The sequence below is a fragment of the Chenopodium album genome, chromosome 7 (genome assembly GCF_948465745.1).
Source record: "Chenopodium album chromosome 7, dcCheAlbu1.1, whole genome shotgun sequence".
Lineage (NCBI taxonomy): Eukaryota > Viridiplantae > Streptophyta > Magnoliopsida > Caryophyllales > Amaranthaceae > Chenopodium > Chenopodium album.
The window spans coordinates 58,979,524-59,051,612 of record NC_137840.1 but is presented as its reverse complement, the minus strand read 5'-3'; the positions used below and the strand labels follow the sequence as shown (position 1 = coordinate 59,051,612).

At 37.4% G+C, this 72,089-nt stretch overlaps 2 protein-coding genes, 1 long non-coding RNA gene, 1 other non-coding gene and 2 pseudogenes across 5 annotated transcripts; 4 read left to right on the top strand and 2 right to left on the bottom strand.

Annotated features, from left to right (window-relative positions):
- The first annotated feature begins 8,947 nt into the window (after positions 1-8,947).
- Positions 8,948-11,579, top strand: LOC145637990 (uncharacterized). The gene is made up of 4 exons (XM_081688976.1): positions 8,948-9,431; positions 9,606-9,732; positions 9,835-10,119; positions 10,828-11,579. The coding sequence occupies exons 1-4, from the start codon at positions 8,956-8,958 to the stop codon at positions 11,113-11,115; spliced, it is 1,176 nt and encodes a 391-aa protein (XP_081545102.1). The 5' UTR covers positions 8,948-8,955; the 3' UTR covers positions 11,116-11,579.
- A 14,124-nt stretch (positions 11,580-25,703) lies between these two features.
- LOC145640384 (putative serine/threonine-protein kinase WNK6 pseudogene) lies at positions 25,704-26,261 on the top strand (annotated as a pseudogene).
- An 8,965-nt stretch (positions 26,262-35,226) lies between these two features.
- Positions 35,227-36,126, top strand: LOC145640382 (putative serine/threonine-protein kinase WNK4 pseudogene; annotated as a pseudogene).
- Positions 36,127-36,460: 334 nt separating this feature from the next.
- LOC145637989 (uncharacterized) lies at positions 36,461-38,164 on the top strand. The gene is made up of 4 exons (XR_014114571.1): positions 36,461-36,594; positions 37,097-37,154; positions 37,563-37,784; positions 37,913-38,164. It is a non-coding gene; the product is annotated as an uncharacterized LOC145637989 (long non-coding RNA).
- Positions 38,165-40,772: 2,608 nt separating this feature from the next.
- Positions 40,773-48,499, bottom strand: LOC145637988 (serine/threonine-protein kinase WNK8-like). 2 transcript variants are annotated; one of them, XM_081688975.1, is made up of 2 exons: positions 48,082-48,499; positions 40,773-41,460 (listed from the first exon to the last, which is right to left on the bottom strand). In XM_081688975.1, the coding sequence occupies exons 1-2, from the start codon at positions 48,127-48,129 to the stop codon at positions 41,050-41,052; spliced, it is 459 nt and encodes a 152-aa protein (XP_081545101.1). In that variant the 5' UTR covers positions 48,130-48,499; the 3' UTR covers positions 40,773-41,049. The 2 variants fall into 2 exon arrangements, with proteins under 2 accessions (XP_081545101.1, XP_081545100.1); XM_081688974.1 differs by having other exon boundaries at positions 40,773-41,465; positions 48,082-48,497.
- Positions 48,500-52,221: 3,722 nt separating this feature from the next.
- LOC145641205 (small nucleolar RNA R71) lies at positions 52,222-52,328 on the bottom strand. The gene has a single exon (XR_014115266.1). It is a non-coding gene; the product is annotated as a small nucleolar RNA R71 (small nucleolar RNA).
- Positions 52,329-72,089: the final 19,761 nt, after the last annotated feature.

Here is a 72,089-nt window from a genome sequence, read left to right as displayed (position 1 = left end):
GTTGCCGTTATAATCCCCTATTACGACAGACGTTTGACAACATCAAAGCGAACTAGTACTCAAACAAGAGAACTCACAATACTCATGGTCGAGGAAATAGGTTCCGATAGCCATAATGAGAAGTATACTTATGACAAATTTTTTTAATTTCTTAAAGTATTCTCATAGGTCGATCCAGTATGGTTCTAAACCAATACCTGTGCAAATGATTTTTGACAATCATGTCCTTGTAGCACATGAAACGGTGCTATAAATCAAACTACACACTAATCTCAATCGGTCATTAATCGTCCATCGTTTAAATGACCTTGATTAGGGATAATTTTCGATTATAATATTCAATGTTCACTTAATAGGTGTTTCCTTACCAAGACTGGTCTTGATACCCTATTTTGAATATTCTCAGAATCGAATGGACTCATTATTTAATCCTAAACCACAATTAAATAGCATAACGGAGTAATAAAATATTGCATGAAATTTTATATTACTCCAAAACTTGAATGGTTTTCCTTAGCGTCTTACATTAATTTTTCTCAAAATTAACTAAAACACTAAACAAGGAAATCAAAGCCAGTCTCATACATGCTTGATTCCCATTGCCTCAACGTGCTTGTTGTGCTTCACTTGAGGCAAAGGTTTAGTAAGTGGATCGGCTACATTGTCATCCGTTCCAACTTTGCAAATTCTGATTTCACCCTCTGATTTCCATTCTCGAATCATGTGAAATCGCCGCTTGACATGTTTGACCTTCTGATGTTCCCTAGGCTCTCTAGCCTGAGCAATAGCTCCATTGTTGTCATAATAGAGGGCTATTGGACCCTTTATAGAGGGTACAACATCAAGTTCACCAACGAACTTACGAATCCAAACAGCCTCCTTAGCTGCTTCAGCAGCTGCTAAGTATTCGGCTTCAGTTGTAGAATCTGCAGTTGTACTCTGCTTTGCGCTCTTCCAACTAAACGCCCCTCCATTTAGACAGAACACATATCCAGATTGCGATTTGAAATCGTCTCTGTCTATCTGGAAGCTTGTGTCGGTATAACCTTCCACAACTAAATCCTCTGCACCACCATACACCAGGAATTTATCCTTGTTCCTTTTCAGGTACTTTAGGATATTTTTGGCCGCAGTCCAATGCGCCTCTCCTGGGTCTGATTGGTAACGGCTCGTAGCACTCAAGGCATACGATACATCTGGCCTAGTACATATCATGGCATACATGATCGATCCAATAAGCGAAGCATATGGAATCTGATTCATTCTTACCCGCTCATCAAGTGTCTGTGGACACTGCTTCTTGCTTAGGGTTATGCCATGTGACATTGGCAGGTGACCTCTCTTGGCCTCCTCCATGCCAAATTGAGCAAGTACCTTATCAATATAAGTACTCTGACTCAATCCAATCATCCTTTTCGATCTATCCCTATAGATCTTGATGCCTAGTATGTACTGAGCCTCTCCCAAGTCTTTCATTGAGAAGCACTTTCCAAGCCAGGCCTTTACAGACTCTAACAACGGAATGCTGTTTCCAATGAGCAATATGTCATCGACATATAAGACTAGGAAGGCGATGTCACTCCCACTGACCTTCTTGTAAACACAAGATTAATCTGGATTCTTGATAAAACCAAACTTACTAATGGCTTCATCGAATCGCAGATTCCAACTTCTGCTTGCTTGCTTTAATCCATAAATGGACTTCTTAAGCTTACAAAATTTCCTAGCATTGTTTTGGTCGACAAAACCTTCAGGCTGTGTCATATACACAGTTTCTTCCAAATAACCATTAAGGAAGGCGGTTTTAACGTCCATCTGCCATATTTCATAATTGTAATATGCAGCAATCGCTAGGAGGATCTGAACGGATTTAAGCATTGCGACTGGTGAAAAGGTTTCATCGTAATCAATACCATGAACTTGTCTGTAACCTTTTGCCACCAATCTAGCTTTGTAAATGAATACATTTCCATCTTTATCGGTTTTCAACTTGAAAATCCACTTACATCCAATAGGTGTATAACCTTCGGGTAAGTCAACCAAGTCCCAGACTTGATTTTCAAACATGGAATCCATTTCAGATCTCATGGCCTCTTGCCATTTAGCAGAGTCGGTGCTTGCCATCGCTTGCTTGTAGGTTGCCGGTTCATCTCCATCCATAATAAGGATGTCCTGATTCTTGGTTAATACTAAACCAAGATATCTATCAGGTTGAGATCTCGGCCTCTGAGACCTACGTAGGGTAATGGATTGAGCATTTGCATTGTCGGTTCGACTTTGCACATTTTGATCATTTTGACCTGCGTCAACAGATGTTGTTTGAGCACTTTGACTGTCATTATGATTTTGTTGCTCATCCTCACGAACTTCATTGAGTTCGATTTTCCTCCCACTTGTCATTTTGGAAAGGTGCTCCTTCTCCAAAAAGACACCATCGCGAGCAACAAACACTTTGTTCTTCGATTTGTTGTAGAAGTAATACCCTTTGGTTTCTTTTGGGTAGCCCACAAAGTAAACCTTGTCAGATTTGGGATGAAGTTTGTCAGAGATCAATTTCTTGACATATGCTTCGCATCCCCATATCTTTAGAAAAGATAACCTGGGAGGTTTCTTCGTCCATAATTCATATGGAGTCTTTTCTACAGCTTTTGATGGAGCACGGTTCAATGTTAGTGCCGCAGTTAGAAGTGCGTGTCCCCAGAAAGAGATAGGAAGATCACTAAGACCCATTGTTGATTGTACCATGTCTAACAAGGTTCGATTTCTCCTTTCGGATACTCCGTTCCATTGTGGAGTTCCTGGAGGTGTCAATTCTGAAAGTATACCCTTTTCTTTCAGATGGTCATCGAATTCTTGGCTCAAGTATTCACCACCTCGATCCGATCGAAGGGCTTTGATTTTCTTGCCAAGCTGATTTTCAACTTCACTCTGAAATTCTTTGAACTTTTCAAATGATTCAGATTTATGCAACATGAGGTAGACATAGCCATATCTACTATAGTCGTCTGTGAAAGTGATGAAATATCGATGTCCATTTCTTATGGTTGAGCTCATTGGTCCACATACATCGGTATGTATAAGACCTAATAAGTCACTTGCCCTTTCTCCCAACTTGGAGAATGGCTGTTTAATCATCTTGCCTAATAGACATCCCTCGCAATTCTCAAACGATTCTAAATCAAAAGAGTCAAGAACACCTTCTTGTAGAAGTTTCTTGATGCGTTTGATGTTGATGTGGCCAAGACGACAATGCCACAAGTAAGTCTGATTTGACTCTATGGTCTTAGCTCTTTTGGTATCATTATTCACATTATAAACTTGTTTGTCTAAAGAAAGCACATAAAGGCCATTTTCAGAATGTGCAATACCATATAAAACATTATCGAGATAAAACGAACATTCTTTGTCCTTTACTCGAAATTCAAAACCTTTGGCGTCCAACGCCGAAATTGAAATAATGTTTTTGGTAATGTTAGGAACATAATAAACATTATCGAGTTCCAAAACTAGCCCGGTGGGCAAAGACAAACTAAGAGTTCCTACGGATACGACACCAATTCTGGCTCCATTGCCGACCCGGAGTTCAATCTCTCCCTTCTCTAGCCTTCTAGCGTTCCTTAGTCCTCGAGAATTGGAACAAAGGTGTGAGCCACATCCGGTATATAATACCCATGATGTTAAGCTAGTGAAGTTAAAGTCTATAACGAATATACCTGATTCAGAAGCAACGGTTCCGTTCTTCTTATCTTCCTTGAAATTGAGGCAATCTCTCTTCCAATGTCCCTTCTTCTTACAGTAGAAACATTCGGAATCAGATTTAGAAGACGCTACCTTCTTATCCTTGGTAGCTTTAGACTTAGGCAGAAAATTTTTCTTCTTACCTTTCCCCTTAAAGCCTTTCTTCTTCTTGCCTGAAAATTTGAACGGCTTGCCCTTTTTAATCATGAGCATATCATGCTTTCCCTCATCCTTGAGCGTTTGCTCAGCTTGCTTCAACATACCATGAAGCTCGGTGAGGGTTTTCTCCATGCTGTGCATATTATAGTTCATCTTGAACTGATCATAGCCTTTGTGCAGCGAGTGGAGAATGATGTCAATTGCCACCTCGGTTGAATACCCCGCATCAAGCCTTCCCATGTTTTCAAACAATCCAATCATTTTGAGTACATGTGGGCTGACTGGCTCTCCTTTCTTGAGCTTGCTCTCAAGGATCTGCCTGTAGGTTTCAAACCTTTCAGTTCGGGCCTGCTCTTGGAACATATTCTGAAATTAAGAAATGATCTCAAAAGCCGTCTCTTTTTCAAAGAAAGTCTTTTGAAGCTCAGGAGACATTGTGGCCAACATGATGCATTTGACATCTCGATTGGCACTTTGCCATCGATTTAGGGCAGCTTGAGTCACCTCCTCATTGGGAGCCTCGGGCATTTCCTCATCAACGACATATTCCTTTTGCTCTTGCATGAGAACAATTCGCAAGTTCCTTTGCCAATCAAGAAAATTTGGCCCACTCAGCTTCTCCTTGTCGAGAATTGAGCGTAACGAGAATCGGTTGTTTGAGTTATTTGAAGACATGATTCTACAATTGAAAGAATTTGAAATGAAAAACCATTCATTATACTTAAATAAGATTTAATTCATGCATTTTAATCAAACTTATTTAAAACATCTTATTCACACATTAAAGATTGTCCCCATTTTAGGTGAGAATAAGTCGATTCCAAGATCCAAAGAAACAAAGAGTGGTTAAGCATGCTTTGGCTTGTCTTAACACTCAATCTCCTAAGGTAAGCAACGCTTTGCTAATGGCTCCAAGCCACTCTTGGTTGAATAAATCGTCGCATCCAATGCTCTCTAAACAATTTATTCACTTTGCCACGACATGTTAGGACTCCATCACTCATATCGTTGACTATAACCAAAACCACCTTGCATACCCGGTATGCCTTACGTTCCTTGGAGAAGTAGTGATGCCTCGCTTTGGCGTAGCCCACCACTACCCTCGTTCGGTTGGTAAGTGTGTTTTGGAATGACAAGTTTTACTCAATATTTTAGGGACCTAGGGTTTCTATGTTGGTTGATTTAAGTGAACTTAATTAATCATCTCAACATTCGAAATCCTAAACATGCATCTAACATATAATTCATATAAATATGAACATAAATATATATCGAAAACATAAATAGAGATGCATTTGGCAACTAGCATGACCCCTTGAGATCTTCAAGTCTTCAAAAGGTCTTCATTTGCAACTTCATGGCTTTGTCTTCTAAGAACCCCGTCTTCAAGACTTGACCAAAATATTACAATTGCTAGTATCTACGATTAGGACTAATCTAAATATTAAGGTACAAAAATACTCAACAGTTCGCAGACTGTATTTAGATTTACAAAAATACATCACGGATCACAGTCCGTATTTTCTATCCTAATAGGGCCCCACTAGTTGCCATTTCATAAAACCTGTGAGAGAATTTACATTCCATTCATCCATTCACTATCTGTGAATGGCCCATGCATTTTACAACGATAAACAACTAACAATGCATAAAACGCGCGAGAACTAGTAACTAATCTAGGTGGTTAATCCAATTAACACGCCTAATTAAACTAGTCAAAGTTGTTTTAACCGGTTATGGTAATAACTTAGAGACGCTCCCACTAAATTCCGCATCCAACTTAACTAATCCAATTAATTAAGTCGGTGAACCCAAATATTTGCCAAAATTAATTTTGCAAATGTCGCTCAAAACCCGAGGCCTAGCCTCCAAAATTTTTAATTAAATAAACAAAATAATTAAAACGACAATTTAAGCAAAATACGTATTCCAAAATGTCTAAGTGCCTAGCACTAAGACTTGGAGTCCAAAAATTACCTTTACTTACATATTAAGCAACGCTAAAATTAACTTTAAAATAGCATCGCCTTAATAACCAGGGGTTATTGTGCCAATTATGGGATTGTACGTACCGTACAACAAGCACGTAGTATGCCCATGCGCACCCTCGCAACACCAAGCATGCATGTGGGCTGCTTGTGCTCGCATGCGCTACGCCCAGCCCAGCCAAGCGTAGCAGCGCGCACAGCATTATGCTGCTGCTGCGCCATGCTGCTGCTTGCTGCTGGCTGGCGCGCTATGCTGCTGCTGCGCCATGCTGCTGCTTGTTGCTGGCAGCGAGCAGCAGCTCACGCCCTTCCTCGCACACACATACGCACAGCACCAAGCACCTAAGAACGAAGTGCCCAGCAGCCTCGGCAGCCACATATGGGTTGCGTGAGCAGCCCAGCTGGCCGAGAGCTAGCTCGGGGCTCTTAGGCCTCGTGTTGCGTGCTAATGCTTCGAAAATTATCGATTTTTGTGTGTGAAATTATAAATCAATTATAAATTAATTTTAGAATCAATTTTGAGGAAAAATGAAAAATAACAAGTCCAACTTAAATAATTCATCCAAATGCAATTAACCAAATTTATTTCCAAGAACCATTCTTTAATAAAATTGGTTTAACTTGGTGTTTTAAAATAATTAGGGCAATTCTCACTATTAATTTAATCACTTTAAATTAATCTTGAGATTTTGACAAAATAAAAGGGAGTTGGAAAAATGAACATAAGTTCAATAAAGACTCCAACTTTAATACTTGTGACTTCATGAAAAATTATATCTTCCAATATGAAGATAAACCAATTTCAATCACAAGTTTTAAACTTTATGATTCCAATCAACTAAAAAATGATTAAATCAACAAAGTTTAACCAAAATTCATGGAATTTAGTAACTCAAAGTTTCAATCACTTATCATAAATAAAGATTGAATCTTTAGTACTTGGAAGCAACAAAGAACAACAATTTCACACTTAATGCAATTAATTTGCAATTATGTGAAAAAATAAAACCAAACTTTCAAGCACAAATTACTACCAAGTAATCATGCTTAAAGTGGTCTAAAATTGCATATAAATAAAGGAAAGAACCAAATACATAACCACCATAAATATGCAATCAATTTTCAAGGTTAGAAAGACTTAAAATTTTTCGTCAAAACGAAAAATCCCTCGAAAAATGCATTTCTGGTCGTTTTTTGGCTAAAAACCGAGTCCTAAAGGGGTAAACACCATTTCCAGAACGCCTTTTCCACCCAAAATTCACTATTTTTGGGTCGAAATCTGGGTTCGGGAGCTGAAGACAGCTCTAATACGAGGTAAAAATTGGAAAAACGAGTTACTAATCTAATTAGCAACTTAAAACCAGAAAAATTAAGCCATAAAAACACCTTGAAAATATTATGATTTTAAAAATAAACGAGCGAGGCTCCGATACCGCTGTTGTGGTTTGGTGAGTCCGACTCACCGCGAAAACAAACCCAAAAACAAGACCGCACTCGCAATAAATAAAACCATAAACATAATTAAATTAATCACAAGATTAAGATAGGCTAATTACCTTTGACGCGTGCTTCGCTCCAAAATGAGCTCTTAGTTGAAAGCTTCAAGTCCCGCTCACACGGAGACCTCCAACGAAGTCCACCCGCACCAACAAAACCGACTAGGTCCAATGTCTTGGGGTTAGCAAGACCCGACCAATAAAACCCGAGTAATTATATTGAGTTCAAAGGTTTTCACTAATTGTGATGCCTTTTTCAACTCTTACTCAAGCATCATTCCCAATGCCCATACTTGGGTATTTATAGGAAATGATGGGAGTTTCATTTACTCTCCCATCAATGTGGGATAGTATGATTTTTCCATTTTATTTTAAAGCTAAAATAAAATTAATAATCAAGCTAGTAATAAATCAACAAGTGGCAAGCTCATGTGAGTGGTTAGGTAAGGACCACTTGGAGAAGGGGGGGACCAAACTTGCTCCCCACTCCCTCTCCCATAACCGGCCACCTCACTCCACACACACTCAAGGACCACTAGCCACATGGCACCCACCCTTGGGCACCAAGGCAGCCAAGGTGGGCTGCCATGTGCTGCTGTCTGTGGCAGCCACGCCCAGCAAGCCCAGCAGGCCCAACACTCGCATGCGGGCTGCCAGGCGCTGCTGGCCAGCAAGCCCAGCATGCTTGTGCGGGCTGCTGCTGGCCTTGTGCCTTGGCCAGCGCTGCTAGGCAGCAAGCAATGGCCTAGCCATGCTGCTGCTAGCTGTGGCGAGCTGGCGCGCCTAGCGTGCTAGCTGCTGCAGCTTGTTGCGGCATGGCTTGCTAGCCATTGCGCGCACAAGGCTGTGCCTAGCATGCTAGCACACACTAGGCAGCGCCTAGCCTTGCGATGCTACCATGGGTGCGCTAGCACGCACCAGCCAGCCTAGGCTCGGCTTGGTGCGCATGCTAGGCCATACGCCCTTAGCACTCGGTTTGCTTGGGCATTCCGTTGCTAGGGGTATTTTGGTCTTTTGTTGATTTATTACTATTTCTCGTCTCGTCTTTCACTATTTTTCGACTCGACTTCCGACGCTCGGTTTCGACGCTCTAAGCTCGAATTTCCGACGTCTAAATAAATATTACTCAGTCGACTCATTAATTCCTTCCGAATTAATTCGTCGTTTCAAAATTGAATGCTTGGGTGTGACCCGAAGGGTTCAGTCAAGATTAAGCTGCAATATTAATTATTCATTAATATTGCTGATCGGAAGCGGCCTCCTTCCAGGCATTCCGATCACTTGACCTCACTGAATATATTAGCTTTCTAATAATTCTGAACCCACTAACGGAATAGTACACTTGTTCGAAGGACACCATTCCTTTCAGAAGATGAGGTTGAGGATGAAGAAGAAGATGAGGATTTAGATGTGGATGACTGAAAGTTGATATTTTTTGGATTGCTGCTATTTTTATACTCTGTTTAATTGATAATCTATGACTGTTTGTATAAGTTTTTGATCTCTGAGTTATAAGTTTGTAGGGAGTCTGAACTATTATTATGTTAGTCTTTTTCGGACCGCTTGCTAGGCCTATGTTGATGATGATGAATTTTTTTTGTTTATTGATTCTTTTACATTTTTATAATGTTATTAATTTTCATAGCATATCTTTCTGTTTCAGGTTATATGTTTTAATTTTATTTACATTTACAGAGCTATTTAAAATTTTCACTTTGTTTGGATTTGTGCAGAATATGTCCAAGTGTAGACGCAGAGGTGGCTATAATGGGATGGGTCCAATAATTCGGCATATACCTGTTCATGTGCCAGTTAGGCACTTTCAATTTCCACCATCAACAGAGCAAGAGAGTGACCAGAATGTGCCACATGATCATTCTTCTTTACAACAACCTCACTTTTCTGATCATGAGATGGAAACAAACAATCATGAAGAGGAAGCCAACAATCATGAGACTGAAATAAATAATCATGAAATAGAAAATAGTATATCTGATGAAACAGGGAATTCTTCTAAGAGAGATAAAGTTCTGCATCCTACTAGTTTCTGGTAGGTTTAAGTAATGCTTAATGAACGATGTATGGTGTGGTTTGTGATTGTACAAAACTGAGTGTTAAGTTTGAAAAAAATAGTGTGGTAATTATGCTCAACATATTATTTCAATGTTGATGATAACAAGGGGTTTGAATAATTGTTTCATAATAATTAATGTTTATGAAACAGGTTTCATGATTCTGAGGTTGTTAATGCAGTCGTGAATACATCATATAAGATGTACTTTCTTGGACCATGGTGTAATTGGTCAATGGTACCTCGAGAAGCTAAGGTTTTATGGTGGAATGCCTTCAAGGTGAGCTATCTTTTTTTTTTTTTTTTTTTCCCCCGTAATTAGCTTTTCTTTCCTTATCCTCCATGTACTCTAAATTTTTTTTTTCCCATGGTGATATTTTAGAAAAAGTTTTCTTGGGATCCCTTAGTGGCTAAGGATGTGAAGAAAGGATGGGAGAGGAAATGTAAGAGGCGATTGTCAAGTATCATAAGTGCAATGTGCACATCAACAAAGTATGATGCAAAATGGTGTGCTGCCAGCATAAAGACTCAAATTATGCAGCTTAGAGAAGAAGAAGAGTTCAAGAAGAAGTCGAAGCAATGTTCTCTAAACAAAAAGAACCCTGAAAAGGAAATGCCTCTTCACTGCCAAGGATCTAAGCCAACGGAGAGATTAAGGATTGATCTGGTAACCTTGTTATCTTTCCCATGCACATGTTAATATTACTAAATCTCTGTAATTTTACTATATGTTTACTTTTAAAAAAAAAATTAGGAGAAAGATTTAAAGTGCAAGATAACTCCAAGCGAGGTCTATCGAAAAGCTCATTTGAACAAGGACGAAAAGTTTGTTGATAAGACTTCTGAGACTGTTTGGATATATTCTCATTTAAAAAAAAATATTTGCAAGTATTATTCATTGATCTGAATTCAATTATTATAATTGCTTTGAAATCTCATGCTTTGTTATGAAAGTAAGTTAGTTTTTTCATAATTAAGCTTCCTTGTTATATCGTTTGTCTTGTTTTTTTTACATACACCTATATAATTTGATGATGATATATAAAGCAGGTGCTAATAAATTTGCTTTTTCACCTAGTAGTGGTCATATAACTTTCTTGCTCATAAACAACAAAAAATAGTATCACATTTGGTAGTACTTGACACATTTTTGCATTTGTATCTGATAAGGCTCAAAATAAGATCATGTTTTGATCTTAGTCAAATATATATATTATATATGAAGTAATGATTTTGGTTTGTCTATACATAATTTTTTTCTACAAAACTTATTTTAATTAAAGTTGTTCCTGCGTGTTATTGCTTACCTATCAAACTTGGTAAATATTATGTTTATTTCTAAAACTATGTATGTATGTTTTATCTGTTTTATAAGGCTGATTTTGAGAACAAAAAAGCTGCTAACTTTGAAAGTGAGGATAAACGATCAGAAGATGAGTTGTTGTTGGAGGCTTTAGGAGGGTGGAAGCAAGGGAGGATATATGGTCTTGGTTCGGCAGCAACTATATTTTTTGATAAGTCTCAAAAAGATAACAATGCAAAGAAAGCACGAATTGATCATGTTAATCAATTGGAAAGCCACGTTGAGCAACTAAACTCGGAGAATGTGCAACTAAGAAAAGAGCTCGATGCTGCTAATGAGAAGCTTGATGCAACAACTTAAAAGCTAGATGTTACAACCGAGAAGCTTGATGCAACAAACCAGAATGTAAAGATTCTACAGGAACAATTCCATCTTATTATAAGTGGTCGTTATACTTTAAATGATCTTGGTTCGTCCTCATCACAACCCCGTCAGTCTTAATATTTGCTCCATCTAAACTATAAACATTGGTATTTGACTTGAGGGCTAATTTTGGTGGAATCATGGGAACATTATTTCAAAGGGGTCATTTTGGCATACAATTGTAGTGCTGAATATGCACATATATGATGTAGTTGGGGCTCTTTTTTTGCACATGATACATGGTCTTTAGTTTGAACATGTTCATTATAGGCAGGTACTTTAGAATTGAAGTTTGTGGGTATGCTTTTTATAGTGAGCATATAATTATGCTATGAAGTTTTTACAATTGTAATGTGCCACTAACGCTACATTTTGTTAAGTAATGAAGTATATTTTGCAAATGTTTGTACATTTTTACAATTGTATTATTAGTTAGTAGGTTGGAGTGTAATGATACACAAAACATAATCCAATTGAAGTATTATTAATAATATTATTTCTAATTTAAGTGGAGCAACAAAATTTCATTTTTGGTAGCTAGCTAACTTTAGATACAAAAAATTAATTTTGGTCGCTAATGTTAACAACAAAATTTCATTTTTGGTAGCTAATTTTAGCAACAAAATATTAATTTTGGTCACTATACCACTAAATTAATTATATAATCATCTTTTTGTGTAGCAACGAAATATAATTTTATGGTTTTTATTTTACCAACGATAATTAGTTTTTTGGTCGCTAAAATATAGTGACGAATTTTAAAACTGGCTCTAAATTAGCAACCAAAAAATGAAATAGTTAGTCTCTATTTAAGGCTAGCGACCAACTATTTTATGACCAATGTGATTGGTAGGCAAATTGGTTGCTAACTATTTAGCAACCAATATTTGTCGTTTAGCAATGAACTATTGCGGTAGCTAAATTCCTTATTTTTTGTAGTGAGTGGAGAGTCACTGGCCTTTGATTATCCATGTCAAGCTCTTCAAGCAAACGAACCATCCAAGTAACCTCACTTGCAGCAAAAGCAAGTGCTCTGTATTCTGACTCACTTCAAGATTTAGACACATTATTTTGTTTCTTGGATTTCCAGCTAATAGGTGAAGTTCATAGCATTAGAACCCATCTAGTTATAGACCTCCTGCTATCAAGGCAAGCACCCCAATCTGAATCTGAATATGCTTGTAAAACTGAAGGAATAGAACTATTGAGCAGATACCCTTTCTTAAGCTACTAGAAATATACCTCAGAACATGTCTTAGAGCTTGCAAATGAAGTTCTCTTGGAGACTGCAAAAACTGGCTGAGAGTTTGAATTGTATAAGACAGATCATATCTAGTGTTACATAAAAAAATTCAGCTTCCCAACTATCTTCCTGAGTACTCAGGATCACTAATCAAGGCTCCATCATCAACATTCAACTTTAGATTAATTGGTAATGGTATGGTGTCACTACAGACCTGAAATATGTAATACATGAATCCCTTAATAGCTCAATAGTGTATTTCTTCTGAGTTAGAGAAATCCCTGAAGGAATATACCTAACTTCAGTGCCAAGAAAATAGGAAATTTTTCCCAAATCCTTAATAGTGAAGGTGTGATGCAGATGAGCTTTGAGGGAACTGATTGAAGTTAATCATCACCAGTGATGATTATATCATCTACATACACTACAACCAAGGTGATTAAACATTTTTCTTCAAGATGAACTGGCTGCTATCATAGTGAGACTAACAAAACCAAGCACCCCAAGTTCAATCAATAATTTGGCAAACCATATCCTAGAATTCTGCTTAAGCTAAGGCTACACAAGGATTTCTAAAGTAAGCAGACTTTATTCTTAGGATTTGGCATGCCTTCAGGAACTTTCATATATACCACTTCATCTAAATCCCCATGCAGAAAAGCATTATTGACATCAAGCTGAAACAAATCCCAAGATTTATCAGCTGCAATAGAAATCAAAGTTCTGACTGTAGCCATCTTCACAACAGGTGAAAATGTTTCCTGATAGTCAATCCCAAGTTTCTGATTGTAATATTTTCCCACCAAACGAGCCTTATACCTTTATATAGTACCATCCGCTTTTAATTTGACCTTAAAAACCCACATAGACCATTGGCTTTCTTATCCTTGGCAAAGTTAACTAGAACCCAAGTTTTGTTTGACTACAAAGCTGAGATTTCCTTTTCCATAGCTTGTACCCAATTAGGATCTTTAGTAGCTTCCTTGTAAGTACTAGGCTCAATAATGTGATGCAAAGAACCCAAACAGGCTCTATGCTTAGAAGCCAACTCTTTAAAAAACACCATGTTACACCAATGCTGCTGCTAATCATTAACACAAGGTTTCTTTCTGTTAGAAATGGTAGGTATATAATCTTTGTGGTGTTTAGGTCTTGATGATCTTCTGAGTTCAACATAATCTGTATTCTCATCACAAAGGGGAACAGGAAATACAGGTTGTGTTTGGGAATGTGAAATTGGCTGGATTTGTGAGATTGGAGTAGGATTACAAGGTTAAGGTTGTAAAATATCCGGTAAATCATCAAATATAAAGTCTGATATAGGAGTAGAAACAGGTAGAAAAATTTTTAAAGGTAGGTTTGGGACATGTAGGGAATAATTTCAAGCGTTAAACCCCTTACTTGAACCCCACTGTGATCATACACTTAAGTACGGTGGCGTCCAAAAGGGAAGAAGATAGAGCAAAAGAGTCGCCAACAAGTTTTTTTAGGAACTTGTAGACCGTTCACAGGGTGAAGGTTACACCCCTTAACGATCCAAGAGATCGTCAACTCCATAAGGTCTAGAACCAAATAAGGGTTCGGGGATGAAGGTACAAATCCAACCTAAAAGAGATTGAACCTGCCCTAATAATAGACCTCTACTTTATTCAGATCGTATTCATGTGCGCTTTCGGACTAATTTGCAATCAATAGGATTAACCCTAAACCTGTTTATCTATGTTGGTTGAAGATTAATGCACAAACAAAACTATTATTGGCGATCACTAAAAATTATAATCAAATTAACCCTAACAAGATTATTAATTATCTTATTAAGCGTGATTACAAGTATTAATTCCCTTTAAACATGCATAAACGGTGTGATCAAGAAATAACAATAAATAAATAAGATCAATCAACATAATAATAATCATCATAAAAATAAATTATAATTGAAATAATCATTATAATAACAATCAATAATTAAAATAATAATCATAATCATAATAATAATCACCATAATAACAATCATATTAATCATAATAATAATAATAATTATAGCAATAATAAAATTATGATCATAATCAAAACAATTATAAAATAATCATATATCATGTTAAAGCATAATAAAAATAGCAAGATCCTAGGCATGATACTAGCAAGATTAATAACAAACCCTAGCATGTCACTAAGCAATAGAAATCAAATCTTTAACCCTAACATGATACTAATAATCATAAATCTTAGGAAGAAAATAAAAGACATCGTGACAATCATATTTAATATTAAAATTACCCTAGACATGATATTAGGAAAATCATAACGATTTAAACATGATTTCTACATCATGATATCAATTAAAACCAATTAAAACACTTACTTTGATGCCTTGTACCTCTTTCTAATAACAAAATACACACGTTAGTAACTTCAAGGAAAATAATAAACAAAAAAATTAAATTAAATAATTGAAATAGAGATTTGGGACCAAACCCTCATAAATCAAACCTTTCACGTCTAGGGCGAAGACAACTTCGAATATGGCTAGGTGTTTCTAGATCTTGCGAATGCGGAATTTTGTATATAAAAGACTAGTTTAGAGATAGAAAGATGAATGAATGATTAAGGAAATCTCGATGAGAATTGGTGAATGAAAGAATAAGAATTAGAGAGAATAAGAGAGAATTGAAAACTGATTGTAGGTGAATCAAAACGGAGTTTTTACGTCGTTATTTATAGAGAAAATCAGCCAAAAAGATAAAATTAACAAAGCAGAGTATTGGCGCACGAAAAACAGAGCTGGCGCCAGCATCAACTAATTGGCGCCAGGCTTGGTTCCAGGCGCCAATGGTAGGCGTTGGACACCAAACCTGTTTTTGACGCGTTTTCTAAAATCAGATATATTTTGCCGTACAGGAGGATAAAATCGTATATATTCCTCAAAAATGCTCTTTGATTTCAATTAAAACTCTGAAAAGTCAACAAAAGTCAATTTATCAATGCTAATTGAATTAGGAATGAAAAGAACTTTTTAGAAGAATCTAGAAGACTAAAAACCATTCCTAATTGCATTAGGAATGATAAATCATATTAGGCCCTCCCCTAGATCATTGGGCCGCATATAAAGCTCAAACCGGGCCCAGTTTCGTAAATTGGCCATAACTTCCTCAATATTCATCGGAATTGGGCTTATAATATATCGTTGGAAAGGTCTTTGCAAGCCCTATCCAACTACACTACTATTGGACCCATATCATGAACCAACCAAACTGGATTGGCTGTTTTCTTAAAATAAGTTTTCAAAAACAGAGAGAAGAGAAAAGAAATTAAAACTATCCGCAACACAAGACTTTCCACAATTTTGCTTCATTCGATTATGATTTGACGTGAAAGGTGCTCATCATCGGGTTTGGTTTTAGGGAGACACAAATGGGTGTCTACAGAAGCCCCCACTTTGACTGAGTTTGGAGAAACGCGAGTTTCGAAAACAAAAGTCAAAGTATCGATAGGGACGGAGAATGATTCAGAACGTTCTGCGATCCTAAATTACTCTTGTAACGCCGATACCTGCAAACTAACGTTAGTTAAACAGATAAAAGAGTTAAGAAACGCGTATCTTGCACCGTCGAGCACACGTCTCTGAAAGTAACCGATTGTTTTTATGAACTCCTGCAAGCTAGAGAATGCCATCCCGCTTGAAAACCGCTACGCCCGTAACTGCTTCCAAATTAGAAGACTGCTTCGCCTGAAACGATCCTCCTCCGCTTTGATAATATTCCACGTCCAAGGGAATACTATCGAAGATTGCTTCTCTTGAAACAATCCTCAGTTGTTTGTGACAACTCTCCACAATCTAGGGAAGGCCACCTTGCTGTTTCGATGTTCACCCGTCTCTGAACAAAGAGCTTCCTTTTGATATGTTCACGCGCCTCTGAACAAAGAGCTTCTTTTTTTTTTTTTTTTAAGTATGTCCATGCGTCTCTGAACAATAGAGCTTCTTTATTATATTCTTTTTTTAATATGAACTTCTAAATGATGTGTCCACGCGTCTATGAACAAAAGAGATTTTGAATGATATGCCCACGCGTCTCTGGAGCAAAAGAGCTTTGATGGAGATGTTCACGCGTCTCTGAACAAAAGAGCTTGAATAATATGCCCACACGTCTCTGGAGCAAAGAGCTTTTGAAAATAAGAGATCTTTGATGATATGTCCACGCGTCTCTGAACAAAAGAGCTTTTAAATGATATGCCCACGCGTCTCTGGAGCAAAAGAGCTTGCTGGAAATGTTCACGCGTCTCTGAACAATAGAGCTTCGGTACTTGAATGTTTGTTGCGATAATATTCTGAAGAAGAAGTTTCCGAAGACCAACGTTTGTCGATCTCTAAAGCTCGCCTGAACTTTGCTTCCGCTAAAACTAGTATGTCGGTGTTTCCGTGATGAGCCAATTCTTAGGCGCTTTAAGCTCAGTAAGACGATCTTTCATCAGGTCGACCACTTATTGTGATTGTAGTCAAACTGACTACTTAATCATGTCAAATTGCTTATAGGGGCTAACTGGCGTACCAAGGAACCCGAAATTGCTGTATGAGGTCAAAATCACCTTTCTGAGAGGTTTCAATCTCTGTCGCTACTGAAAAGATCTAGCGCCAGGCGCTGCAGTAGGGTCTTCCCTGTGCTGTTGCACCTGTATTTATTTTAACTATAGAACTTTGCCAATGTATTTAACCATCTTAGGGTTGACCTAAGGTTTGACGTCGCTTGACTCATTGACTTGACATGACTCAAGGCATAAACTTGACTCGCTGTGATCGACTGACTCGAGGTTGACTCGACTCAAAGTGTTTGACACATGTGTTAGACTCAAATCAAGGTGATATGACACGACATGACTTAATGTGTACATGACTCGTGTGCGCATTGTAATGTGATCGTGCGACTCGAAAAATGCAAAAAAGCAAAAATTTTCCGTCATTTTTGTGGAGGGTACCGACTTACTCCCGAAAAAGAAAGACATGAAAAAAAAGAAGCTTTCGAATGCATGTTGAACGAGCTTAGTCAAATGTTATTTGATACTATCTCTCAAGGTGCAAGGATTAATCCATCCTAGGCTATCTCAACTGTTGACTCCATGATGAAAGTATTTGGGTAACTTAGGCACGGAGGCTAAGTACTTCATACTTCGTGATGCAACGATGATTGATAAGTAATGAGCGATGTGACAAGGCATGCTCTATGTTAAGATTCCATGACAAAGGGTTCCTAAGGGGAGTAAATTTGGTCATATATCTATGCAGTGTGTGAAAGTGACACTAAAGTTAAGCCGCAAGAGCTAAGTGTGTGGAAAGATATTATTTTTTAGAAGAGTCGAATGATAGTGACTCTTAGGCTAGGTAATCTAATGATGTAGGGATCAACCCCCAAAGTCTAGCTCTAAGTGAATAGGGATGAGCATTGGAGATCCCTTGATATGATCATGGTGCAAGTGTGTGAATGTGAATATGAATGCATGTTTATTACGGCCGCACCTCGATGTGAGGTTGCATACGTATCCGTTAGGAATCAGGCCGAACGTAGCTCTAGCCAAACCTCGCACAAGTGTGTGTATACCTCAAAAAGGTCTTTTTAAGGGTTGTAACGTGGTTAGGCTAAAGGTTATAGAAGAAGGGGATAGAGGTTCAAGACCCTAGATAAGCCCCCAAGGTGTGCAACCTCGTTTTTAAATCTTTGTATTTTTATGCCTGAATTTCTACTCTTTTAGCTCTTTTTTTTTTTTTTTCTTTAGCATCTATTTTATTTTTATAAGTGTGGGCAATCCCGATCATGCGGTCTATCACTCACTTGGCATTCATGTTTCTCAGGCACGGTACCGAGCACTCTATAAGAGACGCAATCTAAGACGTGTTCATATCAAAGACATGTTCATATCAAAGACATTGGAACACTTGCCCTTTTGTACACTTTTATTTATTTTTGTGCTATTTTTGCTATTTTAATCTTTTGAATTACTCAAGCTCTTTTTTATAATTGCATAAGTTGCACACCATCCCGTTCTAAGGTTAGGTAGATGTAGGTTGAAAAAATGAAGGGTCTATCGTTAGACGAGGCTCAAAGTGGTTTATGAAGAAAGGATGTATAATTGAAGGGTGAAAGGTAATATAATGTGGCTACAAGGGGTGCCTCAAATCATTGGTATACCTTGTGCTTAATTTGACATGGATTTTTTTTTTTTTGATGCAATGTAATGAAATGATCATATATAAGGAAATAAATGCTCATTTTATTAAAAAAGAAAATATATAATGATCCTACAAAATAAATCTAAGGAGAATAGAAAGGTGCCTATGCTAGACTTATTGGGGAAAGGGTAAATAAAAAAAAAAGAAAAAGAGGTCACGAAATCTTGTCGTTGAAGCTCGCCTCTTGTCTTGTGTTGTTTCCTTTATCATCACTCGCTCTTCTTGTTAACTGGAGGCATAGGAAGCTTGTTGTTATCAATTATGTTGGATATCCTCCTTTAGCTTCCAACAACTCTCAGTAGTATGACCCCTACCTTGATGGTACTTGCAGTGTTCGTCTGGATTCCAACTAGGCAATCTCTTTTCAGGTACGGGATCTTGAATAGGTCCAATGGGAGTAATGAGTCCTTTGGCATGGAGTTGATCAAAGGCAGTATCGTAGCTCATCCCAATGGGGGTGAAGTCTTTCCTTAGTTGCTTCTTAGATCCTTGGTTATCCATGGCTAAAACTTCACCGAGATCAAAGGTACTAACATTGTTACTAGAGTGGGCGTTTTCGGAAGAAGAAGGATTGTCTCTCTTCTTTCCTTTCCAGCCACCGTGGTTACTATTGTTAGTAGATTTTTGCTTTGCGAGATCATCTTTGATTTCAATTCCGATGTCATAAACGACCTTGAAAGTATTCAGATTGTGTTGATATTTTAAATGCTTCGAATACTTCTCTTGGAGATTCTTGATAAAAATCCTCACGGATTCTTTTTCAGTGGGGACCTCAATCATCTTAGCGGAAGTTTCCCTCCACTTATTAAAGAAAGAAGTAAAGCCTTCATTCTCTTTTTGTCTTAGCATCTCAAGTTGTCTATGATCAGTTTCAACTTGAATATTACACTTGTATCTCTCAACGAAAGCGTTTACTATCGATTCCCAGGTACAGGTTTTCTCCTTGTCAAGGGAGAAGAACCATTGTTGACAAACGGTTTCAAGAGATAGTGGGAAAAGAGAAGGGAAAACCTTCTTATCGATACCCTTAATGTTCATTATAGTTTTGAAAGCTCTTAGATGGAAGTAAGGGTTATCTGTTGCCTTGAATTTAGGGATGTCAATGGCGTTGAACTTATGTGGAAGAAGTTCCTTGTCTAGCGAGACCCCTCGTGAACTCATGCCCTGAAACTTATAGTCACTAGATAGCTTGCTTAGAATTTCTTGCATGAGGTCTATCTGTTGTTGCTTCACGGGATCATTGATCTTGAGTGTGAGTAGCTTCAGTGTCTCAGTCACGGTAACCAATTGGTTCCTAATCTCATTGACATCCTCTTGAGTTGCCATTATCTTCTTAGCCTTCCTCTTTTGACGAATCGGTTTATCAAAAAGTGAAACTTGAACAAAGAGGTTGTCCTTGATTAATCGCCCTTCTCTCCTCGACCAAGTACTGTGGAAAAGGAAATTGGGGATATTTATTGTTAATTATTGGACTCAAACTTTATTCATCATGCAATGGAAGGAGGAAATGATGAAAGATTGGAATAGAATGTGAAGGAAAATGATGTAGATGGAGGGATATGAAGAATTAGGAATAAAATGTACTCCCAACTCAAATGACGAAAAGACCGACTCATGCGTGAACCTAAGACATGGTCATGGTGACATATACTCGAAGTGTGTGCTAAGACTAGTGAGTGTAGGTGGTATGTTAAGACTCGTGTCATGACCATGTGGCTAGACTATGTGACTAGACTCAATTAATGACTCGACAAGGCATGATTGACAGCGAAAATTAACCGAATTAATTAGTAAACTGGTTAATTAAACATTAGGTGATGACTCGACCAATAATCCGAACTATCGGCCAAACGACAAGACTAGCGTCGCACTGTGGAGCTTGGCGCCAGACGACAGAGCTGTGGCCAGGCGCCACACTGTGAGCTCAGACCTTGGTGCCAATATTGGAGCTTCAATCTGGGACTGTTTTCGGTGTTATTAATCAATTGGAGTATGCCTAAAGTCGTACTAGGTCAATTCCGATTAAAACATTAGACTTTATTTACTCAAACTAATTAATTAATTAATTAATTAGGCAAAGTTCTTTAAGTCATTAATTTATTTAATCTCAACACAAGTCAACAAGCGGTTAAGAAATCATAGTATATATGCACAACAAATAATGCACAATTAGTCAAGTAGGCACAATATGATGCAATGAGTTTGCAACCTAACCATGGCTCTAGTTCTCTAAAGTTCGGGATATGGTTTAGTCAATAGAGGGTCCATGGTTAATTGTCCGGATGCACCGCGCGGAAGCCTAACCGTGAAGGGTTGGCGCGAGTGGATGGGACACCGCGAGCTTTAGAAAAAACTCGCTTCCATGGTTTGGTGAATTCAACATTCTCGGATGTACCCTTTGTTGCACAGAGTGTTCAACCGGGTAGATGGAGCATGAATTCCCATAGGGTTATGTCCATATGTAGAACATATATGGGTTTCAGAAAAGTGAGAAAAAATTCAATTAGGAAGTAGGATCGAGCAAACATTACGAAAAACTGGTCGAAATTAGAACGCATATTTCTGGCTCGGTATTGGGGGAGGTTGGCGCCAGCAATTAGAGACTGGCACCAGCTTTTAGTTGTAGCGCCTGGCGCCAATACTGGCGTCCGGCGCTACGGTTAAAATGCTGGCGCCAATGTTATGGCCCCTAGCGCTACTTCCCACATGCCTCAGCAGCTTTCTGTGCTCGATAAAATTTTCCAGTTCGCGCGGTGTTATTTCGGTCCTAGTTGGGAAAGATATTTCTCAAATTTCCTACGTGTAAAATCCTATGTTTTTAACTCATTACGGATGGTCTTTCCAATGAGATCTTTTTTATGCATATGACAATAATGTTAATCAAAATTACGCACATGAAATACTTAGAACGTTTCGAGTCTCATCCACTCATTCTAAATCATTGCCGAAACAAATTCAGGAATTAAAATAGAAATCCTCCCCAATGGAGTTGCCAAAAACTGTAGGGAATAATTTCAAGCGTTAAACCCCTTGCTTGAACCCCACTGTGATCATACACTTAAGTACGGTGGCGTCCAAAAGGGAAGAAGATAGAGCAAAAGAGTCGCCAACAAGTATTTTTAGGAACTTGTAAACCGTTCACAGGGTGAAGGTTACACCCCTTAACGATCCAAGAGATCGTCAACTCCATAAGGTCTAGAACCAAATAAGGGTTCGGGGATGAAGGTACAAATCCAACCTAAAAGAGATTGAACCTGCCCTAATAATAGGCCTCTACTTTATTCAGATCGTATTCATGTGCGCTTTCGGACTAACATGCAATCAATAGGATTAACCCTAAACCTGTTTATCTATGTTGGTTGAATATTAATGCACAAACAAAACTATTATTTGCGATCACTTGAAATTATAATCAAATTAACCCTAACAAGATTATTAATTATCTTATTAAGCGTGATTACAAGTATTAATTCCCTTTAAACATGCATAAAAGGTGTGATCAAGCAATAACAACAAATAAATAAGATCAATCAACATAATAATAATCATCATAAAAATAAATTATAATTGAAATAATCATGATAATAACAATCAATAATTAAAATAATAATCATAATCATAATAATAATCTCTATAATAACAATCATATTAATCATAATAATAATAATTATTATAGCAATAATAAAATTATGATCATAATAAAAACAATTATAAAATAATCATAAATCATGTTAAAGCATAATAAAAATAGCAAGATCCTAGGCATGATACTAACAAGATTAATAACAAACACTAGCATGTCACTAAGCAATAAAAATCAAATCTTTAACCCTAACATGATACTAACAATCATAAATATTAGGAAGAGAATAAAAGGCATCGTGACAATCATATTTAATATTAAAATTACCCTAGACATGATACTAGGAATATCATAACGATTTAAGAATGATTTCTACATCATGATATCAATTAAAACCAATTAAAACACTTACTTTGATACCTCGTATCTCTTTCTAATAACAAAATACACACGTTAGTAACTTCAAGGAAAATAATAAACAAAACAATTAAATTAAATAATTGAAATAGAGATTTGGGACCAAACCCTCAGAAATCAAACCTTTCACGTCCAGGGCGAAGGCAACTTCGAATATGGCTAGGTGTTTCTAGATCTTGCGAATGCGGAATTTTGTATATAAAAGACTAGTTTAGAGATAGAAAGATGAATGAATGATTAAGGAAATCTCGATGAGAATTGATGAATGAAAGAATAAGAATTAGAGAGAATAAGAGAGAATTGAAAACTGATTGTAGGTGAATCAAAACGGAGTTTTTACGTCGTTATTTATAGAGAAAATCAGCCAAAAAGATAAAATTAACAAAGCAGAGTATTGGCACACGAAAAACAGAGCTGGCACCAGCATTAGCTAATTGGCGTCAGGCGCCAGCCTTAGCGCCAGGCTTGGTTCCAGGCGCCAATGGCTGGCGTTGGACGCCAAACCTGTTTTTGACGCGTTTTCTAAAATCAGATATATTTTGCCGTACAGGAGGATAAAATCGTATATTTTCCTCAAAAATGCTCTTTGATTTTAATTAAAACTCTGAAAAGTCAACAAAAGTCAATTTGTCAATGCTAATTGAATTAGGAATGAAAAGAACTTTCTAGAAGAATCTAGAAGACTAAAAACCATTACTAATTGCATTAGGAATGATAAATCATATTAGGCCCTCCCCTAGATCATTGGGCCGCATATAAAGCTCAAACCGGGCCCAGTTTGGTAAATTGGCCATAACTTCCTCAATATTCATCGGAATGGGGCTTATAATATATCGTTGGAAAGGTCTTTACAAACCCCATCCAACTACACTACTGTTGGACCCATATCATGGACCAACCAAACTGGATTGGCTGTTTTCTTAAAATAAGTTTTATAAAACAGAGAGAAGAGAAAAGAAATTAAAACTATCCGCAACACTAGACTTTCCACACTTTCGCTTCATTCGATTATGATTCGACGTGAAAGGTACTCATCACCGGGTTTGGTTTTGGGGAGACACAAATGGGTGTCTACAGGACAGAATTTGGTTCATGGGAAGGTAAGGTGTATGGGAAATTCTTTTCATAGAAAACTATATTTTGTTATTAGTGAGACTAGGAACTCTATATCCTTTCGGAGCAGCAGGATAGCCAAGAAAGACACAAGGATCAAATTTGCCTTGGGATCAAACTTTGTTCTGCCTTGTTTGACAGTTGACATATAGAAAAGGCAACCAAAGATTCTTAGGTGATCAGTTGAGGGTTTTACACCTAAGAATTTCTGATAGGGAGAGACAAACTATAAGCATTATAGGGCATCCTACTAATGATATGAGCTGCAGTTTTTTTATGGAGGTGGTAAAAGCAAATAAGTGATTTTTTGGAGGTGTTAAAAGTCAAAATTTCCCAAACTAAAACTAGATAGTGAAATTGAAGCAAACTTACTAATTTAGAAGATGACATTGTGACAAATTATTAAAACTTTAAAAGTTTAATATATAGAATTTGCATACTATTCTTATTAGTGAAGAAGAAGGTATTATTATTACTACTCATGTGTAGGTAAGCATTGTTAAAAATTACGAACTCCCATAAGTCCTATTTAGTAAGAGTTACCACGGAGTAGTCATATTGATAATGTAATTAACATAGCAGCATAATGTAAAAATCAAACTTTTCAGGTAGACATACATAATCCTTGATGCATAGATGGAAAAATTTGCAAATGATTAGTGCCAAAAGAAACTGTTACTGATGTAATTTATTTTTTTTTTTTTTTTTTTGAGGGAAATGTAGTTTAAATAAGTGCAAAGTAATGATGGATTTTTTTTTTTCGTTTAATTTTTTCTTTAGAGATTAGAATGAATATCTAGTCAATTAAAAAAAAAAAATCTTACTTGTAATTAAAAATTTAGGAAAATTTGCAAATTGCAGCCATTTAAAGTTCGTATTTTGCAAATTACAGCCATTTAAGTTTTTTTTTTTTGCAAATTACAGCCCAAAAGTTCATATAAATTGTAAATTGCAGCCAAATTCAACTTTTTCATCGGTTTACATGTCGAAAAATCTTCGTTTAAGGTTTTAGGGGCCATTTTAGTCTTAAGGACTCGAATTAAGCTCGGAATTAGCAAAAAAATAACGTAAGTGTCTCTTTTTTTTTTTTTTTTTTTTTTTTTTTTTTTTTTTTACAGTTTTCCACAAATTGATATTTTTTTGTTACGCAAAACGAGGCACTTACATTATCTTTTTGCTAATTTCGAGCTCGATTCGAATCCTTAAGGGCTAAAATGGCCCCTAAAACCTTAACTGAAGATTTTTTGACATGTTAATCGATATAAAAGTTGAATTGGGGTGCAATTTACAATTTATACGAACTTTAGGACTGTAATTTGCAAAAAAAAATTTAAATGGCTGCTATTTGCAAATTTTCCAAAAATTTAATGAATGAATTTCAAGAAACTTTTTTAAATAAGGATTGAGAAAAGGGTATTTCAGTTACTTGATAACCGATTTAAAAACGGCCTAACTAACTAAAAGCTAACCCACCAAGAAAATAAATCTGTTACTTAGATTACAACTAACAACTTATAATTACAGTTACAACTTACAACTATAAATATAATAAGATCTAAGAAGATAAATCTCATTTATCAACAATCTTTCAAGTATTCTGTTTTTTTTTTTTCTTCATCTTAGGAGCATTCTACAAAACTACTTTCATCAACACAAACACAAATCTCAAGAAATCTCTCTGTTTTTTTTCCCCTGCAAAACTAGCCTAAGTTCACAGCATAGCAAAGCAGCAACGTAGCAGTCAAGCCTAGCCATGCTCTCTGCCAACTCAGATTGTCCTAGTCAGCAATTCTGTTATGATTAGAAAAGTTTGTTAGAACAACTTGTAACAAACTCTAGTATAAATGCTCATTTCTCTTGTTGTAATAATACAATTCTCATAATAAAAATTTCTCTGATTCTTCTTCTCCAACTTCTCTTCTATTTCCAGAGTTCTCTGTTGATTAGTAATGGCTTTGAGTTCTCGAAACGATAATGAGATTGAGGAGATCCTAAACAATCCTGATGATTTGGAGAGGGATCCGACAGGGCAATTCATAAGGTTCAATAATGTGATCGGAATCGAGACCTCGAAGAAAGTATACGAAGGGTTAGACACATACAATGATGTTAAAATTGCTTGGAGTAAAATCGAGGTCGGACAAATTGGTGAAGCAGGGCTAAAGAAATGCTGTCAAGAAACTGAATTGTGGAAGTCGTTAAATCATCAGAACATACTCAAGTGTTACACTTACTGGTATGATGGAATAAACACCATCAATGTTATTACTGATCTTTTTACTTCGGGAAATATGAGGGATTACATTATTGAACATAATCTTGTTCATAGTACTGCTATAGTCAAGGATTGGTGTCGACAGATTCTAAGCGCGTTACATCATCTTCACAGTCAGAACATTATACACCTTGATGTTAATGTTGATAATATTGTTGTTGACGAGGACTCGGGCATGGTTAAGCTAGCAGATTTTGGTGTTGCGGTGTATAAAGAACATTATACACCTTGATGTTAATGTTGATAATTCATGATGTCATGTCACCGCTCAAACAACCAACTTTATTCCATATAAAAACGTTAGGATAAGGAGTATCGATCCCTCAACCTCTTATAAGAAAAATAATTATTTCACAATCTAAGCAAAATAATAAGTATGTTATTAATATGTACAAAAATTTTATATAAGTGTAAACCACAAGGTTTAATTTTTATTTTTGTTTAAAAAAAAATCTCAAAAAAAAAAAAAAAAAACTCAATTTTGGTTTGACAATAACAATTAAAATTTTGAAAAGTCTTTACAAAAATTTATCGATTGTATGTCTACAACAGTAGAAACTCAGAGCAACGCCCGAGTTACTCACTAGTTAAGGGTTATAAGGGGGCTATGAAGAAATTGGGTGAAAAAAAGAAGAAAATATGATAGAAATTGGGTTATTAAACGTCTTTTATTCAATGCAATAATTTGACAAAAGGAAGATTTTTAGAACATTAATTGTTTTATAATGTAGTTTCTTACAACATCTATTGTTTAAAAGGTATTTTTATATAACATTTTGTTAATAAGGTATTTTTTTTTACAAAATGTGACATCTATAAGGTAGTTCTTTGTAAAAAGTCCTTTTTTATAAAATAATATTGCATAATTGGCTTAGGTGAATATGTTTATTGATTTTCTCATTAAGCTTAATGTTGTTGCTTATAATGTGCTTGATTATGGATAGCTTTGGAAATGTCGAAATTTGTTAAGCGGGAGGGGAACACCTTAGCTCACCTCATAGCGAGGTGGGATACGGGGGGTAATGTTGAGTATATAACTTTAGGTCCGTTTCCTAGAGGCTCACAACTTTGGTGGAAATTGATCTCTATTACAGAAATGAATTCCCGCATTTGTGTTTTTTTTTTTAAAAAAAAAAAAAAAAAAAAAAAGTCACTTTTTTCTTTTAAAAGAAAAAGTTTATCAAATTAATTAGAGTTAAGCACACAATTAGGTACTCCATTTTTTAAAATTTCACCTTTTAGGTACTCAATTCTTTTTACTTTGCTTTTGGGTACTGAGTTAAGAATTTAAGCCAAAAAAATTAAACAGCCAAAGAATTGAGTACCTTGGGTTAAATAATTTAGTACTCTTGGTTAAGTATGTAGGCCCCATCCGATTAAAAAATTAATATTTAAAAAAACAAAAAAAAAAAAAAAAAAAAAAAAAAAAAAAACATGCTCAATTTTTGTCCACGGTTTTGAGGCCAGATTTCGAAGATAAAGATGTTGATATTTGTGATACTCATTCATTGGGGAGTTGGAAAGATGAGGCAGAATCCAACCCGCATGACACGAATGGGTGGTCGGAATCGTCGTCACCCCTTGCTGATAGCTCTCCAATTAAGGGAACTAGTTAGTAATAGCAGTTCAGCGCCTTTCGAAAGCAAAACTCCTAGAGTTCGAATGTCATGGGCAGATATGGCACAAGAGGATGAACTTGAAGGGGATGGAGTGATCGAGGAGGGTAAGCCTAAAGGAAATGGAGAATTGGGTGGGTTGGCGAGAAGGAAGGCAAAGCTGTCGAGGGATCAGAGAGAGTATTTGAGATTTACTAATGTCAGAAGAAAGAAAGATTCTATATGCCTTGAGAGGGTTAATGGAAAGGTCATCAATATTATCAGAGAGAGTATTAAAGATTCGGATTCACTGAATTCAACTTCAAGGGAAAAGCTTCCTGTATATCAAGTCCAATAATGCAGTAAGGTTGAATATACAAAACTAAAAATAACTTCAAAAACTTCAAAAGCAAAGTTCCAGAAAAGGGAAAAAAATTGAGCATGTTTTTTATTTTTTATTTTTTTTTATTTTTTATTTTTTATAAATATTAATTTTTTAATCGGGTGGGGCCCACATACTTAACCAAGGGTACTAAATTCTTTAACCCAAGGTACTCAATTCTTTGACTGATTTAATTTTTTTGGCTTGAATTCTTAAGTCAGTACCCAAAAGCAAAGTAAAAAGAATTGAGTACCTAAAAGGTGAAATTTTAAAGAATTGAGTACCTAATTGTGTGCTTAACTCAATTAATTAAAGAAAATTTTAAAAATAAAAATATCAAGAAAAACGGGATTTTGTTTCATAATAACTGACTTACATAATTGCCGCAACAAACTAAAGCTAAGCCAATCCAGAAGATAAATTTGTTTCTTGGAATATAACTGACAACTTATAATTACAGTTATAAAAATCAATCTTCCATCAAATAAATCATTCATCAACAATTTCCAAAGCATTCTGTTTTCTCTTAAGAACATTCTACAAATTACAAAACTATTTTCATCAAAGTATTCTCATTTTTCTACAAAACTAGTTTCATCATAAAAAAAATCATAAGAAATCTTTCTCTGGTCCTTTCTTTGTTGATTGATAGTGAAATGTAGGCAATCGTAAACAATGCTAACGATTTGGAAAGAGATCCAATAGGGCAATTCATAAGGTTCGATAAAGTGGTTGGAATCGGGACCTCCAAGAAAGTATATGAAAGTTAGTTAATTGTAAGACTTTCCTAATTTTAATTTTTGTGTCAATATATAAATGTATGAATATTGCTGTTAAGCATGTGTGCGTGTGTGTTGCCGTGTTGGAGAGGTTGGGGTTCACTTCCGTTTAATTTTCATCACTTATTTTGTTATAATTGTTTGATTTGAATTAAAATAACATTATTGCTTAATTGTAAATACGATTGCTTAATTGGAGTAATTCTTATTCTACATAACTATTGAATTTACAACTTTGTTCATATTGTGAGCACAAATTAAACAAGATTATATAACCATGGAATAACCCGACTGAAATAACTTGAGGCCGTTGAATAAATTGTTGACATAAGGGTTTAGAATATTAGGCCATTTAGATAATGAGCAAAGATAGTAGCAAGGACCTAAAATTAAATTGTAAATGTCAAAAACTCTAATGTGACATAGAATATAAATAAATTTAGAATAAATATGCTAATAAATCTGACTAGCCTTCCTTCAAAAAATTTGATATTAGTATAGCTGCTACATTGACATTATTTTAATGTTGGATAACAACTTAAGTTATTTACTTGCATCGTGTCAGAGCGAAATATTTATATATTCCTCTCATTTCAAAATAATTGTAATGTTATTATGGTGAGGATCAAAATGAGTAATGTCAAGTATTTATACAAGCCTTATATGGAATACATATAATTGCTAGTCACATATCGATTAGAGGCAGACTAATCAAATTAAAAGTAGTGCAAGAATTGTTCCTATATCATCAAATTAAACCAGACTGGACAAAAGACTGAAAATTTGAAAGTTGAGATTTGGAGATCAAATTTGCACATTTCCTCCCAAAAAAAAAAAAAAAAAAAAAAAAAAAAAAAAAAAAACAATTAAAGACTAATTTACTCACTGAAAAATTATAGATCAGAGGAGGTTGAGTAATTCCGATTAAAAAGTGCATTACATGTAGTACCTTAGGTTTAGTTAATTGATGTTTCAATAACATGACATATGGCGTGATACAACTCAATTCCTATTTTTAGAATAATAATATCTTGAATTAAAGTTTAAGAAATTTTCCAAAAAAAAAAAAAAAAAAAAAAAATACCCTCTTGAATAAAAGTTGAAGGAAAGAAAAAATAGAATATCAAGAAAGGTTATTTCTATTCCTTGATAACCGTTTTAACTGCCACAACAGACTAGTTAGTTACATTAAAGATTAAACAGCTATAAATATCTATTAAGTGCTTACCCATTCCAAAATTCCAGTTTCAAAAAGTTTTTTTTTATTTTACAATAATTTTAAATATAATAAAAAAATAGAAAATCAAGAAAGGGTGATTTTGTTTCTTGATAACCGACTAAACTGCCATAACTAACTAGATATTTACCTCAAGCCGTTATAGATATTCAGTAACCCATTCCAAATTTCCAATTATTCTGTTCTACAAAATTATATTCATCAATATAATCCGTCCTTTCTCTTAAACAAACCCTTATATAAATCATCATTAGAGTTCTGTTTTTACATTCTCCTTTTGATCCAAAATTTCTCTGTTTCATCAACAACACAAATTATAAGCAAACTTTCTCTGTTTTTCCTAAAAAAACAGAAAACAACCTTCCTTAGTTATCTTTTAAATCCCAAACCTTCTGTTTGTTAAACAAAATCAGTAATGGCTGCTTCGAGTTCGTCAGGATCATCACCGAAAGACGAATACAGAGTTGAGGAGGTGAGTCCGGATGGCCGATACGTAAGGTACGACAAAATCATAGCAAGAAGTGGCACCAGAACAGTTTACAATGGGTTCGATAGGTTCGATGGTAAAGAAATTGCTTGGTGTAAGACAACCAAGTTGTCAGACGAATTCAATCGAATAATGTCTTATCCGACTTTCCCAGAAGATAATATGTTGACATTGTACCATTATTGGACACCCGATAATACCCCTGGAGCTCGTAACACGGTTACTAACACGATTACTGAGCATTTTAGTTCAGGAAATCTGAGAGAGTACATCAGCAAACATACTCTCGATGACAGTAATACCGCGATCAAGAACTGGTGTCGACAGATTCTAACCGCGTTGCATCATCTTCACACGAAGCATAATGTTCATCGTGATTTGAAGATTGAAAACATCTATGTTAATGGAAATGTTGGCAGAGTTAAGCTCGGGTATTTCGGATTCGCGTTGCATCTTGATGATGAAAAAAGGTACACTGGCTATGATGGTATTCCAGAAACACTGTCGCCGGATATCTTAAGCAAGTCAGATTATCTCGAGGCTGCTGATATATTCTCTTTTGGGCTGACCCTATTACAGATACTGTCTAAGGAAGTGCTGTACAGCGAATGCGAGAGCAGAAAACTCGTTTTCGACAAGATTAAGAAGCGTGAACCACCTGCTGTGCTATACAGTGTGAAAGACTCTGAGATTAGGCAGTTCATTGATAAGTGTCTGCGTCATAAATCTGACAGACCTAAGGCAAATGACCTTCTGATGGACTCGTTTCTTGCAGACAACGATGTTTCAGAAACATCGACAGCAGTAGGTATTAGTGCTGCTACAGTTCAGACTCTCAGAGAGACTGTGCGCTATCAGGTGGCAAGATTACAAGGGGAAAAATCTGATGTTACGACATCTGGGTCGCAGGGAGGTAACAGCAGTGACAGTAGGATTGTCGAGAGTGATTCAAATAGGCGGTATGTTAGGTATGATGAGATGATTGGAGAAGGTAAATCGATTATCTATTATGATGGAGATTACATAAGGGTCAATGAGATAATTCCAGGAGGTGATTCGACGTATGAGACTTATGGCTCGAATCGGAAACACATATGGTATGATAGAAAATCGAAATGTAGTACGCAGAAAGTTTACAAGGGATTCGACAACGTTGCTGGTATCGAAATTGCTTGGACTAAGACAGAGCTAACAGAGAATTTGCTACAGAATAAGGAAATTCTTGAGATGTTATGTGCAGAAGCTGGTCTGATGAAGTTATTAGATCATAAAAATGTGGTGAAATGCTACGATTCTTGGATTGATTACGAGGCAAAAACCATAAACATGATTACTGAGTATTTTCCTTCAGGAAACTTGTTACAGTATCTCAGAAATCATAAGATATCAGGTCATAATGCAATTCAGAATTGGTCGGATCAGATTCTGCGTGGAATTGGTTATCTGCACAACCAAACACCGCGAATTGTGCACCGTGACATTATCTGCGAGAACATTTATGTGAATGGAGAGACAGGAGATGTAAAAATCGGAGGTTTCGGGTTTGCGTGTTTTCTTGAAGAGGGGTTGTGTAATCAGACATTGGTTGGGTCACGTTACAAGTCTACTGAGTTTACCCAAGGACGTTACAACGAGCTGGTGGACATTTACTCATTCGGAACGTGCGTGCTAGAGATGGTCTGGGCAAACAAATGTAGTGCGAAGGAAACGACGGAATTACATAGACAAGTGCGTTTAGGCGGCCTTGATTTTGTTGAAATACAGAAAGTGGCAGAAGACAATGCTGAAGTTCATCAGTTTACTCAAAGGTGTTTATTGGCTTATCATAGACCCTCGGCACATGATCTCTTGAAGGACCCGTTTGTTGCACCATTACCGAGTTATTTGACTGAGCCGATTACCCTCAGAGCAAGATTGCACAGGGTATGTTCCTGCATCTTCTGAATTGAAAGTGCTCTTCAAATGCCGGCCTCAACTTACTGTTTGAAATTTGCTACTTAGTTTGTTCTTTTATCATTTTTCTTCAATAAAACTTAGTGTTGGAATAATAAAATGTATGATTTCTCAGTTGTTAGAGTAACTGCTGAGGGTGTAATCATGTATGGTGTGTGTGTAGGGTGTAGGGGAGGGGTTGATTCTTTCGTTTGTTGATTGATTTTCATCAGTTGTAATAAGTGTTTGATTTGAATAAATGAACATTATTGAGTTAGTTGATTGCATATAATACTTGGTATACACAAATTGTTTTTCTTCCTAGCCTTACTTTGGTTTTCAATTCTGTATCTAATATGACTACCATAATATGATTGAATTGGAGCATAAACTATACATCATCTCTAAAGATATCAAATAAGATGTTTGAGACAGATAATGATACGAAATTAAGACTCTTTTTGATTTAATTCTTTTGTCAAGAATAGGAATTATGTTTTTGATTCGAGTTATGTTAAGGTCTGCATTCTAGCTTCTATAGATTATTTTTCACAACTTTCCTTAGAGCTTAATGATTTATTTCTATACCTTAGATGTTTATCAATGCCCTTGTAAACACTTCCTATGCCACTATTGTAGATTTATGTATTGCCTAATCAGGTCTGTCTCCATAGCCACGCGTTTGGATCATGAACTCAAATCTGCCATGAGTGACTAATTAAATTACCAACAGAAAAGAAACTAAAGAAAGAATTGGTATAAAAAATTAACTCTAGTTGATACTTCCTCCGTTCTTTATTACTTGACCCGCTTTGACTTTTACATTATTCACCACTCCTCCTTTGACCGTCTTTTGTGAATAATATGTAAGGAAAAATATATTCATATGTGATCTTTTTGGATTCGTCTCAATAAGTACTATCATAATATATAACTTTTGAAATTTTTACTTATGGAGAATTTAATTTATTGATCGTTAAAGTTTTGCATTGACAAGCGTGATAAAAGAAACATGTCAAGTAAAAAAGAACGGAGGAAGTATATCTTTTTATTTTTAATTTTTTTTTTTGGTGCAAAGTCTGGTAAATATAATTGCAATCTTAAGTTGTTACATGGCATAGTTAGTTGATGTTAAGTAGATTATTAAGATTCAAGAAACAGAAATCCTCTTTCTTTGATATTTAACAAAAATAATTTCCTTATTTAATTGGAAAAATACACTTTAATAATCCCAACTATGGGCGATTTACCTACAATAATCCCAACTAACGTTTATTTTCTAATAATCCCAACTATGCCATGAGTTTTCCTCCAGCAGTCCCAAAAACCGGTTACCTGCTAAAAAGGTAAACTTTTTTTTTTTAAAAAAAAAAGAAAGACACATGTCAGAACATGATTGGCTTAATATAAAAAAAATAAATTAAAAAGAAAAAACATATCAAAAGTCACCCAGCCACCCCCTCCTCCCTTCGGCCACCTTACACCCACCATGAAACCCTAGACCATGGCGGCTCTATCCTTTTTCTTCACCCAACACCGCGGCTCCGCCGCCTCCACCGTCGCCTATCCCCTCCGACCAACCGCAGCAGCGCGGCCCACCCGATTGACCCGAAGAACACCCACAAAACCCCCTTCTCTCTCCTTCTCGTGCCTCTTTCTCTCTCCTCCGCTGACGAACACCCACGATTCAACGAACACCGTACCCATGATTCCACGACCACCCACGCTGACAAACACCCACGAACACCCACCAAATTCTCAACGTTGACATCATCTTCAACCTCCAGACCCAATCCATGCCTGTGACGACCTTTAAGGTGGTCGAATTCGAGGTTGGGCTCTCGTTTTGGGGGTCGGGGAGGGCTGGTTGGGCGGTTTCAGAGGTTGGGGGTGGGTGGTAGAGGTCGACCGACCATTTTCGGTGGTTGGTCGGCCTATTTCCGGCGAGATCGAGGGTTGTGGTTAGGGTGCCGGCGAGTTTAGGGTGGGGGAGAGAGTGGCTGCCACTTTGGGTTTTTTTTTTTTAATTTTTTTTTTTTTTTAAAAAATTGACCAATCCAGTGTTGACACGTGTTATGGTACATATTATAACAGGTCATTGACTTTGTGTTTACCGGTTGGGACTGCCGGAGGAAAACTCATGACATAGTTGGGATTATTAGAAAATAAACGTTAGTTGGGATTATTGTAGGTAAATCGCCCATAGTTGGGATTATTAAAGTGTATTTTTCCTATTTAATTTGGGAAGTAATAAATTACGAGATTTTTTTTAAAAATAAGAACGGATTAATTTGTCATCCTTTTCTCAGAGTACAACCAAATTACATACTAAACTTAATTAACATTCAAGTTGTTGGTTAAGCTTGGTGCAAAGTCTATTTAGAATGATTCAACGCCATTTGTGAATAAATTAAACTTGTTTTAACAAATCAAAGGGCAGAATCTATTTAGATTTTTAATAATCTAACGGAAGTCAAATAAAGAAATTTGATTTAAAAAAATTTTCCTATTTTTTTTTTACACAAAAAGTTTTCCTATCTTATCTCCGATGTTATCATTAAGGAATTTTATAGTCAACACTTAAACTATTAAAAAAAAAAAAAATTCAAAAGTACACCCTGAAATTTCGTAACCACTTAGAACCCTAAAACAACTTAACTAGCCTATAATTGCATCTCACCTTTATATATTTGCTGCATTGTACAAAATTTTCATCACAAAAATTCCAGCCATTAAATCAAATAAATTCTTTTTTCTGTTTCTTTGTTGACTGGCTGATTTAGTGATGGCCATCATTGGATCAATTGGTGTCAACGGTCTCGAGGTTGTCGAAACCGATTCAACTGGACGATACACAAGGTACGGCGAGATCATAGGCAAAGTGGACTCAAAAACAATATACAAAGGTTTTGATGAAATTGAAGGAATAGAAATTGCTTGGCATAAGACTGTGTTAACAGACGATATATTCGATAACATAAGCTATCTTACAAGTGTGAAGGCTGAACCAAGTCTTTTGAAGTCATTAGATCATGAAAATATTATCAAGTGCTATGATTATTGGATTGATACGGAATCAATTAACATGATTACTGAGCTTTATACATCAGGGAGTTTGAAAGACTACTTCGAAACACACGTTCATTTTGATATCGAGGCAATTAAGGATTTTGCTAGACAGATCCTTGAAGGGTTACAATATATTCACTCTCGAAATCCTCCAATCGTGCACCGCGCTTTGAATTGTAGTAACATCTATGTTGATGGGAGTACAGGCCGGATAATGATAGCAAATTTTGGTGTCGCGATGTTTCTTGAAAAACAATATTATCCCGTTCAGCTAGTTGATATTTACGGTTTTGGGATGTGCTTTCTTCAAATGCTTACGGGTGAATCTCCATACAACGAATGTTGTGGTGATGTGAATGAACGTTCCCAAAGGATAAAGTCGGGTGTTATGCCAGAATCTCTAAGCAAAGTCACAGATTTACAAGTTCGACACTTGATTGAAAAGTGTTTGGTTCCGACGGCTTGCGAAAGACCTTCGGCAGTTGAACTCCTCAATGACCCGTTGCTCGCACCGGAAACATTTACAAGATCAAAGCCACGGCTACAAAATTCTACATCAATTACAAATGCAATACGCAAGTTTATCTTAAAATTTGTGATTAGTTGTTTTTCTTAGCAACCTTTAATTTTTTTTAAATTTTTTTTATTAGCAACCTTTTAAATTAGATTAATTAGGAAATTATTGTTTTTGTTTTGAAGATATTCTTGGTTTTGTATCAAAAAATAAAATAAAAATTACTAATTTTAATTTTCCAAAAAAAAAAAAAAAAAAAATTTACTACTTTTAATTGCCTACGGAGTATAAAAATTTCCTTCAACTAGTAATCTAGTATAAACAAAAAAAAAAAAAAAAAAAAAAAAAAAAAAAAAAAAAAAAAAAAAAAAAAAGGCGTAAAAAAAATTCCCTCCAAATTCTCATTTAAAAAATATATATATATATATATATAACAAAAAAATCCCTCCAAATCTCTTCACTCAAACTCACAAACCCTAAGCTTTGAGCCGTTGATTCTCAAAGACTCAAACTTTGTCATTCATTCACTTTCTAATTTCAATCAATTGAGGCGATTGAGCAGCTTTTAAGGTAAGATGTCGTTTATTTTTGTAAACATGGAATATTAATTTCACAATCTAGGGTTTATCGTTAAATTAATTCTCAGTATGCTCAATTTTGGGTTTTTCTAAATTCGATATAGTAGGAAAATTTTGAGCGTGGTTTGATATTTGAATCTAGTTTGCCTTCAATGTTAGGATTTAACTATAAAATTGGACCCTTTCTCCCTAAATTTATGAGCCTTAATTTGATAATTGAATCATATTTGGTTGCTAATGTGTTGCAGAACCATTTGATTATGTGGATTTGGATGATAAGGTTGCTATGTCTCCTGAGTATAGCTCTATTTTTGTATGGTTGAATTTATTTGGGGTTGTAATTGTTCAAATTCTTGCGTTTTGCTTGCTGAGGGTTAAATAGTTCTAAAGAAGTAAGAGCATGAGGATAAATTGGTGCATAAAATTTTAATTATTATGAAGTTTTCATCCTTATGTTGTTATGGTTAATGAATGAGCTGTTGTGGTTTGTTCAGGATGGAGAAATACTGGGTACGGATGCTGGCCGAGTCGCTTACGTGGAAGAGCTCAATGGTACTCATAGAGTCATTGGTTAATGTTTGTAATCGTTCCATCAAGGTTAATTTGCCAAGTTTTAGTAACATAACTTAAAATATGTTTCTTTAAGGAACTAGAATTTCACAGATTTTCATTTGCTTAAAATATGGTTAGTATCCTTAATATTTGTAATCCTTCCATCAAAGTAGTATGTTGTTTCCTGCTTAAAATATGTCAGAAAGAAACTAGAATGCAGAAGTAGTCTTTTTGAAGGACTAGAAATTTTACAGATTTTCTTTTTTCTCTCTTTACAAATAGTATAATCATGGTACTTTTGGTTATTGAAATGTGAAAAAAGGATGGAGTTTGTATGGTTTGTTTGATATAAAATCATGTATGATGTATCCAAATAAGTAACTCTATATGTTTTGTGCTTTGGTGCAGATATTCAACGGAGGACAACTGTAATAATCTGATCGACTCTCCTCAGTTGTCTTAACAAGAAGATGGTTTACAACTTTTTCATCTTGTGACGGAAGAATCAGAAGCTATGTTTGGGGAAGGTGTCAATCGCGCTGGGGAAGATGGAATATGTTCTGACCCATTACAAAAATTTCTACGCCCACCACCAAAAGCTGTGTGTTTGGATGAGTTACAGACTTGCAGGTCAGTGTCTATTTCCTCTCAGCCCCAGAAAATAGTTTGGGTTAAGCATGGTTTAAAATATCAGAACTATTAAGCCAAAAATCCTGTTCTGTTTTCAAAGGCTTATGTTAAGTCTTTTGTTTTTGCAGGGGAAGATCAATAATTTTTTTGCAGTGAAGAGGCAAGGAAAAAGCTTCAAGGTAGAGGTTCGAAATAGAAAATATTATTGAAACCCTGATTTCTTGTGCCATGTCATGAGGTATCAATGAGATAGGCTCATGCTTCAGTTGAGATGTATTTGACCACATGGATATGATGAGAGGGACTACTTTGATGCAATAGGTCATTAACAATCTCTTAGAGCATATCTTATTGCCTTTGTGTTGCATGTGATTAGGTGTTTTTTTTGTTGATGAGATATGTGCTGAATTTTCAGTGCAAGTCATGCAATTTCTCTGTTTTGAATGTGTACTTGTAAATAAGATGATTAAAGGGTTCGAGTATCAGATTGATGTGCATCTGGGTTCAGTGATTCCGTTTTGAGCTTCTTTTTTTTTGTACGTAATATTTTGGGTGCTCTATTTATATAATATCTTTGGTGCTCTATTTATCTGGTTTGGCTTATAGCCGTCTTTTTGTTTTCGCTTGTAACTTATCAACAAAGGAATTAAATGGCTTAATATATAAAACAAAATGATATTACTGTAAATAGTGCTAATATCGAAGCTCAGGGGTTTTCTTAGTACCTTTTGGTAGATAATATCTTGAGATTGCCCGTGCAGTTGGAGTCGTAGCTGTACTTGTGTCTGCTATTGGTAGATAAAGGTATACATGATACCCTGAGAGCATGTATATTTCTGGTGTAGGGCGGTGTTGTGGTACTTCCCTGATTTTTCATTAATTTATCCTCATATCATTATTGGAAAAACCCAAACAAACATTGATCAAACTGCTGTTCCAGACATTCCAGTTTGTAATTTTCATTTCAAAGTATGGAAGATTTGCAGGTTACTTTTTTTTTGTTTAGTTTTTAGTCAGCTAGATACACTGTACCTTCTTTGTAGACTGATGTGATGTGAGATGGTTTAAAATCTTTCCTTTTATTTTCCCAAATTTATTTACTACCTATGGTGCTATGTCCATGACGATTTAAGTCAAACTTATGCAAGTATTGCGAAATGGATTAAGTCAAATACTTGATCTGTTCATCAATATGTTTTGTGAAATATGTACATTTGTTTCTTGTATTTTCTGAACTGTAGTGATATTGTCGTCCTTGTTATTTCTGGTCTGCACTTCCGAGTTTTTCCAATCTGCCTTCTTCTGGATTCCAGTCAGGTACAGCTGACATGTAACACCGCAAGGGTTGACAAAATGAGAAGTCAAAATGGGATATGGTATCTTTCAATCTATAGTCTATACTTTAGTAGGTACTTCTTCCAGGAAATGTATTGAGTTGTTCTTAAATGGTCTGTTGGTTTTAGGTGGATGGCGATAGAAGGAATGCGGCGGATATTGGTTAGAATTCTTTATCTGCAGTTGAAGGAGCACATGCAGCTCTCTTTTCAGCTGCTAATGCTGGAATTGGATATGCTGCTTTTGTGTGAGTTTGCCTATGCTGTCATTCATTCACCGGTGTGCCTGATTCTTTGTTTGTAGATGTTTTCTGCCTCAGTGCTTGTTAGATTTTTATGCTGGTGTTAACTTGGAAAAGTTATGAACATGATTTCTAACATGTTTTAAGAGATTGACATCAATAGAAGAAGCTAACTAAATAGTCTTGCATCACAGAAGTCTACAGTTTTTGTGACAAATTATAGAGATTTTTAGTTAAAAGTTGCTTGGACTGTGTAGATGCTCGTTTTGAGTTTTGACATCAAATGATTGAAGTGATAAATTTTCTCTTGATCATAGAAAAATCACAGTATATGAAACAAGTTGCAAGGCTCTAGTTTGCTTAAGGCTAAAGGTATTACTGGAGAGTCTGTTGGTAGGGGCTTTCTTTTGTAATTTTTCTTTTTCACTTGATAGAATGAGAATTTTTCCATGTGCTATAGGCTTGAGACTGATTGATGGAAACTTCTTAATTCCAATCAAAGTGAGTGCGGTAGGTTTCAATATGTTAACAAACATATCAAATTAAAATTTAGCTAAATTGATTAGAAAATTTTGTTAACAACTTTATACGGTTATACCAGCCTAAGAGAACATAGCCTTTATCAATAGTCCATATTCATGTTTTACTCAAAATTAGATAGATTGGCTAAATCTATTTGAATCAGAAAATCTCTTTATTACTCTTGGACAGTAATATAACTAAATTTGATGGTTTTCTATGTTACTCCATATTAGACCCTTAATTGACTGTATCTAAATGTTTCGTTAACCAAATTCAACCCAATTAGAACCATCTAGCCCACAAGAAATACGTAGTATAAGTATACAACATCCTCATGCCACGTTATTTGGCGTATAAAAATGGTTATTGTATAAACTTAATACCCCTAGTCATGGTACAGTACTTGCGGTGCTCATTGGTATAGTTGAAAGTAATACGTGGTTCGGGTTTTATCTAGTACATACTACAGGGTAGTTAAATTTCATGATGTGTTGAAAAAACATATTTACCATCACCTCTATTTAAACTTAATTGTGCACGATTGATTAACATCTTGTGAAAATTGAATTGGCACTAGTTTCAATTTAATCCGTATATTTGACTCTGAAACACTAGTTCTAAATTTTCTAAAATTGTATACCCAAAACCTGGCTTCACATACTTGTGATACGGCTAAACGCAAATTGTTGCATAAGCCTTCATTATATTTTCTGTACATACTACAGAGAACGAAATACAGAACTTTCATTTTCCAACTAAGTAACGAAAATTCAATAGTCAACCTCAATCAAAAATATGAGAAAATCCAGAATTATTTAATATGAACTGAGAAGTAAGCCAATTTATCGTTTACAGAAGCGAAGACAAAATAAGGTCAAAAATAATACGAGTACATCTTCCTCCCCTGCCTACACTAGGAGTAACATATAACAAGTAACATGCCTAATTTCAAGCAATTATACTAATTGAGACTCAAAGTATATAAAATCCCTAGAATTATAATCAAAATTATCGAAAAGTCTTTTAATACCAAAGAATCGTAATTGACCTTATACTTCCATCAGTTGCAGCAAACTGATGATGACAGCATCCCAATATTCCCAAAACCATTTAAGAATCAACTAGGTATCAGTCGATGTCTCGTGTGTCCTAGATGGCGAACCAGTCTCAGATGTTCCCTTTTGTCTCACCCTCACGCTCCATTTCTCTTTGTCGTTCTAAAGATGGTCTGGAAGCCGGAAAATTGTCTGTTGTGCTGTCAAACTCTTCCTTGTCAGGTTCTTTACGCAGTAATCTAGCCACCTGATGACGCACAGACTCTCTCAGAGTCTGAATACTAGCAGCACTAATACCTGCTGTCGATGTTTCAGGAACATCGTTTACAAGAAAAGGGTCATTCAGAAGGTCAATTGCAGCAGGTCTCTCTGATTTAGGAAGCAGACACTTATCAATGAATTGCCTTATCTCAGAATCTACCACATTGTTTAGCGCGGCAGGCATTTCACCCCTCCTAATCATTCCGAAAACTAGTTCTTTGTCGTTGTTGCATTCGCTGTACATCTTTTCCTTAGTCACTATCTGCACTAAAGTCATCCCAAACGAGAATATATCAGCCTTTTCATTATATTCTGCTTCTAGAATTTCCGGTGCCATAGTTTCTGGCGTACCAACACACCTAGTTAGACTTCTTCCCGGTTTAATTTTACGTGCGAAACCATAATCTCCTAGCTTAACCGTGCCCAAATTTCCATCAATGAAGATGTTTTCAATCTTCACATCTCGATGAACTATCGGTATACTACGATCATGAAGATAATTCAACGCACTTAGAATCTGTCTAGACCAATTCTTGATCGCGTTGTTACCTACAAGATTGTGTTTGTTGGTGTACTTTCTCAAATCTCCGGAAGTACAAAGCTCGGTAATCATGTGAAAGATTTTAGTGGAATCATCGTACCAAAAATGGTAGCATTTGATTACATTTTCATGGTCTAATGACTCTAACAGAGAAGCTTCAGCAAGCAAATTCTTGTATATTTGATTTGATGAATTTGTCAATTGCGTCTTCGACCAAGCAATTTCTATACCATCGACTTTATCAAACCCCATATAAACTTTTTTTGTTGTACCTTGTCCTATGGATTTGTTGTACCTTACGTATCGCTTTCTCGGACACTCCTCCATAGCTCTGTATTCGCGTCTATGTGATGAACTCGAACCAGCCATTACTGATTTGTTAACAAAACAGAAGATTTGAGATTGAAGAAATGAGTAAGGTTGTTTTCTAATGATTTAATAATCATGTAGGACAAAAACAGAATACTTGGAATGGAAATATATATGGTTGTGATGGTTGATTTGTTACTTTAGTTAGTTAAGTCGGTTATCAAGATCAAGAAACAGAAGTTGTCATATCTTGGTTATTACAAAGATTTGTTTAAAACAAATTGTTAACTCATGCTGCTGATGTGGCAAAGTTAGTTATAATCATAACAAACTTCTTCCAGTAGCTATTTCTGTTATTACATGAATATATACTTGTTTTCCTTCTCTGTAAATTAAGACTTCATTATGAAATAAAATCTCTTAATTTTCTCCCAAATTCTCTCTATTTCTTCACTTTTGTTCACAAACATAACTAGTTAATTTGTAATCTACAAAGTAATTAACAACAAATAAAGTTATCTACCAACCCCCATTTCGCAATACATAGAAGTAAAGACATTTTCATCTTTTTATGACTCTTTCGGCCATCCAACGATTTAGTAATTTTTTGTATTTGTATGGTGTTTATTAGACCTGGTTATTAGGCTGGCCGAGTCAGGGTTGGCGCAGGTCGGATTAAAGAGGGTCTCATTTTTTAGGGACAATAGCGGGTTGGGTCATTAGTAAGCTGATAATGGGCGGGTTAACAAACTATCAATTAAAATAAAAATTGACAAAGTTATTTTTAAGTATATATAACTACAAAAATATTTATGTATTTTTTTTAAATTATTATTATTATTTTTTTTACATTATCTATTTTCATTATCTATAAAATTGAACAAACATTTTGAGCCTATACCCAATAAAGGTCTTGTCCAATAAAAACCCTATAAGGGCCTGTTCACTTTTACTAAAATAAGCTGAATTGAACTGATCTGAACTCAATTGATTGGAGCTGGAATAAACTGAACTAAACTGAACTGATTAGAGCTGAAATGAATATTTTATGAGGTATTGGAGCTGAACTGAAATGTACTATACTGAATAGAAATTAAGCTGAAATGAACAGACCCTAAATCTTACCACAACCCTTTTATTATTACCCTACCCAATGACCAAGTGTACTGTAGTCGTCATCAACATGTATAATTGACTATAAATAACAAAAGTTATTATGAAAATTGTTTTATTTTTATTTTTATTATTATTTATATATATATATATATTTTTATTATCAAATTGCACATTTTTACGAATCCAATATAAATCCCACAACTATTTTCATATACAACCATTGTTAATTATTATGTGCAATTTTGAAAATTTTAATATCTCACAAATAATATCCTAAAGTTGCACATAATAATTAACGGAGGTAACATATTATCAGAAACTTACAACAAATTATTTAAAAGTTTTCATATGAAATAAGATTTAAGCTACCACTACATTATACATAGGGGTGAGCAAAAATTCAGGGTACCCTGATATGGAACCGGAACCTGTTCGGAACCGCAGATTCCAAACCCGGAACCTGTTGATCAGGTTCCGGTTCCGGGTAATAAAATTAGGAACCTGTTGCAACAGGTTCCGATTCCGGGTAATAAAATTTTGGATTTAGAACCTGTAGGGTACCCTGTTAGTACAGGTTCCCTATAGGGTACATGAAACCGGAACCTATATGGTATTAAAAATTCTAGACAATTAGTGTTGATTTGTTATATTTGAAGTACTATACTAAAGTTGTAAGCTTTTATTGTGATCATCTATTTTAAAAAAAAAAAAATTGTCACAATTTATCAAGTAACTATTAAACTTACTTTGACAGACAGGGTACCCTGTTTAGGAACCGGAACTTGCAGGTTTCGGTTCCGGTTCTCTATTCTTAGGAACCTGTTGCAACAGGTTCCGGTTCCGGTTCCTATTTTTAGGAACCTGTTGCAACAGGTTCCGATTCCGGGTCCTAATATTTTTACAGGGTACCCTGCTACGCTCACCCCTAATTATACAGTTTTTCAAAAAAAAAAATTATATAGTAGGACATAAGCTTTTATAATACGTAGTAAGTATTAAGCAGACACGTTCCTGACATTTTTTGGGCCTTAGGGCCAACAAGACATAATGGCCCTTTATAATTTTTAATTTTTTCGTCACTTTGACATATATATAGATACGAATTGTTTCATACATTCTTCTTTTTTATTTATTATTATTTTTTTTTATGAGTTATTGCTTCACACAAATAGTACGAATTGCCCTTTAAAATATTAAACATTACCTAGACTAATGGTAATGTTTAATATTTAAAAAAAAAATTTATATATTTATATATTTTTTGTAAAATAACTAAATTCATTAAGAGTATTTGTACAAATTATTACATTACCATAAGCATTTAAAGATACATTTAAAAAAAAAAACAAACAAACAAGAAACCAACCAAATGACACAATCGAACCCAAGATCTTATATCCAAACAAGAATTCTCCTATAGCTTTCAAACGTTGATCCACAAAGTTGAGTATTACAAATATTTGCGTAAAAAAGGTTTTATATCATTTTAAACTGTTGGTGATTTTACAAATATTAGGCCCCTAATTGCCATGGCCCTAAGCCACTGCACTCCTCGCCTACGCCCAGGTTCAGGCCTGGTGTTAAGCTTCACGTAATTTTCTATTATCCATCTTTTTAAAAAATAAGTGTTAGGCTAATCAGATTCAATCATGTGTACACATATCAAAATTAACTATGTCTTACTAGTGCTAATAAGCTAAGTTAGAAAAGTTTAGTGAATAAAATGCACCTAGCAGAAAGCCAAAGCTGACTTATTGATTTGATACTGAAAATTCAATCTGCAGATGAAGCAAAAGCAGGTAAAAGGCTCAAGGAATAAAGGCGATTATTCCCTTCTTGAGCTAAATCATTGACCTCGCGCCTGGTTTGATAGGACAGTACAGCATTTCATCCCGTCTTAGCCGAACTACCTGGCTCGGGTCAGTTCACTCTTTCTCTATCGCAAGCAAATAGCCAAAGAGCTGATGAAAGAGCCTGTAAATTATTGGAACCTAGGAAAATAAACAATAGCTAATTAGCTATGACCTTGGTCTACACGGTATAGCTGTGTGCACTAAGCAAGTGGTAGGCATCGTGACGTGCGGGCCACTGCATGCCGTGCGTCGCCTTGCCTAGTGGTGGCTCGTGTCATGTCGTGCCGTGCTTGCATTTTGGTGGGCCGTGCCGTGATGGGCCACCATTTTGCACACCCGAGCCCACAGCACGACAAGACCCACGTGTCTGCCGTGCCATGTCGGGCCGGTCACCGTGTCGCCCATTTTTTTTATTTAAAAAATATCAATATAATATTGTTGAACAACTTTAAAAATGGATACTGTATTTAAATTATTTTATTAATTTATGTGTATGTTATTTTATTATTATATTATTATTGTTCTTTTTATTATTTTAGTTCTTTATTATTTATGTTATTTTTATTATTAATTTATTTCAAGCAGCGAATGAGTAGTCGTTTTGCACGGGCCGGGCCGTGCCCGTCATGCCACATGTCGTGCTTGGTCGTGCCATGTGTCGTGCTGGCGGGCTAAAGTACTGTGCCGCGCCGCGGGTTCATGTCATGCCTGGCCGAATTTCAAAATCGTGTTCATGACACGGTCCACGACCCACTCCTCGGTCATCGTGCCGTGTCGTGCCGCTGACGTGCTATTGCCGTGTCGTGTCTTTTTTCGTGCCGGATCCTTGCCGTCCGCGGGACAGCCTGGCCCATGCCCATCTCATGGAGCACCCGGTGTGAAAACAGAGAGTTAGCTTTCTTTTAAAAAAAAAAATCAAACAATTCACTCACTCCTCAATTAAAAGGGGTTGAGTGTGATCTTTTCCATTATAGTATCTTCCAAAATTAAATGTCTCCATGTTTGCAATTTACTAATTTTGATTTAGTTTAGAGAAAAATTTACAGAGAGCGTGTTTATAGAGAGACAAATTTCTAAGCTAGGGAGCGAAATTGAGAAGCAAGAGAACTTACAAAGTAATATTAATGATGTATTGATCAGAATTTTTCCATAATGTTGATAATGAAGGTGAATTTAAGCAGCAAGAAGAGATATGTTGGATTCACCTCACAATTCTAGCAACGTCTTCAGTAGGAACTATTTAAGTACTTTTGTTAATATTTTGCAGCCGCATTCGGCTCCAACTTCAGTCTATAATAACTCTAACCGTAGGTTTAATACTGCTACTACTAATCTGACTACTATGCACAACGGGGGTGGTAATCCACCCACCCACCAGCAACCCTGAGTATTAAAGGAGCCTTTTGTAAGTTGGCTTTGGATTATTCCTTTGCTATAAACTTTATTATGCATAGTTAATATATTGCCCCTTGAAACAAACAAACAAATAAAGGGGGTGAATTTATTGTATTATTTCAACAATTGGATAGACTTGTTGAAGTTATAGCATGAAACCATGAATTGTTATCTTGCTCATATAAATCCTTTAAATTAAGGCAGTGAAAATCTTCAAAATAAAAACTGAACTCATTCTCTTATATCATTTATTACTCAGCTTACAAGTTCATTGTTAAGCATTGGCTTCTTCACCACATTTCTCTCAACCCCATCCTCATGATACTCATCCCTATCATCACTGTGTGCATCCTTAAGATAAGCATTCATCACCTCCCCTAATATGTATGATGTTGCCAGTGTTAGTAACAATGTTATTAATATCTGTGTCAACAGAATCAAAATTGATGAACTAGATCCAATGTCTGTTTCTAACACAAGCTTTCTTTTTGATTTGTCTCTCTTTCTCTTTCTCTTTTCCTTTTATTTTTCTTTCTTGTTTACCTTTACAACCTTTGAAGATGGCCCTTCCTCCCCATCTTGCTTCTTTTTTTCTTTCACACTCTCTATCAACAAGCTATTCTCCTTTTCTTGTACACTCTTTGCATTAGGACTCTCTCCAACCTTATTTCCACCTTGCTTATTTTTTGTCTCTTCCTGGTGTTTTAAAATAAGTGTTAAGATCAGGCCTAGAATTTGTTCTTACTTTTGTGGCCTTTTTAACATTGTTTTGACTACTTGTGTTGGTTGTACAATAAGGATTCTTCACTAACTTTTCTAAACCTTTCATGACTAGTACAAAAGAGTTCTACATACCCATACCTATTCTTTGTCTCTAAAAAGATTTTCACTTTATAATCATTTACAATTTCCTTTTTTCTAGTTGACGAAAGCTTTCCCTTATTATTATTTTTATATATAAATAAACCAAATTCCTCAACCTTGGAACATGCAAATCTAAGTTCACAAATCCCCAAATACATGATTCTCTAAGAAAGTGGATTGAAAAGTCATCAATCTTACAATCATACTTCCAATATTCAATTCCCATCTAGCCTTATATACCGAAATCTGTAAACCCTTCCCCTCCCCCCAATTTCTTTTTTCCCGAACAAACCCACCACATGTCCTAACCTTAATATCCATATATTCAACATCATCACCAATCTGTTCAATTTACAAGAGAAGGGCAAATCATATTCATCTATTTGTAATACCGGTTAAGTTTATTTAGTCAAGGTTAAATTTTGATATTCACATGTGCATAACACAACAATAATAAAGTAACGAGACCGTAATTCCAAAGCATAGCACAATATTTAAACACTAAATCCTGGAATAAAGAATCCCCAATTGTATGCTACCATACCCCAATTACAAATAATCCGACGCAACATGAAAAGCAATTTTGAATTACACTATTTTCCCCAATTAACTACTCAAATAGTACATTCACATTTTTAATTAAACTATAATAAACTGGAATTTAGTTTTAATAAAAGAATTATATAATAATCAAGGTTGATTTTTCTAGGGTAAAGCGCAATTCAACAATGAACTTAATTACCAAAATTGCAAAAATACCATCAATCCACACATTTAAAGTTTCAATAATACTAAAATTTCTTACATATTTTTCCTTTGGTGTCCACCTTAATATCATCACCACACCCACCATCTGGATCCATCAACTTCAAAGATGGCGACTTGTCGTTCTACTTCCACTTTTTTTCAAAATGGTGGGAAACACGGAGTACTTTGCAAGGACAGAGACGTAACTAGCTTAGTTATGAAGATGTAGACAAGGAAGGAAAAAACTTAGGATTTTTTTTCATTAATGGTTGGGAGATTGAAGAAATTAAATGTGATTTAATGTTGAAGATAAAGAAATTAGTGGAAGTAGAGCATAGGGAAATCGTGGAAGAGGGAAATTAAAAAAGTGGGTCCACAAGCCGGATTTTTCACCATAATTAGGCAATTTTTTATTTTGGAAGGAAGACGTTAGCAAGATTATATTCCAAATCCAACTTTGCAAGAACTAAAGTGCTTTACGGGAATTAGGAAGAAGGTGGTGATGACTAAAAGATTTTTTTTTTTATTATTATTATTTTCATGGGTGGTAGTTCAAAAGGTGAGTTATTTGTCATAGAGGTAAAATGCATACAGGCAAGTTGTTAGAATCCAACCTCTTTACTATGTATTCTACTTTATTTTCCTTGTATTTTCCCTTATATAATGTCTCTTTAGTCTTTATTTTTACTTTCTAGGCTCTAGGGAGAATTATTGTGTTACTGTCATGTCAACGTTCACTTGTAATTCTCTACTAATGCAATATAAAGCTCTTTAGGGAGAAAATGGTTATTCAATCAAAGCTCTCTACCCCGTTGCTATTGCTTTAAGACTTGTGTGTTGTTTAAGCCTTTATAGATATTGTGCTTTCCTTGTTTTAAAGCATCCCCCACCAAACCAAGAGACCCTAGAGACGTCCTCATTTCGTCGGTTCCGCTTGTGCCCGCTTCGAAGTATCGGCCGTCATAAGCCCCGACTCCGCACTCGTTGTCATCGTGTGCCCTCTTGAGACACCTTAGGTCCGTGTTGCTGTGCTCACGAACCTCCTTTGCTTTAGGCTTGCGCCCTTGTCGCCAATAGACGAGAGCACGCCGCACGATCCGGTGGTAAATCACTCGGACCGTGACAGTTTGGTATCAGAGCCAAGTTTTCCGTAGAGATGGCAGACGAAGGAGAGATGCATGAATACACATCCGAGGAAAGACTTGCTTGGCTTGAAGGAAAGTCCGAACATTGGGCTATGCTTGAAGAAAGGTTGCCCAAACTCGAGGATATTGTGATAAAACAAGCCGAACAAATGGAGAGGCTTGCATCAACCGTGGATGGGCTAACGGAGCAACTTAACTTCGTGCAAGGCGTTGCTGATGAAGCACAAGATAAATCTGCAACTTTAATGCGTTCCCAGAGAGGGCTCGGGGGAAGTGGATGTGCCAAGATAAAACCTCCAAAGCCACGGACCTTTAATGGCACGAGAGAATCAAAAGAAGTTGATAAATTCATTTTCGACATGGAGCAATACTTTCGGGTCTGTCAGTTGGAGAACGAGTTAAAAGTTGATACCTAGGTCATTGTGAAAATGAGAGTCGAGTGTGTGAGCACTAGTCTTGAATTCTATATGCTCTTGTGGTTTGCTTTGTTTGACAATTGTTAGGGAAGAAAGGTAATTGGATGGATTTGATTGGTTGACTCTGAAGCATGTTTATTTGATTTACCCTGGATCGTTTGTGCTTGATTTTTACTTATTGGGGTGAGGCATATTTATTGATTCATTGATGAGATCTTTGCTTAGGGACAAGCAAAGGTTTGGCTTGGGGGAGTTTGATGTGTCCATTTTATATATTATTTTACCCCCGTCCCTCGGTCATAATTAGTAGTGTTTTTGGCTCTTTAGAGCCACTTCTATTACTAATATGTGTTTTCTAGTGTTTTCGTAGTTTTGGTTGAGTTTTGCAGGGAATTGCACCTTTGGAGCATTTTCCCGGGATTTTTATGAAGCAACTACGAGCATTGGAGGATCACGACCGTCGTTGAAGCCTAAGGCCGGCTAGAGCCATCGAGCCGGTGATTAAGGGCTCGGTATTTGGAATACCGAGGTTTGGACCGAGTATTCAAGACCCGAAGAGGAGATCCGGATTGGGCCGAGGAGTCGAGCCCAATCGGAAGTCCAAAGCCTCGAGGAGCCACAAGGGCCCGATCGGGCAAGCTTAGCTCGATCGGGCAAGATGCGCAAGTGTGCTGGTGCGTGGCCAAAGGCGCGCCCGATCGTGCGAGGCTTAGCACGATCGGGCGGTGCTGCTGAGAAGAGTGTGCTAGCAAAAAGGCGGGCCCGATCGGGCGGCCTCTAGCCCGATCGGGCGCGTGTTTCTGGAAGGGCTCTTTTGACGAGCAATTAGTTTCTAATTAGGAGTTGTTTTAGTTTTGTTTTAAGTACGTTTTTAGGACGATTAATTTGACCGATCTAGATCTTCTTCCTTAGATTTTCTCTCTCTACTTAGTTCTCTCTATCTTAATCTCTCTCTAAACCTTTGTTCTTAATTCTTTCATTAATTCCAGATTTATTTTGGTAACGATTTCTCTTCCCTTAATCTTAGTTATTTATTTTATTCCTTTCATCATGATCTATTTTATTACTTTGCTTAGTTTAGTTTTTAATATGTGTGAGTAGTTTAATTTCTAGGGTTTATGGGGATCCATAAATAATATGAAGGGGTAAATTATTGTTGTTGAATATCAATGCTAGATTAATTTCCTATTGATTGATTTAATGCTCTGTGACTAGATTAGGCCTATCTTTTATGCATGAGTTTGACAATATTGATTCAAGAATCGAGAGATGAGAATTAATGTTTAGGTCTAGTTTCAATAGGCAAGTTAATTTATAAATGGTTAAGTCAAGATTCGAGAGATGAGATTTAATATCGGTAAATTAATTGTGTGATTGTAATACGTAGCGAGAGCCCTTTACATTCTGGTTAATTGATGCATTGATGATTGACTATTATTGATTATTGGTATTGCATGATAATTTCTTATTGAATTGTTTTAATGTTTTACAATTGCGGCTTGTAAAAGTATAGCAATATTAAATTGATGAATCGAGCAGATGTTAATTTGATATTAAAGGCTATTTTCAATAAGAACTTAGATCTAGTAAATTGCGAGAGCCTGTTAGATCTATGTTGATTAATAAATTGCGAGAGCCTGTTAATCATGTTATTTGTGCAATGTCAGCGATTGATTACTATGTTTTACCCTGGAATATTATTTATTGGTGAACCTATGCCCTAGATCCCTTTATATATCGTTTTCTCCCTACTCTTATTCTTTGTAGTTTAGTTTCATACTTAATTATAAATATTGGTTACTTAAATAATTTAGATTATAATAATTAATTAGAAGTAAAAAGACTTGTTTTCCTGTGGAGATCGACCCTACTTCCCTATCTACCTTAGTTAGTGATTTAGGTAATTATTTTTTATTAGGGGATACGACTTTACCCTGTCAAAATTTGGCGCCGTTGCCGGGGAAAACGATTTTATTTTTATTTCTGATTGTTTTTGTAGTCTAGATTATTTCTCTTTTGTCTCAGAGAGCGTTAGTTCTCTGAGACAAATCTCATATTTGCTTCTAGTTTTTGTTTATGCCCAGGTGTTCCAGATCAGGTTACATCCCATTCGATCCTGAGATCGAACGTTCTTTCCATAGACAGAAAAACTTCTACAAGCAAATCCTGGCGGATTCTGGTGATAATAACAATAATCACCGCGATCCTCCAACTGATTCTAGCAATTCAGAGACATCATCAGACACAGAATCAGAGATGGCGGCTCCAAAGAAGCTTAGTGATTATTCACAACCAAAGCTTACGGATTTTCCACATCTCACCCCTACTCCGGCTCTTGATGGGGTTCAATTTGAAATTAAACCTCAATTTATAACGATGATAGAGAGGAAGCAATTCAGTGGAGCAAAGGGTGAAGACCCGAATCTTCACATTGCCGACTATTGTCAATATTGCAACACCATCAGACAAGCCGGGGTCACTCAAGACCAGATCAGGGAGATTCTCTTTCCCTTCTCTTTAACTGGAAAAGCTAAATTGTGGTTTAATGGCTTAAATAGAACTACACTTGGTATAACTGACTGGGAAACTCTTGTGTTGAATTTCTATAACAAGTATTATCCTGCAGAGAGAACAGCAGTACTACGGAGTGCGATTCAGAACTTTGCCCAAGAAGCCGATGAGTCTTTATATGAGGCTTGGGAGAGGTTCAAGGACCTACAAAGATAATGCCCTCACCATAATTTAGCGCAATGGCAGTTAATCCAAGCCTTTTATAACGGCATTGGAAATTCTTCTAGAATAATTTTAGACTCTACAGCTAGTGGGAGATTTATGAATCTTAATGTTGATGATGCAGGTCAGGTTATTGAAGACATGGCGATACACAATTCCCAATATGGGAATCCCAGAGGATTTGCTAATAAGGGGAAACATAGTGTCGACTTTGTATCCTTTTTGCAAGCTCAACTAACCTCTATTTGCCAAAAATTAGATAATCTGAGCACTGCTAATGTAGCTAATGTTTCTGCAATTAATAATAATTCTAATGAGGCTTTCTGTGAAAATTGTGGTATTGTAGGTCATTGGGAGCAGGATTGCAGGAGTTTCGTGGAGCAATTTAATGCCTTCCAAGCTTATAGGCAGAATAACCCATACTCCAACACTTACAATCCTGGGTATCGGAATCATCCATACCTTTCCTACCGGAGCACTAATGTTCAAAATCCACCCCCACAAGAACCACAGGTGCCACAGCAACAGCAGTAGAAATACTATCACCCCAATGCTAGCCAGAAGAATCAACCACAACAACCCCCCTCATCTTCCGACCCTTCTTTGGGGGAAATTAGAGCAATGTTGGTCAATATGCAAAAGCACATGGAGAGCAGGGATGCGACAATTGATCAAATTCTAGCGCATAATAAAATTGTAGATAATCAAATTGCGCAACTCTCCGCTACTCTACAAGCACGCCAACAGGGAGCCCTGCCGGCACAGCCGACTAGGCCTACGGATCAAGCATTTGCAATTACTCTAAGGAGTGGTTCAAACTATGAAGGGCCCTCTATGCCCAGAGTTGATGAACCTATTTTATTAAATACTGCTAATCTTGATTTCATTAAACCAAACAATGTAGTTGATAGCCCTGCAGGGCTAAAAGATAATACTAACATATCTAATTCTACATTGTAGGGTAAAACTCCAGAGAAGGTGGCTACTCCAGACAAAGATAAGAATGCTCCAAAGCCAATCATCAAACTTCCTTTCCCTAATCGTCAATTGAAGACAAACTTGGATAAGCAGTTTGGTAAGTTCCTGGAGGTGGTTAAAGATCTGAAGGTAATAGTTCCCTTTACTGAATTGATAACACAAATCCCCTCGTATGCAAAATTTATGAAAGAAATATTGACGAGAAAAAGGTCTATTAGTGAGGTAGAGACAGTAGCTTTCACTGCAGAGTGTAGTGCCATACTTCAAAATAAGTCTCCACCTAAATTAAAAGATCCAGGTAGTTTTTCTATCCCTTGTCATATTGACAATCTCTTGATTGATAATGCATTATGTGATTTGGGTGCTAGTGTTAGCGTCATGCCATTATCTGTGTGCTCTAAGTTGAATATGGGTAAATTAAAAGCTACCAATATAACTCTGCAAATGGCCGACCGTTCTTTCAAATACCCCCTAGGTGTTTTAGAGGATGTCTCCGTTAGAGTAGGTAAATTTTATATACCTGTGGATTTTGTTGTTCTTGATATGGCTGAGGATATGCAAACCCCAATTATTTTGGGTAGACCATTCCTTAACACTGCAGGAGCAGTCATAGATGTAAGAAATGGTAAGTTAACACTATCAGTAGGGGACGATAAAGTGGTTTTTAATCTGAATAATGCCCCCAAAAGCTCCATGACTGAGGAGAAATGTTTCAGTGTTAATGTGGTTGTAAATTATTCTAACAAGCCCCAAGCTCTTGAAAAATATCCCTTAGAGGCGGTATCTTGTGTTGCATCCTTTTCAGATGAGATAGACAAATGGCAGAAGGAAGTCGATGCAATAGAAAGAGCACTCTACAATGTTGGTCTTGGTTTCGAGGATGAACAAGTGGAACCGATCGAGCAAGTTGTGCGAATCGAGCCTACAATAAGTGTTCCGCCAGATCGAGTTGCAAGTGTTGAAGACAATGACAATTTGAAGCAACATTCGATCAAAGAAGGGTTTTTAGTGCGTCGCATTGAAGATCCCCCAGTCCAAGTCAAAGAGGATCCACCAGATAAGGCGACTTGGCGTCCCACAGGTTATGTCAGGAAGCCACATCGCAGCCTAAACATTGCTAGACCGGGTGAGAAACCACCCGATCAAGCGTTAGGCCAAGGGTCCTAGGAATTGTACTTGGTAAGAAGGTCGTGCGGGACCTAGATAAACCAGCGCTTCGCGGGAGGCAACCCGTATTTCATGCTTTCTAGATCAGTTTTCCTTTCCCTTATTTTTGATTTTTTTTAGAGAGGCGAGGAGAGTGATATTTCACCAGTTTTAAGTGTTGTTGTACAGGTATGAATTTGACAGGTAAAGAGACTTAGAAAAATTTGAAGAAGAAAAGAAATCGGAGAAACTCCAGGGCTTGGTACGGGCCCGATCGGGCGCGCAAGTGAGGCGAAAATCGAAAAAAAATTCGCCCGATCGGGCGCGCAAGCAGAGCTGATTTCTTGGCAAATTTCGCCCGATCGGGTGCGGATGCCCGATCGGGCGCGAGAGGAGACCTGGAAACGAGTTCTCTTTTTGCCCGATCGGGCTAGGTCGCCTGATCGGGCGCAAATCGAGTAAGAAGGAAAGATTTCTCGGGCGAAGCTCGCCCGATCGGGAGAGAAAGTGGCGAAAATTCTCTTCGCGTTCGTGCCCGATCGGGCGGAGCTCGCCCGATCGGGCGCGCAACTTGTATTATGGAAATCTCCTCATTCGCCCGATCGGGCGAGGCTCGCCCGATCGGGCGCGCCATCAGGCCGTCCCCCCTTTATTTTCTTTTCCATTCTTTCCTTCCTCACTTTCTCCTTATTTCATCTTCTTCATCTCACTTTCTCTCTCTAAAACCTCCATTTTCAAACCTCCAACTCACACTTCAATCCACGATCTCCTCCAATTCTTCCATCCAAACTTAAAAATTCTTACATTTTCCAACTCCTATCATCTTCCTCTACAATCTACACTAAATTTTCAACACTTTCTCTCAATTTCTTCTCAAACCCTAAGAAAGAGAAAGCTTCAATTCCTACTACTTTCACATAAAATGGCTTTCAAGAGGTCTAGAACTGTAAGGGGTGAAGGATCGAGGCAACAAGCACCCAGCATTGACCCGGAGTTGCAAATTCCGGGGTGGGAGAGGGTGGTCATCACCACCCAAGAGCAAAGGCAAAGGATGCTCAACCTCATCTCACGGCAGGTAATTCCTACCCGTTTTATTCATCATCCTACGCTTTCTAGACTAGGAATTGATAAACATGTTGAAAAATTGTTCAAAGGAATTGGCATGAGTGGTTTGTTCACATTACACTATCATACTTATGATTATTTGACTTTAGAATTCATTTCTAGTTTTAATGTCATAAAATCAAATGCTTTAATCTCTCATGTTCAATTTCGTTTGTTCAATGATGATATTAGATTAACTTTGAAAGAGTTTGGAAAAATTTTTGAGTTGAAATCGGATAGGCCTCTTGAACCACCTCAAGACAACATTGCCGTTGTCTATCAATCCCTTACGGGGGATCCTAACTTGAACCTCCAACACGCTAAAGGCACTTGGATACAACATCCCGTGCCAAAGATTTGGCAACGGTTTGTTGGCCTTACCATTTTTGGTAGGCATGAACCCGCCAATGTTAGGCGGGATGAGCTTGAATTACTAGGGTCATACATGGTCCCTAGGAGTGAAAAGATCAATATAGTCCACAAAATGGCCACCCACTTCCAACGGGTGGCCAATGCGGCCGAGGCGGGTAGGTCTAGGGTACCCATTTACTTTGGTGGCTTAGTTACACATATAGCGGTCAAACACCTTAGCTTTGTCCCTAACGATGATGGTAAGGTAGTCGGCCCAACTCTTATGGACCTACCCTATCTAGGTAGCCTTAACTGGGTTAATGTCATAGGAGGGGATACTTGGTGGGTGATTCAACGGGAATCGGGTAGGAGGGATAATGCTTTCACTTTACCCCACCCCACCTTGACCAAATTTGAGAAGGGGAGGCCTTCTTACACTTTTGCACTTGACGGTCAAGGTGAGGTGCAACCACCTCACCCTTCACCCCAACCCCATCAATCACCAATTGACCACTCACCTCCTCACCATTCACCACACTATCCACCACCTCCACCCTTTACATACGATATCCCCACTTCCTCTACCAACTACAACATAGACCCTAACGCCCCTTATGACTTCTCGACTTTTAGGAGCCAATTGGATAGGATTGAGATGGGTCAAGGGAGAGTTGAGGGTTTGGTTAGGGATTTAGATGCTAGAGTAGGGTCTCTAGATAGAAGGGTAGGACATGTGGAGAGGAACCTAGGGAGGGGTTTATACCCCATGTATGATGACTACGCCCGTCGGGGGGCTATTCCCCCCGATTCACTTGTCCCTGATTGGTTCCAATATCCGCAGGGTGGATATACGAACCCAAGTGCCTACGGTACCTATGTGGACTATTCATCGGTCCATGGATATGGGGCCGATGCTCCTTTTGGTGGGCTTGGGGGGAATGTAGACCCTAACTATTTTGAAGGTGGTTCGGGTTATGGAGGTGGTGGTTCGAGCCATGGAGGGGCCGGTTCTAGCCATGGTGGTGGCGGCTATTCGAGGATGGATGAGGATGAGGAGTAGGTTACACTCCCAAGTCAATGAGGGCATTGCTTGATTTGGCTTGGGGGGGTAATATTTCGCTTGGTAACTCTCTTTCCTTTCTCTCTATTTACTTGCTTTCTAGTGTAGTTTTTATTTGCTTTCTAATTTAGTTTTATTGCTTTCCTTATATGAAAAATACAAAAAAATTGAAAAATAAAAAAATCCAAAAATACGTTCCAATGAATTATAAATTATGCTTCCCTGTGCCCCATACTTGAGAAAAATTGTTTTGATTCTTGGTATTTGATGATAGGCATTGTGGATTAGTTGATCATGATTTGATGTTTGATTGCCTTGAACCCTTTACATGCGTCAATTTTGTCCAACTACTTGTGAATATAGTGCTTGACTAGTTGACTTGGTTAGGAATGTGTGATAGTTCCATAGTTCCTGGTATGTCAATGAGTTTGAGTATTGGTTTGCAACTATTAGTAATATTTATATGATTCATTATTATGCACATTATGGAGGACGAAGGCATTTGTTCTTTTAGGTAGCCTCCAGATATTGTAGATACATTTGTTCCCTTCTTGCTACCCATGTTGTTGCCTTGGCCTTTTGTTGTTTATTAGCCACATTACAAGCCTATTTTGCCCCATTGGTTACTAGTCCCAAGCTTGGCTTGGGGGAGCTATTAGTGAGTGAGGTGAGGGAGTTTGTAGTGTGCTTATTGCTTGCACAATTTGGGTGGGGTTTAAGAAGTTGTTTTGTTGTTATTCATGTTTATTTTTGATGATTATGAGAGCTATATTTTCTTGAAAAAATAAAGCATGATACTATGAAAAAAAGAAAAAAAGAAAAAAAGAAGTTCAAAGAAAAAAAAAATGTTCTAATGTTCTATTTGGAGGTTGATCAAAGGAAAAATAAAGAGCTTCATTGAAAAAAATTCAAGTTGAAAAATAAAGTTTGTTTATTCACTCTATTTCTCATTATCATATTTTTATGAGTGGAAATTGTAAGAGTTGGGATTATTTATTATGATTGGAGTATATTTGGTGGATTGTTGTTGGAGTTGGTTATGTTGGAGATGTGTATGATCATAATTATTTTGATCATGGGTTTTATTAGGATATGGCTCCTTTAAGCATAGCTTTTCTCTCACTTGTTCCCAAATGATTCCTACCCTTTACCCTAGCCTTACATTACAAGTTTTAAAGACCTTCCGACCTTTGTGCATAGAGTTGTATGAATGTGAAAGTGTTGTTTATCTATGCAAGTTATGACTTGACATATTTCGAGTCGACTAGTAGGTTGAGCGTTCATTGTTTTATACACACGAGAGTGTGAGTTGGGAGGGCATTGTTCACATAAAGGGGTTGGATGGAGAGCGATCGAGTACATCTTTTACTCGCCACATAAATGAGAGTCGAGTGTGTGAGCACTAGTCTTGAATTCTATATGCTCTTGTGGTTTGCTCTGTTTGACAATTGTTAGGGAAGAAAGGTAATTGGATGGATTTGATTGGTTGACTCTGAAGCATGTTTATTTGATTTACCCTGGATCGTTTGTGCTTGATTTTTACTTATTGGGGTGAGGCATATTTATTGATTCATTGATGAGATCTTTGCTTAGGGACAAGCAAAGGTTTGGCTTGGGGGAGTTTGATGTGTCCATTTTATATATTATTTTACCCCCGTCCCTCGGTCATAATTAGTAGTGTTTTTGGCTCTTTAGAGCCACTTCTATTACTAATATGTGTTTTCTAGTGTTTTCGTAGTTTTGGTTGAGTTTTGCAGGGAATTGCACCTTTGGAGCATTTTCCCGGGATTTTTATGAAGCAACTACGAGCATTGGAGGAGCACGACCGTCGTTGAAGCCTAAGGCCGGCTAGAGCCATCGAGCCGGTGATTAAGGGCTCGGTATTTGGAATACCGAGGTTTGGACCGAGTATTCAAGACCCGAAGAGGAGATCCGGATTGGGCCGAGGAGTCGAGCCCAATCGGAAGTCCAAAGCCTCGAGGAGCCACAAGGGCCCGATCGGGCAAACTTAGCTCGATCGGGCAAGATGCGCAAGTGTGCTGGTGCGTGGCCAAAGGCGCGCCCGATCGTGCGAGGCTTAGCACGATCGGGCGGTGCTGCTGAGAAGAGTGTGCTAGCAAAAAGGCGGGCCCGATCGGGCGGCCTCTAGCCCGATCGGGTGCGTGTTTCTGGAAGGGCTCTTTTGACACGCAATTAGTTTCTAATTAGGAGTTGTTTTAGTTTTGTTTTAAGTACGTTTTTAGGACGATTAATTTGACCGATCTAGATCTTCTTCCTTAGATTTTCTCTCTCTACTTAGTTCTCTCTCTCTTAATCTCTCTCTAAACCTTTGTTCTTAATTCTTTCATTAATTCCAGATTTATTTTGGTAACGATTTCTCTTCCCTTAATCTTAATTATTTATTTTATTCCTTTCATCATGATCTATTTTATTACTTTGATTAGTTTATTTTTTAATATGTGTGAGTAGTTTAATTTCTAGGGTTTATGGGGATCCATAAATAATATGAAGGGGTAAATTATTGTTGTTGATTATCAATGCTAGATTAATTTCCTATTGATTGATTTAATGCTCTGTGACTAGATTAGGCCTATCTTTTATGCATGAGTTTGACAATATTGATTCAAGAATCGAGAGATGAGAATTAATGTTTAGGTCTAGTTTCAATAGGCAAGTTAATTTATAAATGGTTAAGTCAAGATTCGAGAGATGAGAATTAATACCGGTAAATTAATTGTGTGATTGTAATACGTAGCGAGAGCCTTTTACATTCTGGTTAATTGATGCATTGATGATTGACTATTATTGATTATTGGTATTGCATGATAATTTCTTATTGAATTGTTTTAATGTTTTACAATTGCGGCTTGTAAAAGTATAGCAATATTAAATTGATGAATCGAGCAGATGTTAATTTGATATTAAAGGCTATTTTCAATAAGAACTTAGATCTAGTAAATTGCGAGAGCCTGTTAGATCTATGTTGATTAATAAATTGCGAGAGCTTGTTAATCATGTTATTTGTGCAATGTCAGCGATTGATTACTATGTTTTACCCTGGAATATTATTTATTGGTGAACCTATGCCCTAGATCCCTTTATATATCGTTTTCTCCCTACTCTTATTCTTTGTAGTTTAGTTTCATACTTAATTATAAATATTGGTTACTTAAATAATTTAGATTATAATAATTATTTAGAAGTAAAAAGACTTCTTTCCCTGTGGAGATCGACCCTACTTCCCTATCTACCTTAGTTAGTGATTTAGGTAATTATTTTTTATTAGGGGATACGACTTTACCCTGTCAATACCGCCACTATGTATTTGGTGGATGATGCAAAGCTTTGGTGGCGCACCAAGTACGCCGACATCCAAGCTAAGAGGACGTCGGTGGATACTTGGGAGGAGCTAAAGAAAGAACTAATGGCCTAATTTTATCCCGAGAATACCGAGTTTGTTGCTCGCACCAAGCTCGCTGCTTTGCAGCATAAGGGTTCCATCCGGGAGCATGTCAAAGAGTTTTCAGCGTGCATGTTGGAGATCCACAATATGCCTGAGGAAGATCGCCTATTCAACTTTATGTGTGGTCTGAAGGAGTAGACCCAAAGAGAAATTTGGCGCCAGAAGATTAATACTTTATTGGGAGCCATCGCCGCAGCTGAAAGGCTGATGGACTACTCCTAAGAGAAAGGGCAAAATTTGAAGAAAGGGAATAGTGGGCCGACACCGAATCCTCCTAGGAACTCGAGACATGATTCGCAAGTGAGCTCCAACAACTCGAACAATAGATACAACAGGAGTGGGGGAAAAGACTCTCGGAAGAGTGGAGCTTCTTCCTTCTCTTGTAGAGGAAGCACCCCTAGTTCATCTTCGGCAGCCAGGCCATTGACGTGTATCCTTTGCCGAGGACCGCACAAGTGGTTTGAATGTCGACACAAGGGAGAAATTGACAATCTCCAAAAGAAACTGTCCTCCATGTCCTTAGAAAACCCCGAGGGTGAAGAAGCCGATGAGATAGAACCTAGTGAAGGAGAACATTCAAGACTGGGGGCCATTCGCATGATGTGTGCTATGGGAAGAGAAGTCTCTGAGGGCCAACCCAAAAACTCTGAGTTGATGAATGTGAATGTGTTGGTAAACGGAAAGGAAACTCGAGCCATGGTGGATACAGGTGCTACCCACAACTTCATTTCAGAGAAGGAGGCAAAAAGACTGGGGTTGAAGCTGCTACCAGAAGGAGGCAGTATTAAAGCGCTGAATTCAGTTTCCAAACCGATCCACGACGTTGCCAAGAAAGTAACAATGAAGCTAGGAGATTGGAGCGGGCAGGTGGACTTTACCGTTGCGCCAATGGACGACTTCATCTTGGTGCTCGACATGGACTTCTTACACTCTAGTAAGGCAGTCCCAATGCCACACCTTAGATCTATGCTTGTGCCCAGGCAGCAACCATGTCTCCTCAGAACCTGCGATCCTGGAAAAGGGCCGAAGGGGCCCCTCCTTTCAGCAATGCAATTGGAGAAGGGGTTGAAGAGGAACGAGCCCACGTTCCTAGCAACACTTTCCACTAAGGAAGATGAAGCAAGTGGATACCTTCCGCCTGCAGTTGCCGAGCTACTAACAGAGTTCCAAGATCTCCTCCCAAAAGATCTACCAAAATTTCTCCCACCTAGAAGGACAGTGGACCATGAGATCGAGCTGGTTCCAGGGGCGAAACCCCCAGCACGAAGCCCTTATCACATGGCTCCCCCGGAATTGGCCGAACTCCGGAGACAATTGGAGGATTTTCTTGAGGCTGGCTTCATCCTCCTATCAAAGGCTCCTTATGGGGCCCCTATGCTTTTTCAGAAGAAACAAGATGGAAGTCTTCGATTGTGCATCGACTACCGAGCATTGAATAAGGTTACGGTGCGCAATCACTACCCTATCCCTTTGGTGGCGGATTTGTTCGATCAGTTAGAGGATGCAGTGTACTTTACAAAGCTAGACTTGAAGTCTGGCTACCACCAAGTTCGCATTGCCGAAGGAGATGAACCAAAAACTGCTTGTGTGACGAGATACGGGGCATACGAATGGTTAGTCATGCCCTTCGGCTTGACGAATGCACCTGCTACGTTCTGTACTCTGATGAACCAAGTATTCCGATAATACTTAGACAAATTTGTGGTCGTGTACCTCGATGACATTGTTGTCTACATCAAGACTTTGGAAGAGCACCTCGAGCACCTAAGATTGGTCTTCGAGAAGTTGAGAGAACATCACCTGTTTGTGAAACGAGAAAAGTGTGCCTTTGCGCAGGAAGAAGTCGGATTTCTTGGACACTTTGTGGGGAAGGGTCGATTGAGGATGAACCCAAAGAAGATATGTGCTGTTCGCGATTGGCAGGATCCTAAGAACCCCTCTGAGTTGCGATCCTTTCTAGGACTGGCGAACTATTATAGAAGATTTATTAAGGGATATTCGGAGATCGCAAGTCCCCTCACCGACCAATTGAGGAAAGAAAGTCGTTGGGAATGGTTAGGGCCAGAAGGAAGCTTTCCAGAAGTTGAAAGAAGTAGTGGTGAAGGAGCCGGTCCTTGCCCTTCAAGACATCACCAAACCATTTGTGGTCGAGACGGATGCTTCAGATTTTGCTTTAGGAGGAGTGCTCCTCCAAGAAGGGCATCCCATTGTTTTCAAAAGCAGGAAGCTGAATAATGCTGAGAGGAGGTATGCGGCACAAGAAAAGGAGCTACTAGCCATTGTGCACTACCTAAGAGGATGGAGGCACTACTTGTTGGGATCAAAGTTCACCGTCCGCACGGACAACATCGCGGCGAGTCACTTTCTCACCCAAACCAAGCTGACAGGAAAACAAGCTCGGTGGCAAGAGGACTTAGCCGAATTTAACGTCGAGTTCACCTATAGAACGGGATCCAGCAATAGAGTAGCCGATGCCCTGAGTAGGCGGGCCGATCTTGTTGCGATGTACAAGTTAGCGCCAATGACTGCAAGCAGCATTGCCACTTCCATTAGAGATCAAGTTTGTGCTTATCTCCCAGATGATCCGATGACAAAAACCATAACAAGGATGATTGAAGAAGGGAAGACTAGACGCTTTTGGTTAGACGATGACCTCATCTTCACCAAAGGTACAAAGCTTTTCATCCCCAAAGCAGGAGGATTGAGGAAAATGTTGTTGAAGGAATGCCATGATACGCTGTGGGCGAGACACCCAGGTTGGCAGAGAACCCTCAGTCTACTCGCGATGGGGTACTACTGGCCAGGAATGAAGGGAGACGTGATGAGCTACACCAAAACTTGCCTTGTGTGCCAGCAAGACAAGGTTGACAGACAGAAGCTCGGGGGCCTCCTTGAACCACTCCCTGTACCCACTCGACCTTGGGAGAGTGTGTCGATGGACTTCATTAGTGGCCTCCCGAAGGTGGACCAGTTCTCTTCTATCATGGCGGTGATAGACAGGTTCTCCAAATATGCAACGTTCGTATCCATGCAAAAGGCTTGTGGAACGGAAGAAACGACATCGCTCTTCTTTAAACATATTGTGAAGTACTGGGGATTGCCAAAGAGCATAGTGAGAGACAGGGATACCAGATTCACGAGCATATTCTAGTCTGAGCTATTCCAAATGATGGGGTCTGATCTCAACATGTCGTCAAGCCACCACCCTCAATCTGATGGGCAGACATAGAGATTCAATGGGCTTCTTGAAGAATACTGGCGTCACTTTGTGAGCGCTGACCAGAAAGATTGGGTGAGACTTTTGGACGTAGCACAACTTTGCTTCAATGCTCAAAGGAGTTCTTCTTCCAACAAAAGCCCCTTTGAGCTGGTCACGGGTCAACAACCTCTCCTCCCGCACACAGTGGCTGACTGGGAGGGCGGTAGGAGTGCTTAGGCTCGAGATTTTACAAGAGAGTGGAAGCAAAACACCGACATTGCAAAAGCCTACCTAGAGCGAGCATCGCGCCGGATGAAAAGATGGGCTGATCAAAACAGAAGGCCAGTAGATTTTGCAATTGGGGACATGGTGATGGTGAAGGTCTTACCAGAACAGCTGAAATTTCTCAGAGGAAGAGATCGTCGTCTAATTCGGAAGTACGAAGGCCCCATCCGCATCACCAAACGGATTGGGAAGAACGCATACAAGGTAGAACCGCCTGCGTGGATGAGGATTCACCCCGTCTTCCACGTTAGTCGTCTCAAACCCTACCATCCAGATCCCGACGACAGCAACCGCAACGTCAACTACCGCGCCAACATCAGAACCAGGACAAGAGCCACCCCTACAACAAAAGACTGAAGCTGCTAGGATCTTAGTGTAGATTTTGTAAGTTGACGAGGACGTCGACGGCTTAAGTGGGGGAGGATGTTAGAATCCAACCTCTTTACTATGTATTCTACTTTATTTTCCTTGTATTTTCCCTTATGTAATGTCTCTTTAGTCTTTCTTTTTAATTTCTAGGCTCTAGGGAGAATTATTGTATTACTGTCATGTCAACGTTCACTTGTAATTCTCTACTAATGCAATATAAAGCTCTTTAGGGAGCGAATAGTTATTCAATCAAAGCTCTCTACCCCGTTGCTATTGCTTTAAGACTTGTGTGTTGTTTAAGCCTTTATAGATATTGATCTTTCCTTGTTTTAAAGCATCCCCCACCAAACCAAGAGACCCCAGAAACGTCCTCATTTCGTCGGTTCCGCTTGTGCCCGCTTCGAAGTATCTGCCGTCACAAGCCCGACTCCGCACTCGTTGTCATCGCGTGCCCTCTTGAGACACCTTAGGTCCGTGTTGTTGTGTGCTCACGAACCTCCTTTGTTTTAGTCTTGCGCCCTTGTCGCCAATAGACGAGAGCGCGCCGCACGATCCGGTGGTGAATCACTCGGACCGTGACACAAGTGCAAAAATAATTTTTTTGCCTCAAGTTAGTAAGTGATACGTAGTATAAAAATTATTTATTTAATTATTATATATTGATATTAGACCCATGTTGAATCTATTTTAAAGTCTCTTTACCCAAAAAAACAACCGAAATAGGCAATTAGAACCGTGCATCTAACTAGGGAGTACTAGTTAACTTGTGGAATGGGTGGTGTTCATTAGTCGTGGAGTTCGAACAGTCCTAGCTATTAATTACGGAGTAGTAGTTAGCTTTCAATCTAAAAAGTGTTCACGAACAATTCTAGTAGAGCCTAATAATGTTTGATTGATGGACATCTTGTGCAAATAACTCGCCAACTAGCTATATTCATTAAAACGTGAAACATTAATGAATGAATGTACTCCTTACTTTGTTAGCTACTTTCGAGTTCAACTAGAATTTTGTTTCGCCTCTATTTAAGTCTTGGCTTGCATTTGAAATGTTTGCCTATGTGTTGACGTGTGGTTGCTCTTAGGAGTCATGTCTAATTTCATGTTTGTGTGATTTTGTTTACTTTTTTTCACCTTGGACTTTTTTCTCTAGATTTTCTAAGCTATGACATTTCATTAATGAGAATTCTTTACATGTGAAATGTATCACCAAATTCTGCCCTTGCCAAAATAAAAACTAGTCTTATGAAAAAAACAATGTAATTATGGAAAAACAGAATAATAACTTGGTAGATGATAAAACTAAAGAAAATGCTTCAATGAAACAGTAATCAACTAATGAAAACTTCATGTATTTCATCAAATGTTTCAATTACATGAAGAAAATACAAAGAATATATGAAAGGAAAATTAAAGAAAATAAAGAGAGAAAATGTGTTTATCGCACTAAACTTGTGATTACAGATTATAATTAAACTTAAGAGAAAATACAGAATTTATATTCTATCATTACAAAGATTCCTTCTAACAAACTCTAGCCATACCATCAAAGCTGAAACAAACTCTTGCCACGTCAGACCAGGTAGTTATGACTTGTTTCCAGAAAGTTCTCTTGAGCTTCCAGCTTATCATCCTCTACTAACACAGATAGGTCGTATGCTGCCAATGCACTAATGCTGATGTTGCTGGGTCTTGCAAGAGTACTACCTACAATGCCTCCCCCTCAAGCTAGACATTGATTGAGAATTAATCATTCCTAGCTTGGAATTGAAATCACCATGCTGAGGAAAGCATAAAGGCTTAGTGAACAGGTCTGCTAACTGCTCTAAACTAGGAACAAAATGCTGCTCTAACAAGCCTTCCATGACTTTTTCCCCGGTGAAATGATAATCAAGCTCAATATGCTTGGTCTTTTCATGAAACACGGGGTTTTTGCCAATATGTATGGCAGCAGCCTAATTATCACAATTAAGTCTCATGGGCTTGAGATTGGTGACACCAAGTTCCTGCAATAATCTGACCAACCAAGTTATTTCAGAAGATGCTGCAGCCCTGTATTCAGCCACAAAGGAAGACTTAGAAATAATCCCTTGCTTCTTGGACTTCTAAGAAATAAATTACTTTCCTAACAGCATGATGTAACCAGTAATTGATCTTCTAGTGTTAGGGCAGGAACCCAAATTAGAATTTAGATAAGCCTGTAGAGTCAGCTGTCTAAAGCCTGCAAATGACCACCTTGACAAACTATATCAATAATGTATCTCATAACATGCTGAAGAGCATGATAATGATGCAGTCTTGGTTGTTGTAAGAATTGACTCAAGGTCTGAATAGCAAAGGAAAGATAAAGCCTTGTGTGAGTGAGGAAATTCAATTTCCCAACAAGGCACCTGTAATGAGTAGGATCTGAGTAGAAATCACCTGTATCATTAACCAGCTTAATATGTGCAGGAAGTGTTGTTTGAGCTTGTTTATACACATCCATGAGACATTCTTGTAACAGTTCCTTAGTGAACTTTTTTTGGGACAAAATAATGCCCTGAGAAACATGAAAAACTTCTATGCCAAGGAAGAAATGGAGTTCACCCAAGTCCTTGATATTGAAAACATTGTGCAAATGAGCCTTAAGATCCTGAATAACAACCACATTATCTCGAGTTAGAATGATATCATCAACATAAACTGCAGGAATGGAGATGTCACTTGCAGATTTGTTCATGAAGAGTGAATAATCATTCTTTGATTGTGAGAATCCTTTGACCATCTACTCAGCATTGAGCCTAGCAAACCACTGTCTAGAGGCCTGCTTTAAACCATATAGGGATCTTTTCAGCATGTGAACTAGATTGTCTGGGTTAGGGATGCCTTTTGAAACCCTCTTATAAACTTCTTCAGTCAGTGTTCCATGAAGGAAAACATTGTTAATGTTAATTTGGTGCAAAACCCTATGTTTACTTGCTGCAAGTACAATTGCCATTTTAACAATTGGAGAGAATGTTTCTTCAAAATCAATCCCATATCTCTATGTATAACCTTTAGCAACCAGTCTGGGCCTGAATCTTTCTACCGAACCATCTAATTTTAATTTGACTTTGAACACCCATTTGCAGTCTATAGGTTTCTTATCTCTAGGCAATTTCACATCCTCCCAAGTTCCATTAAAAACTAAAGCATCAACTTCATAGCTTCAACCCAGACTGGATTCTAGGAAGCTTCTAGGTAACTAGATGGTTCTATAACTTGAATCACATGTGAAATAAGAGCTCTAAGAGGAGTTGGCACATCACTGTATGTAAAAATGTTGCACCAATGATGAGAATTAACTACTTTCCCAACACAATCTGTCATCCAAAATGGAGCTCTAGTTGGTCTGTCAGACTGTCTGATAGGTTGAGGATCAGAATTAGGTGGAGGTGGGTTAGTGTTTGGGGCTTAGGTATTTGTATTTAGGGAGGTGGGATATGTGTTTGAGGTCCAGGTATGTGTGTTTGAGGCTTAGGTATTTGTGTTTGAGGAGTTTGTGGAGAAATAGGAACAAAAGTTTGATCATCTTCAAGGATGAAAGGTTCTGGTATTTCAAAGGTATTGTCAATGAAAAAGCAGATGAGATGGTAGAAAATAGGTTGGGGAGATGTGTTAGGCTGAGAGTGATGAAAGGGAAGATGTTTTTCATGAAAGACAACATCTCATGAGATAATAATCTTCTTGTTTTCAAGATCAAAGAGCTTACAGGCTTTCTGTTCAGTAGAATACTGTAGACACCCATTTGTGTCTCCCCAAAACCAAACCAAGTGATGAGTACCTTTCACATCGAATCATAATCGAATGAAACGAAAGTGTGGAAAGGTCTGGTGTTGCGGATAGTTTTATTTCTTTTCTTTTCTCTTCTCTTTGTTTTTGAAAACTTTATTTTGAGAAAACAGCCAATCCAGTTTGGTTGGTCCATGATATGGGTCCAATAGTGGTGTAGTTGGATGGGGCTTGCAAAGACCTTTCCAACGATATATTATAAGCCCAATTTCGATGAATATTGAGGAAATTATGGCCAATTTACTAAACTGGGCCCGGTTTGAGTTTTAAGTACTGCCCAATGATCTAGGGGAGGGCCTAATATGATTTATCATTCCTAATGTAATTAGGAATGGTTTTGGTCTTCTAGAACATTCTAGAAGGTTTTATCATTCTTAATTCAATTAGGACTCTTCAGAGTTTTAATTAGATCAAATAGCATTTTCGACTGAAATTATATTATTTTATCTTCCAGTACGGTAAAATTATCAGAATTTCGAAAATGCGTTGAAATCCGAATTGGCGTCCAACCCCAGGCCTTGGTGCCTGGAACCAGGATTGGCGCCAGACGCCAGCATTGGCGCCTGGCGCTAGCCACTGGTCCTGGCGCCAATGAGCCAGGGCTAGCGCCAAGTTAGTTTTATGGTCTTCAGACTCTGTTTTGATAAATTATCTTTTTTGTATGATTTTCTCTATAAATATCGTATCAAAACTCCGGTTTCATTCATCAACAATCATCAATTACCATTCATTAATTCTCTTCATTCATCATCTACATTATTCATCAATTTTTCAATAACATAAATTCTTTCGCATTCATTCTTTCTTCTTTGCTTTTTAATACAAAATTCCGCATTCACAAGATCTAGAAACACCTAGCCATATTCGAAGTTGCCTTCGCCCTAGACGTGAAAGGTTTTAATTTTTGAGGGTTTGGTCCCAAATCTCTCTTTCAATTATTTAATTTAACTGTTTTGATTATTATTTTCCTTGAAGTTACTAACGCGTGTATTTTGTTATTAGAAAGAGGTACGAGGCATCAAAGTAAGTACTTTAATGGTTTAATTGATATTATGATGTAGAAATCATGCTTAGATTGTTATTTTAATTTCTAGTATCATGTCTAGGGTAACTTTAATATCAAGTATGATTAAAAGTACGATGCTTCCTATATTCTTCCTAATATTTATGATTGTTAGTATCATGTTAGGGCTAAAGATTTGATTTTTATTGCTTAGTGACATGCTAGGGTTTGTTATTAATCTTGTTAGTATCATGCCTAGGATCTTGCTATTTTTATTATGCTTTAATATTAACATGAACATGATTATGATTATTATGATTATTATTGCTATTCGTGATTATTTTAATTATAATTGTTATTGATTATTATTATGTTGCTTGATGCTTATTATTTATTGCTTGATCACACCTTTTATTGCATGTTTAAAGGGAATTTGGTACTTGCAATCACGTTTGATAAGATAATTAATAATCTTGTTAGGTTAATTGTGATTATAATTCAAGTGATCGCCAATAATAGATTTATTTGTGCATTAAAATTCAACCAACATAGATTAAACAGGTTTAGGGTGAATCCTATTGATTGTATGTTAGTCAGAAAGCGCACATGAATATGAGCAGAATAAAGTAGAGGCCTATTATTAGGGCAGGTTCAATCTCTTTTAGATTGGATTTGTACCATCATCCCCGAACCCTTATTTGGTTCATGACCTTATGGAGTTGACGATCTCTTGGATCGTTAAGGGGTGTAACCTTCACCTCGTGAAAGGTTTACAAGTTCCTTAAAAACTTGTTGGCGACTCTTTTGCTCTATCTTCTTCCCTTTTGGACGCCACCGTACTTTAGTGTATGATCACAGTGAGGTTCAAGCTAGTGAGATTTTAAAGGCTTGAAATTATTCCCTACAGTTTTTGGCGACTCCACTGGGGAGGATTTCTATTTTAATTCCTGAATTTGTTTCGGCAATGATTTAGAATGAGTGGATGAGACTCGAAAAGTTCTAAGTATTTCATGTGCGTAATTTTGATTAACATTGTGGCATATGCATAAAAAGATTCTCATTGGAAAGACCATCCGTAATGAGTAAAAAACATAGGATTTTTACACGTAGGAAATTTGAGAAATGTCTTTCACAACTAGGACTGAAATAACACCACGCGAAACTGGATGATTTTATTGAGCACAGAAAGCTGCTGAGGCATGTGGGAAGTAGCGTCAGGGGCCAGAGCTTGGCGCCACACTATTAGCCGTAGCGCCAGACGCCATTATTGGCGCCAGGCGCTACATTTAAAAGTTGGCGCCAGTCTCTGTTTGCTGGCGCCAATTTCCCCTAATACCGAGCCAGAAATATGCGTTCTAATTTTGACCGGTTTTTCATATTGTTTGCTCGATCCTACTTCCTGATTGAATTTTTTCTCACTTTTCTGAAACCCATATGTGTTCTACATATGGACATAACCCTCTGGGAATTCATGCTCTATCTACCCGATTGAACGCTTCTGGAAACAAAGGGTACATCTGAGAGGTTGAATTCACCAAACCATGGAAACGAGTTTTTTCTAAAAACTCGCGGTGTTCTATCCACACGCGTTAACCCTTCACGGTTAGGCTTCTACGCGATGCATCTGGACAATTAACCATGGACCCTATTTGACTAAACCATATTCCGAACTTTAGAGAACTAGAGCCATGGTTAGGTTGCGAACTCATTGCATCATATTGTGCCTACTTGCCTAATTGTGCATTATTTGTTGTGCATATATATTCTATGCTCCTCCTAACCGTTTGTTGATTTGTGTTGAAATTATAATTAATGACTTAAAAAACTTTGCCTAATTAATTAATTCGAGTCAATGAAGTTTTTTCTTCTTTCAATCGGAATGGACCTAGTACGACTTTAGGCATACCCCAGTTGACTAATAATATCGAAAACAGTCCCAGACCGAGGCTCCAATATTGGTGCCAAAATCTGAGCTGTAGCGCCACTGTATAGTGTGTAACGCCAGACATTTACTAAAAAGTCTGGCGCCAACCACCGTACTGTGACGCCAGTTCTGTCGCTTGGCCGACAGTTCGGATTATTTGTCAAGTCATCACCTAATGTCTAATTAACGAGTTTACTAATTAATTCGGTTAATTTTCGCTGTCAATAACACCTTGTCAAGTCATTAATCGAGTCTTGGTCACATAGTCTAGCCACATGGTCATGACACGAGTCTTAACGCACCATCTACACTCACTAGTCTTAGCACACACTTTGAGTATACATCACCATGGCCATGTCTTAGGTTCATGCATGAGTCTTTCTCTTCCGTCATTTGAGTTGAGGGGGTACATTCTACTCCTAATTCTTCATATCCCTCCGTCTAAATCTTCTTCACATTCTTCCATCTTTCTTCACCTCCTCCATCCATGGAATGTTGAATAAAGTTTGAGTCAAATAATTAACAATAAGTATCCCCAAATTCCTTTCCCACAGTACTTGGTCGAGGAGAGAAGGGCGATTAATCAAGGACAACCTCTTTATTCAAGTCTCGCTTTTTGATAAACCGATTCGTCAAAAGAGGAAGGCTAAGAAGATAATGGCAACTCAAGAAGAAGTCAATGAGCTTAGGAATCAATTGGTTACCATGACTGAAACACTGAAGCTACTCACCCTCAAGGTTGATGATCCCGTGAAGCAACAACAGATAGACCTCATGCAAGAGAGCCTAAGCAAGTTGTCTAGCGATTACAAGTTTCAAGAGCTTACATCACAAGGGGTCTCGGTGGACAAAGATCTTCTTCCGCAGAAGTTCAATGCCAACGACATCCCAAAATTCAAGGCAACGGATAATCCTTACTTCCATCTAAGAGCTTTTGAAACTATAATGACCATTAAGGGTATCGATAAGAAGGTGTTCCCCTCTCTGTTCCCACTATCTCTTGAAACCGTTTGCCAACAATGGTTCTTCTCCCTTGACAAGGAGAAAACCTCTACCTAGGAATCGATAGCAAACGCTTTCGTT

Bases quoted from the DNA above. Each gene is read 5' to 3' on its own strand.
- LOC145637990 (XM_081688976.1), top strand. From the start codon at position 8,956: ATGTTGATGATGATGAATTTTTTTTGTTTATTGATTCTTTTACATTTT. The intron at 9,432-9,605 runs GTAGGTTTAAGT...TTTATGAAACAG, and splicing joins CTGCATCCTACTAGTTTCTG to GTTTCATGATTCTGAGGTTG. The intron at 10,120-10,827 runs GTAACCTTGTTA...CTGTTTTATAAG, and splicing joins AGAGATTAAGGATTGATCTG to GCTGATTTTGAGAACAAAAA.
- LOC145637988 (XM_081688974.1), bottom strand. From the start codon at position 48,139: ATGGATCCAGATGGTGGGTGTGGTGATGATATTAAGGTGGACACCAAA. The intron at 41,466-48,081 runs GTAAGAAATTTT...GGATGACTTTAG, and splicing joins GGACACCAAAGGAAAAATAT to TGCAGATAGTGACTAAGGAA.